General features: G+C 38.2%; 3 protein-coding genes and 1 long non-coding RNA gene across 6 annotated transcripts; 2 read left to right on the forward strand and 2 right to left on the reverse strand.

Moving 5' to 3' along the window:
- Nucleotides 1–8,406: 8,406 nt before the first annotated feature.
- LOC110862044 (tyrosine-protein kinase Dnt) lies at nt 8,407–24,481 on the reverse strand. 2 transcript variants are annotated; one of them, XM_022111196.2, is made up of 7 exons: nt 24,252–24,481; nt 11,438–11,580; nt 10,057–10,303; nt 9,581–9,980; nt 9,109–9,516; nt 8,868–9,036; nt 8,407–8,796 (listed from the first exon to the last, which is right to left on the reverse strand). In XM_022111196.2, exons 1-7 carry the CDS (start codon nt 24,355–24,357, stop codon nt 8,551–8,553), a joined length of 1,719 nt encoding a protein of 572 aa, XP_021966888.1. In that variant the 5' UTR covers nt 24,358–24,481; the 3' UTR covers nt 8,407–8,550. The 2 variants fall into 2 exon arrangements, with proteins under 2 accessions (XP_021966888.1, XP_035713264.1); XM_035857371.1 differs by lacking the exon at nt 24,252–24,481 and adding an exon at nt 17,143–17,343.
- Nucleotides 23,604–27,249, forward strand: LOC118437889. Of its 2 annotated transcripts, none has more exons than XR_004836462.1 (3): nt 23,604–23,727; nt 26,804–27,046; nt 27,108–27,249. It is a non-coding gene; the product is annotated as an uncharacterized LOC118437889 (long non-coding RNA). The 2 variants fall into 2 exon arrangements; XR_004836460.1 differs by lacking the exon at nt 23,604–23,727 and adding an exon at nt 26,681–26,737.
- Nucleotides 27,250–27,453: 204 nt separating this feature from the next.
- LOC110863313 lies at nt 27,454–29,060 on the reverse strand. Its single transcript, XM_022112589.2, has 6 exons — nt 28,711–29,060; nt 28,535–28,631; nt 28,124–28,323; nt 27,966–28,048; nt 27,831–27,896; nt 27,454–27,755 (listed from the first exon to the last, which is right to left on the reverse strand). Exons 1-6 carry the CDS (start codon nt 28,949–28,951, stop codon nt 27,603–27,605), a joined length of 840 nt encoding a protein of 279 aa, XP_021968281.1. The 5' UTR covers nt 28,952–29,060; the 3' UTR covers nt 27,454–27,602.
- Nucleotides 29,061–30,348: 1,288 nt separating this feature from the next.
- On the forward strand, nt 30,349–37,189 carry LOC110842005. The gene is made up of 6 exons (XM_022087709.2): nt 30,349–30,951; nt 33,478–33,605; nt 34,114–34,220; nt 35,921–36,072; nt 36,137–36,734; nt 36,827–37,189. Exons 1-6 carry the CDS (start codon nt 30,837–30,839, stop codon nt 37,029–37,031), a joined length of 1,305 nt encoding a protein of 434 aa, XP_021943401.1. The 5' UTR covers nt 30,349–30,836; the 3' UTR covers nt 37,032–37,189.
- The last annotated feature ends 17,444 nt before the right edge of the window (nt 37,190–54,633 follow it).

The raw sequence follows: 54,633 nt of genomic DNA on the forward strand, positions 1-54,633 counted from the left end.
TAATAATTCTGAATCAAGTATCATAACGGACCATCCATAAATTATGTCAGGCGATAGGGATGATGGAGGATCAAAGGTTGCAATCATATAGTGCGTATGTGACACACGGGGGTCTAAAAATTCGCGTGACATAGACATAATTTATGGATGCCCTTTAACAAGAATTGTGCAGAGTTGTGTGCGTGTGTGTTACCAGTTGAACTTGGCGTTTGATTGCACACATCCCTCACATTATTCAAGCTAACGTCACCTAGCGGCAGTTTGGGCACTATGTTGCATTTTTCGTTTCTAGAGGGCGTTTAGAGGGATTAAACGGGATTGTGGCACGTGGCCTTGCCATCTTGGTTTGCCACGCTGATTACATCCCTTAGAGTCGTGACTGAACGTTTTTCGTGGTCGCAAATATGTACATACATATGCAAATATGTATATATGTATGTACGTACATACTAACATAATATACATAATAATACGTATTTGTCACTGCATAAATGTCTCCATATATGTCCGTTACATATTTGTTACCATGTCTCTTCTGTGTTTGTGTAATTTTAATTGTAGCGTGTCATTTCTCGATTAAAGTTTTTGTTATTTTTATGCTCTAATTTACTGTGAAGATGGAAGCTTTCGGCAGTCAGATAACAAGACTGAACCAAAATAGGTGTCAATGGATTCGCCTCAACAAGTCCATCGAGGTTCTTGAAGGGATCAAAGGTTATCTCAGCGTAGATGACGCCGAGATGGGGTTCGAGTACGGTCGTGCAAATATGCCACCCATTTGCATGAAACACATCGTAAATGGAAAGAACAAGTGCAACGAGGACCACAACCCCGATAACCTCCCACACTCCTATGCAACATGCATGCTAGAGCATCCGACTTCAGGCAGTTTGTACCAGCGACACCTTTACCAGGAGAATTAGTCAAGGTAATCAATTAGCAAGCGGGGGAACTATATTAAAGTATTACCAATTATCACGAATTCGTTTACCTACCAAAATAAATATTTCAAACATGTGTTATGTTTGCACACCGCAATTAACCATGAAACTATAAAATTTAGGCTAACATATGAATCGTTTTTAATCATTACAGCACAACGTGGACATTAAAAAGGATGCACATGGATTGTGGGTTCGAACTGGAAGTCGAGCTACGACTCAAAGCACGAAATCTCCAGCTACACCTCGTCCAATTATTGCTCCAGCTAAGAAAATTGAAGGACTCTTGAAGTCTCAAGATATAGCTCAACTGCCGTCAGAATCAAAGTTGATTATGGATGCAATAGCCACCCTCGCCGAACTTCGGGGAACTAGCTACGCAAAGATTGAGCAATTAGTGTTGCAGAATTACCACTTCAAACTCAACTTCGAATCAATTTGCAGACTAGTGAGACGCGGACTAGTACTACAAACCCATGGATCTGAGACCTCCAAGGCATACAAACTAGTCGAAAAACCCGAAAAACCTCCCAACAAATCCAGACATGATCATGGCAGCAGTGAAAGCAGCCCATGGAACATCTACCAAGGAAACCATGAAATCCTTCATTATTGACAAGCACAAGGTTGACTGGAGTAAATTTGGAAAAAATTTCAACCACAATATCGGCATACTAGTTAAAATGAAAAAATTAATTGCCTCGACAAACGGGTATATTTTAAACACAAAATAACGTGTGGAAAACATGCCCGATAATGATGCACCTAAAGATACGGAACTACCCGCTGACACCCTATTGTCCCATAATGCTTCGATTTTTTTTGACACGTTACAATTGTCACAATTGTCACCACTGCTTAATTTTATATGAGGATTTACTAAGCTTTAATTTCTTTGTAAATAGTAAGATTTGTTAAGGTTTTGTTTCTTTGTAAATATTAGAATAATTAGTTTTTAGAATTGTGTGAATGTGTGTGAATGGCCGTGGATGTGGAAGTAAGTTGGACCGCGTATTTTTTCAAAATTTCATTCTAATTTATAAGTAGGCTAAAATCAAAATTTTTTACTTCGAATAACGGTTGGGAGGTGAGGGTGGGTGGGCATTCCTTGGTGTACCTCAGATTGGTCCAATACTCTGATTTCAGTGTAATCCCACTATCATCAGAGTATGGGGCCAACGTTATACCTGTACCAAGGCCACATCCAATGCGGTCCACTTCCCCCTGCGTTCAGTAGGCCCACGTTTCGGCCTTTACGTACCTAGCGGAAACAAAGGGATGCTGTGCTGACCGTCGGCTGGCGCTTGGGGTAGGAGTTAGTGGGCCATGTATGAATGACTTAGTTATAGTTAGTTAATTAGTTATGGTTAGTGTTAGTTTAGGTTATCCCTTTTTTATCCTCGTTGGATGCCAACCTAATACAGCGTACTAATTTTTTACAAAGATTTACTTCAAAATCGATTACATCATGTCTTTATTATTATCACAATGATTATTCTTATATACATAATTATACGGTCGTTCAACTTGTCAAATAAACTGCTGTCCAGATTCCTAATATGTAGGAATGTTTGTATTCTTGAGTTGGAATGTGTAGATTGCATTGTTTGACAGTCTGCATTTAAGATGCAGATTAAACGCAATTTGCATAGGTATTGCAGTTGAAGAATGCAAATCAATGTTGTTTGCATTGAACAGTGAAAGCGATGGCAGGTATGCGCTGCATCACTGCCAAACGTTGCAAACTCATCTTAAGTAGATTGAGTTGTCCAGTTTGTAGTTTGCTAAACAGGTAGAAATGGTAGAATTTAAGGTATACATGTATTTGTTCCAATGTTGAACAAACAATGATATTTTGTACATACCTAAGTTGCAAATCGACTTATTTTTAGTTGGAAAATGGAATGTACTAGTTAGCATACACGGGCGCTGTTCCGTCCGACCTGCAGTATAAAGTCACCCACGGACCAGAGCCCGCGTAACGCCCATTTAATATTTTTGTAACAAATGGTTGTTCTGCCGCAAGAGTGAATCGCAAGTCTCACATTACCTCAAATGAGGAATTGAAATTATTAGTATCAAGTTACCCATTAAGTTTTGTATCAGTTTACCCATAAGTAATTAATATATCACATTCCCCCATATTAACTACCAATAATAGTTTCATGCAAGTCTGTATGTACTAATGAATTAACCCAGAAATAAACCAGTTACTATTAATTTAAAATTAACCAATTGAAGTTGGCTACGAATCATTTACACAACCATAGAGCTTTGTGCTAGAATTTGGTGCACAGTAATTAAAGTTACGCTACCCTCTACATACACACACTCATAATAAACTAATGTGAATTTACAACTCACGCACCTCCTAGGAATTTTCTTACGATTAAAAACAACTATGCAGTTAAATAAAATTGAATACCTGCCCTTTGACATACATATGCATATAAGTGAATGTCGTATATACGGGTACTATAGTACCCGACGCATGTGGAAATTTTTATCCTCTGACGCAGCCACGTAACTAACCTACCTGAAACTAGTAAAATATTCAATTTGAACAAGAGAATATCCTGCTCAAGACCTTCAAATGACTATTTACAATGCATTACTAACCCTTGTCAATGTTGTCAACTATAGGTACTTTAGAGTCAGGTGATGCAAAATAATAATAATTACCATATTTCTGAATGACGAACTTTACTACGAATTTAATAAGTTGATACGAAGAAAAAAAATATTAGTCAGCAAAGGAAATCATTCACTTGCAATGTTTTCGTCATGTTTACATACAATTAAAATTTTATTTGATAAAATAAGGTTTATCCAACATCAGGAGGGAAAAGGAATATCCGGTTGGTCTGGAGGGATTCTCTTATGCAATTAAGTGTTAAATTTGAAAGTTTTATTTATGAAAATTTGGACATTGCAATGTCAGACTCTGTATATTTTTCGACTTTTATTTGAATCACTGAATTCTTCCTCCCCTATCACGACCGTAACATACTTATGTACTTATGCATATTGTTACAGAATTAATGCATCGTATTATAGTTAATCATGCATACTCCTGAAAACGTTAAACTATGCATCTCCCTCGGTACCGTATTTTGAGGTTTTCAGTACCGAAAGTGTTCCATTTTACTCAGAATTATCCAGAGTTGGACAATACGCCAACGTCATATACGTAGTCTGCTGGCGGCGTTTCGTCTTTTTCTTACGATTAGTTCTGCAAGCAATTTTGTAATCTATTGTGTTTTTGGGAGAGATCTTTGACAAGCTGTAAGCAATTTTGAACAAGTAATGAAAATTACAACTTGTAATTTACAAGACGAATAAATTTTAAAATTTCAATGTGCTATAAAGTCTGACACACTGTTTATAGGAGAATGATTACTGTAATGTACAAACTCTACCAAATCATGAAATTTTTATTACATAATTCACCAGGGAAAGCCAGTCAAAAAGGTCGAAATCACTCGTCTGGACGACCAATTTGCGAATTGAACGATTACTCACAATGGAGGTCTCCCAACGTATGCTCACAGATTTGGACCAAATTAGCGTCAATCGATCACAAATATAATTAGAATGAAATTTGCAAATGGAACTATCTGCCAATGCGCAGGTTTGGCGGAGATATTTGCATCCAAAACGGGAAAAATGCGCAGCAAATTTGGAAAATGACAAGTTTGCCAGCCTTTGGGGTGTGTTTTCTCCTCTTTTTATGCAAATATCTCCGCCAAACCTGCGCATTGGCAGATAGTTCCATTGACAAATTTCACTCTAATTATATTTGTGATCGATTGACGCAAGTTTGGTCCAAATCTGTGAACACACGTTGGGAGACCTCCATTGTCAGTAAAGTTTATTGGAAATTACTGGCGGAAATAGGTGATGTGCGTCCCACGTATCGACGGCCCCCGGTCCTCTGACTTTGTTGGATATATATTTTTCACTTATGGTCAATTATGAATAAAATAATTTCTAAACAATTGAAGAAATAATAGCAAACCCAATTTACTGCCGAAATTTTAAAGAGTTAATCTGTAAAACTTTAACTTTCAGCTTATTTTAGGGTCACCTTGCAGCAAGGTTTTTGCAGTTGAGGATTTGCTTTAGAGATTAATTAGATGCTATTAGGTTATGCGATGCTAATATAGGAACTTGCCCATTCGCTATGAATTTTGCACATCTTCGCAAGTTTCGCACTAAATGTTTTTTAAAGGGTTTGTCTTTCAAGCTGGTCAAAGAATAATCTGGGTTAGACATTTAGATTTTTGGTTTGTGCCCCCATTGTATGGGGTGTTCCATAAGTATCCGGAATTTTTGAATTCGCTCATATAAAATAAAGTAACAAAGTTATTTAAACACAGTTTAAGTCAGAAGTAGACAAGGGCTGAAACTAATTATTTTTTGCTTCAAATAGTTCATGCACCCCCTTCCGCCCAAACTGTAGAAGCTTTTGTCAGACGCTCCAAAAAGTGCTTCGCCACTGTTTTGAGCTACCTTTTTTGCCAGTATTGACCACACCTTGTGAAATAAGTTCAAAATTTTGGCTGAAGTTTTTCGACTATGATATTCTTTACTGGATAAAGACAGAAATTCTTCAATGGTTCTTGTATGGGGCAAATTTGGGAACGTTGTTCACCTCTCCCATGTTAATTGCATTTGATCCGTTTTCAGGCAGAACGTGATAATTTTGCCTAGATTTATTTTCAAGTTTTGTTTATATGGTTTTCTTGAAGCTGGGAGAGTTGAACTATGTGAGAATAAAATCATTTTGATGATCTTGGCTGTAAATCGTATTGTACGGGACGTCCAATTTTGATGACTTCAGGTCGAGTCGTTTTTCCCTCATCCGGTTTGATACTTTTATTTTACTCTCCACTGTATTTGTAAGTTTGTAAAACCTTATAGGATTTAATGTCCAAGTTGTAAGCTTTAAAACGATGTATTATCTTAGGTGATAACTTTAAGTACTGAATCGAATTACGCTCCTACAGTGCAAATTTCTATTTTTCTAAGGTGAGGTAAAAAACTATGGTTACATTTACACCTTAGTATGCATTCACCCCCCCCCCCCCTTCTAAAACCTTGACCGCCTCCTACAGCCAAGGGGGTGCGTTTTAGAGACAAAAATAAAGAGAGCAAAAAATCAATTACGGACATAATCTAGTGCTATTGAAAGGGATTTTTCGATATGAGGTCCTAGAAAAAAGTTTTGATGGTGGTGAATGGTTGCGTTTCGCAATTTAAGTACCAAGGAGACTACCTACATAGTTGGGTATCTAAATTTATGAAAGATCGCCCCCACTTTACTATAAGGGGAAACAAGAATTGGGTCGATTGGTTGAGAAACCAGCGACTTTTCCCTATAACGAAAATTTCCGAGTGGTTGCTATATAGTAACTATATAGTTACACGCTCGCCATGGAGTAATTTATACTCTTAGCCCGTGCCCGGACTTATGGGACCGTCATGTCCGTCCGTTAACACGACAATTTTACCATATGCATATCGGACAAAGCTAGGAAACGAGTTCGATGGTGGGAGAAATCGGTCAAATGGTTGACCCGTGGGGGTTATGTAAGTGAATGGGGTGCTATGCACCAGATTTAAAATTATTATACAAAGCTGAAATTTGGTACATAGGTTGATAATGGTTTCTAATGAAATAATATGAAGTAAAATTGTAAAATTTTCATCTTGACGGACCATAGGGGATGACCCATACCGATTTTTGAAACTCATCCAATCGAATTGTAATTTGGTACAGCGTTTTCTAGTCGCACCTAATGGAAGAATATGAACTGAAATTGGGAAAATTTTTGTGTGGAGGGACCCTTTGAAGTCACCCATACCTTTTAGAAATTGTCACAAATGGTTTTCTAAGTCGAAGAGCAAATTTGAGTCGGTTAGGAATATCGGAACTGACACCTATCAACTGGCACTTTTAAAAAATTGGCCACGATATGCGCAAGACTAACAGTGTAAATGTTTCGTTGCAAATAGCGTGTAATAGTGGTTACATTCTATATTTGCTTTTAAAATTCAAACCTAAAAAAGAATTAAATAAAATATAGCTTCAAAAAGTAAAAATTCTAAGGTGAGGGAGTGCACTAAAAAGTATTAAACAAGCTCCCTCCGCCACCCAGATAATTTTACTTCGCCTGGGCTGTCTGTCGCATGCAAAATATCGACAATAATGTTTCGGCGTAAGAATTAATTTCTTGATCCAAAGTTAACTTTTGAATTGGTTAATATCCAGATCAACATTGCTGGGTGGTATGGGTATCATTATTATTATTAGCAATTATGATAATTTGGTACTAATTAACATATGGTTCATCCGTCCCTAAATATTTATTAATTATTTGTATAACTAGCTCGACATCGTGCTCGTTGTACTGATAAACCAATATTTTAAACTATATTATAAACTATATTATATTAAACGATATTATATAGTATACAATGCAAGACCACCATTGTTTTTAGATTTGTTAGGTGACTCTATGAGCGACTTTTTTATGACCTGCATATTTTTATTTACAACAGATATTTTGCATGCGACAGACAGCCCAGGCGAAGTAAAATTATCTGGGTGGCGGAGGGAGCTTGTTTAATACTTTTTAGTGCACTCCCTCACCTTAGAATTTTTACTTTTTGAAGCTATATTTTATTACGAATCTTATCACTTTGGGTGCTGCCACACGAATGGGCTGACCAGATATTTTTTTGTGAATATCAATTTTTGGTAGCTAATACCTCAGTAGTGTATAACAAATTTTCGGTTTCTGAATTATTTTGTTTTTAAAGTTGCTACAGCCCAATTTCTTGGAGCGAGTAACCACTTTTTCGAGGTAGTGGCGGACAGCTTTTGCGAGTTGCTCCAGGGTTTTTGACCCCATTTTGGAACGGTAAGAGATATCGACTTCTGGTTTTCGGATTTTGGTAGATGGATGTATGTGCTACACGAATTCGGTCATTTCGAATTTGGGGCAACCTGATATCCCATAGATATATGCGATTGAAAAAAATCCGGATACTTATGGAACACTCCATAAATAGATTTGCATAAAAAACTAAAAATTGAAAATTATACATTAAAACTCCACATTTCTAAATTCGTAAAATAAGCCCCCAAATTTGGCTCACGTATCGGCCCCGAATCTATAGTGTTGGGAATTTGAAATAAATTTACGTTTTGAGTAAGAATTTAAACTAGCAAATAAACGTAACCCCGAGAAATGAAAGTTTAGATTTGTATACAGTTTTTCGTGCTCAGAGGACCCAAAATGTATTTTTAATTTACTAGGGCTTTGATAGAGGGACATACATACAGATACTTCCGTTTTGAACTCATGCTATTTATTTTGATCCATATGATTGAAATGTTCTGTAATGAAATCTATGTTCCCTCAATATGCTTAAATTAATGCTCGACAAGTCACAAACATTATCGACTTCACACTGATTAGTATTTATTTTACCGTATGAAAATATTCCGTATAAAACACAACTTAACAATTTACACGATAAACTACACAAGATTGTTGTATGGTGATCTTATTGCATGGAAACATATGTACACATTTAAGACCTATACTATCCGCCTCATTAAAATCTTCACCAGACCATCTCTGAGCCCCGACAAGTTCCTCCCATCACAAGCCCACCCCCAACAATTATCTATAACGGCTCCCCACACACCATCTTCGCAATTTTCTGGCTGGGGAAGGCGAAACCCAGCCTGAAGATAAGAGAACAATTCTGTAATCGAAACTTCCGAGTACGGCTGAATTTTTGAAGAGGTGTACATTTCCCAGAATAATATTCCCAGTGACCACTGCAAGATAAATTTGAATTTCATTCTTACTGCAACCACCAAGATTACCACATAAATTAATAATTACTCACCACGTCACCACTAATACTATTCCTTTCCTGCAAAATGCCTTCCGGTCCAACCCATCGTAATGCTCTCAAATCTCCACAGTTGTCATGGCAATAATCTTCTGGAAACAAATCCTTTGCGAGACTCCCATCCGATAATTTTGCCACCAAAACGCCACCACAATTTACAACCCTATAATTTAATTACAATTAAATTATATCCATTTATCTACTTCCTTATCTAGAATGGCAATGTTTTACTCACCCGACACATCTTGCCCCCAAATCTCCATGAACGACACCCTCCCCATGGAGAAAGGTCAACCCATCTACCACACCCAAACCCAGCCCCAGAAAATCTAACCCCTCCAAATTGTCCAGGTTCCACAGGAACGATTTCAAATTCCACCAATTAAACTCTGGTAAATCGTAAATTACAAATTCTGTCCCCATCTCGACCGGTGGCGTGGTAGCGATGAGATGGAGAATGTTGGGATGTTGTTTCTGCGTAGAAAATCCTGCGAGGAGTAATGATTTCTGCAAATGAGAAGGTGTCGCTTCCATCACGGTTTTTACGAGGATTGGTTTTTCAGAATTGTTTCCTTGGATAGTCGCTTTGTAAACGAGACCGTACGTTCCTTCTTGGATAAGCGTTTGGAGTCGAATTTTGTGCCTGTCGATAAATTTTTTTGTTAATTTTCTGACATTTTGGATTGTTGGATGAGTATGTAATTTACCTCGGAACAATTTTGGAATTTCCATAATTGTCAGTTCTATAATAGTCCAGACAGTTGACATAGTCTGGAATTACGGTGGCCATTCCGACACTGGAATAAACGTGATCCTCCTTGTACAAACTTGATGTTGAAGTGTTGGACGATTTCGTTGTTGTGGTTGTTGTCGAGGTACCAACAATGATGTGATTTTTCTGATTCGTCCCACATTTTCGAATCCATGCCATCCCCAAAACCACTACGAAAACCACGCCGACGCCAATGACACAGCCGACTATCAAGTATATTAGACCTGGTTCGGTAAAATTCTCCATTTTGTGTTCATCCACCATGGAAATTGAGGTTTTCTGTGGGTGTGGTTTCTTCTGGCGTTTTGTAGAAGTGGGAACTTTTGGGGCGGTTTCTATAAAGAAAATATATTAATATTTTAAATGCCTGCTTAATCATGGATTAAGTTTCATAAATGAATAGGAACTAACCCTTCACTCCCTCCAAACATATTTTCTTCCTCTTTAACAAAATACTGGTAATTTGGCTGGGGTCCGTTGCAGTGGTAACGTTGATTGCAAGCTCCAATATAACTTCGGCAGTTTTTAACCCGCTACATGGGATATAGATTGAAAATGTGGTGGGTGTGGTGGGAATAAATCCGGTGAGTGGAATTGAGGGGGTGGGGATTGGGAGGATTGTTGAGGAAGACGTAGTCGTTGATAAGGTGTAGGCCGGCTGTGAAAATAATATCATTCAATTAATTTCTAATTTAATTTAATTCATTTTTTTATACAAAAATCATAATATTTTCAAAAACATTAAAGCTATGAATAAATTTCATTTTTCTTATTCATAATTTCATTTCCCACGGAAATTGAATACATTAATAATTTGATATCAATAAGTATCCTCTCAATAAATCCATCAATCAAAATCTCGCCAACGGAAAATGTGTCTTTGCATTTCCTAGCATAATTAATTAACAAAAAAACACCTCGTTGCCAGTAAGACAAGATCCAAATGCTTGAAACATTTTAATCTGAAAACACCGACAAAAAATGCAGCACCGATAAAATCTACTGTCAAACTTGAAACTTTGACGCTTCCACATTCCAAACACCCATCATCTTTCGGGTGTCTAATAAGTAAGTAAGCACATAAAAAAGCTCGTTTCCTTTCCATCAGTAGGATCGTTTTTTAAAAGAGATCTGCATAAACATCTTCTCGATTTTTTTACTTCAGTGTTTGTTTGGAGGGATTTCATACTTGAATGATTTTATTCAGCAATAAAGATGGCAACATAAATTAAATCTTGCCCACAAATATAAGTATGGCAACAATTATGCTTAATTTATGCAAACACACTGGAGATTTAAACGACTCAATTTTTTAATCCTTTTTTTATTGCCTTTGTGGAGAGTGATCTTTTCAAGATGTGTTACTTAATTGGGAAGAGAGTGCTTAGTGCTTAAATCTGTTATTGGTGGCCAAATGGCAGCCTGTGTGCCGATGGATTTCGAGTGGTCGTCTCTGCTTTTCAGTCTCGAGGATTAAAACCCAACTGCTTTTGTCGCTATACAAATCCTTAAGACGGCTTTTGTCGTAAAAAACACACCACGACGACAAGGGTGCAATTGAATAAAATAAAATTGAGAAAGGGCGTCAGAGAAATTAGATAAAATCTTAAAAATATCTACGACGTGACCGGTTTATTGAGTCTTCGTAACCACACTGACAAGTGACGTTCCGTCTCAAGTTTTACTTTCCTACGTGTCAATTTAATATTCTAAAAGTGTTGCGATGTCAATCAATTGAATTAAACGGGTATAAAACTTGAAACCATGACAACATAAAATTAAAATTACTCACCCCCCTCTTCCCCCCTACCGGACTTGGCACCCCGTCCCAACTGAACTTCAACTCGGTTACGTTCACCTTCAGAGGGACGACGAAATTGAGCGCGTACGTGTTTGGAACTCCTTCTCGAACATAGTACAATTCCTTTGTGAGACCTGAAAAAAAATTAGGACAGAAAAAAATTAGGAAAAAATGTTGACATAAATTCCAACCAGATTCATTAGCCGGTTTTATCTGTGAACGGGTTGTCACTGGAGATACAATGGTGATGGGTGTCTCCTGGCTACTGTCTTTATTTCGCCTGTGACGTGCACATATTTCTTACGATAATGGCTTTGTGAGTAGACTTTAGTAAAACAGAGTGAAAAGTTTTTTTTACGGAAAAGTTTCCGAAATGGGGTGAATTGGATTATGATTTATTTTATGGAACTGCTACATAGGATGCGATGCGTTGCTATGGGGACTACGTATTTCCAATAATTATCGATCCCATTTGCACCCTAATATTCACCTCGTCAAAGTTGTCACCAGACGCTGAGCGAGTGCAGTTTAGCAGCAGCTGTTTAAATAGAATTATTTGCTTAAGGAAAGGGGAGGGGGTTTTGAGAGGGTGACAAAATATGAGGGTGGATGGGATGAAGTGTAGATTTTTGCAGGAGAAATTGTGAATAATGTGACAATTTTTGGGGTAAATTTTGTCACTTGCTGGGAGGAAATTTTGAGAAATTTTGAGAAATTTTTCAAAAGCGGTAGACGACATTATGCTTCTTTTCTGTGAGTCTACGTTTTTTTCTAATCTATCCAAACCATCTGCTCTTCTGGTCTTTTCCATCCCAAAAATTCCACAACTAGCTCATTCCGTTCATTCACAAAATTCCATACAAAAGTCAAACCCAGGCTTAAATTGACAGCTTGGTTATTGCCCAGGATTATTTTTAGGGATTGTTAAATGTTTCAGTCTGGCGATATTTTTGCGGGGTGTGAAAATCTGGGGAGGAAACAGTAAACTCCAGGCAAAAGATTTGCAGTTAAAGTTGTGTAGCTTCTGGGCCAATTAGTGTAATTTTTAATGCAGACGTTAAAAATTTACGAGGGATGCAACTTTGTAGAAAAACAGCCAAATTTTTTACGGATATTTTCTGGAAAAGTACAATCTTGAGCGATGAAAATATATCTGCTTATTTATGCACCCTTCTCATATAACCTCTCGTCATGGGTCAAAAAATCAATTGCTCGGAAAATTGGGTCGAAAAATTTCTGAACTAGAAACAAAGATCAATCACTGTTTTCCACCCTTCACCACCAACCACTCACAATATACGATAATTTGAATCTAAATACTCCGAGTTTGAAACATTTTCAATAGAAACATAAATAAATATGATCCTTGTCAATAGTTCACTCCCGTGAATGATTACTTGATGTAAGGCTCGTTTGTAAGTATATTTTATGGCGCAGTTGTGGTGATCAGTTGGATTGGTTAAAATTTCTAGAAATTCCTGCGTTTAAATTATTCACAAAGTGGAATTGGCAATGAATTTAAATTCCTGTGCATAATTTAGAGGATTAATTATCAGAGGGATAAGTGGATGGGGAGGGAGCATGATTGGATACTTGGCATCCAGATAATGAATAATTTGACGGGTAGAGATAGTAAATATCAGAAGGGGTGTGGATTCTACCGAATTTCATTATAAAATTGCCTTCAAGTTGTGATGGCAAACATACTATCCCAATCTCTCCAAAGTTGTCGCCCCACACCGGAATTTTAAAGTGCATAATCACCCCACCAGCAAAATTACACCCGCTCTAGCACCCTTCCCTTAGCATGGAACCTCTAAATTTTCCCGTTGCCATGACCACCCGTCGAAGATCTCTCGGATCCCCCTTTTGTAAATAATGATCCCAAAATGTATGCAAATACAACTTCCGAAATGCATTATTTACTGAAACACAATCAGCGATCCATTGTCAGCTCACAAATGTTCGGGAATCGACCAAACGAAAAAGAAAAACTGCAATTTTATTCTCAGTCTGAAAAAACATCTAAAAGATGAATTGAATTATGAACCTTCTGTTATAATCGAATATATTATTTAGGTCATTCAGCATGACAGAAACTCTTCAAAAATCATACACCCCCCATGGGCACGTTGCACCATAAAGCATTAAATTGTGACAATGCTCAAACATCCGACCCTCTCGGAAAACGACCCACACGGGCCCAATATATTTTTGCTGGTCCGATATTCTCATTATTTTCTCTGAGTCATGGCAGAATTGTCACTCGTACAAAGCAAGGAGTACTTCATTCATTCCTGGATAAACTGTGTTGCACTCCACCAAAACCGTCCACAGAGGATACGATTGCATAATTAATGTTTGAGATTCAATTGAGTAAGAGACGTGCGAGGGGAGAGTGTATGATTATCAAGTGTTTCGTTGCCACTGGTTACGCAATTGGTAAATAAAAATATCCGCTAATTATCCTACATATCTTTGCAGCCTAATTATATCCATCCAGCGGCAGAAGGGTGACAGTGATTAAATGAGATTTTTTTGCTGATTAGACAGACTTTGGGAGAGAGAGATAAGGAAAACGTCATGGTGACAGAGTTCTAAGATTCTTGGGATTTATGTAATAGGAAAATGTTAAAATGTGTGGTCGGAGCAAGTAAATATGTATAAGCTTCCTTATCATTATACTCCATACTTTAAGTGACCATGAATAATGCCCCCTTTGTTCGGCATGATTTCATGGTTTGTCCCATGAATTTGCACGCTTTAAGTCAAACAGTTTATAACAGATCAATCAATTTTTGGAGAGAGAGAAAGACATCCAAGTGACATCCGCACCACACAGGACGAATTTCAGGGAAGAAAACGTTATTTGACAGATTGTCAATAAATTTGGGAAAATCTCGATATAAAATCAGACCTCAAGACTCCCTGAAGGGAGGAAGGGACTCTTCAAGTCTCATCTTGAAAGGAACAAAGGACGCAACGTAGATATTTCCCAGGCTGTACGTTTCAAGAGGCAGCGCATAGAATACAACAATGCGCAGGTTGAGAGAGTGGGAAGGTAAAGAATTCATTTCTATGAAAATATTTCCTGTTCAACAATGTTACTCGTAGATAAATTCATTCCTACTTTTCCATTCCACAAAGGCGTGAGGAGTGACTCACTAGCAGAGAGATCAACACGACAAGACCAAGAACACAATTGACTCTGCTGCTGGATCGTGGTTACATAAAATGTAAGCACATCTGTCAGTAGAGGATTTGGTGGACCCTCTCTCTTTCTCTCTACGAATATATATACATTACTTCCCATTAATTATGTCCCTTTATTCTGTCCTATCACTACTGACCAGTTGTTTGTTGGGATGGATTTTCTCTAAAATTCTACTGCCGAGATTTACGATTAATTTCCTTCCCGTCTTTTACTCGCTGCGGCCATTTCTCCATTTCCGATTTTATCATGAAATGCAACTCTGCTTTTGGGGACACGCAACCCCACCGCCGCCTCGAGAGATCGAGTGACAAATACCTCTCTTCACTCCCCCCTCCTCTCTCCTTGAAAAAGAAGATACTACAAATTTCTGACAATTGAGAATGAGTAAGTCGGTTGGGATTTGAGAGACAGATAATGGGAATGTAAAGTGGGAGAGAGTGAGTGAGTGAGGGATGAGAGGTACACATCTTATCTGTCGGGTGAGGAGGGTGGAAATTTTGGTAATTTTATTTGTATATATTTTTCATCTTTTTCTAGACCACACAAAAAAACTCCACCCACTCCACGCAAAAAAATCGGGTAGACATCTCCAACAAAAGTGTCTAGGAATTTCACTACGAACGCTCTCCGGGGACACTAAAAAACCGATTCTGCTTAAAGACTGCACTGATTAATGGGGAAGTAGAGAGAGTACATACGCCGTTTTTTTGGCTCGTTGCTATGGAGATATTTTCCAAAAGTTGCTGGTTTTACTCACATTTCTGAAAAAGTATTATTTCACAATTGTATTTGAAACATGTTGTAAATATAAAACAAATCCTCCAATTTGCCAACTTTTCCCCACACACAGCTCGTTCCTCTCTCGCTTGACAAGATTTACAAACAAAGTGAAAGTGGAAACAAACTTATACATTTTTAAAGGAGAATTTGCAACGCAATTTGTTCACGTCGGATTAACTCCCGAGGTGAGGAAAAAAAACTCCTAAAAGCGGCTTTTACATTTACAGGAAAAGTTTAACTTTTACTTGCCACACGATCTGTAGGAAATGAAGTCGTGTGTATGTAAGTCTTCATCCTGGATAGCAATTTCCCAACCTATTTTTTAATCCTCTCCCGAAAACTGTCCACCCACCAAATCCACTCAAAATATCCAATTAGCAACAACTCACTCTTGTCTCGTCATTCTTATTAAAAACAGTTTGGAGTCATGCCTCGTCATCGGGTGAAATAAAATAGCGCACCAAAAGAGGAAATAATTTCCATTGGTAGCCTGGCAGGTGATGAATTATCATAATAATTATGACAAATCCTTATCTCAATGATAACAACTCCGGATAAATTAAGTGTACACAGAAACCTCGTAATACAGACATTTATTAAGACATCTTTATTACGCATGCAGTCCACTCGGTTTTACTCTCTTGGGCATTTTTTGCCACCACCATCATCTCGCCACAGTTGGACACAAATATATTTTCTCCGAGACTGCCTGCTCCGTCTTTGGAGGCAACATCTTCATAAAAACTCATTCGTATTCTATCCCAACTGCTTCTTAAACTTGGTCTTGGAGTCACATAATTTCACGTTTTCTCCTTACTCGCATAACCATGGGGGGTCATCGCTTTTATTGTGCAGAGAGCTGAGTAATGGGTTGCTCAGCTAAAAATACTATGCACATACGCGATCTGAAAATCTCCATGGCTACCAGAAATATTTTTTTTTGAGAGGAAGACTCGGAAATTTGTTGGCGTAATACGATTTCTATTATCGTAATTGAAACGTATGGAGATTGGAGGGATAAAATTGAAGTAAAAAAGTAACAAGTCCCACATCAACCACACGTTACGTTACGAGACCCTTTTGGCTCATTTATAATTTTGACAAGTTTATTTAACTTGTATTTTTCTTATAACAACCTCTAACCAGACCGAGACCGAGAAATAGTACGCGTAGAAACACACGCCCTTTTTGTATCCTTAAAACCTTGGTGTTTGTTTTTCTTGTTAGATTCTGTGGGGGAACATCTGCTGAAGGTTGTGGTGGAAATGCATATGTAAATATGAGGTAAATTGAATTATAGGTAATTATTTAGAACCACGTATGATTAATGAAGGATTAGTTGTCAGGGGAATTATGATCATTATTATGGTTTGAGTTGTTTATATAATGGAGCACAGTTTTTTTTGTATGGTTGAGAAGATCAAATTTCATAAAATTTCATGAAATGGTGGATGTTGAATAATGAGAAAATCCAACCTTTCAAATCGTATTAAAAAAGGAACCTCTTGAAAAGATTAGGGAAAGAAAGAGATTCAGATAACAACCGCAAAATGAGGTTGAAAATAAATCCTGGATTATCACACCCTTAAATTTCTGAAGGGTGAGAGAAAGATAAATAAATAATGAACAAATTTCTTATTTATCCTAAATATATTTAGAGATATTTAATTATTAAGTATAAATAACCATTTTAAAATCTCACCCAAAATCCGTTTAACTTCATCTCCGTTCATCCAAAAATTAAAATTTCCCCCAGAACTTGCAATCAATACGAACAAAATTACGAGAAACTTGTACATTTTCAAGACCAATAATAAACCGAACAACTTTTCACATTTCGAAACAGAACCTCTCACGACCAGTGTTTATCCAGTGTTGCGTCGAGGAAAGTGCGTACCCAACTGAGATCTGGGTTTTCGGGATGGTGTGGGTTTTATTAAGAGAAAATAATGGATGAAAATCCCATTCGCGTCTTACAGGGTTGGGAGAGAGAGTAGATTTTCGTAACTTTGTGCGTTAAGAGGAGATCATATTTTTACCTTGGTTATTGCCATCTTGAAGATACGACATTTATTGTCTTGAATTTTTTCCCCATTTTTTAACATGGATGGTATGGTTTTCATAAGGTTATTGTCGTCGTTACGGAAATTCCAGGACCAGGAAACGACCCAAGTATGAAGTAACCGGACACCGGGACACACTCCCCAGTTCAGTTCTCCCATAAACCATCAAATTGTCATCATCTCCTCCTTTCCTCGTCTTGACTTTGTTTCTCGAGAGCATACCAAGAGACACATGTCCCACTGAACTCACACTCTAACTGACCCACAATCTCCACCCACCTCCCCTCTGGCAGCAAAATCCCATCAATTTCCTCCAGTCCATCTGGATTCCATGTTAGCCCTGATGACAGATCATTATGTGTGTGTTTAAGAAGGAAGAGAATAAGGAGACGCTGTTGACACATGTTGCATAATTTTTGGTGATCGTGGTCTTGTGGGTGTGGGGAGTGATTAATGGCGTGGTGTTTGTTCAACGAGTGTAATGTTTCTCGTGGAATTTTTGTAAAGGAAGAAAGTTTTGGTATTCATACATATATAATTTGACTCTTTAAAAATCATGACGTATAAATTGTACGTATTTTAGAAAAAGGTTGTTAATGGCAGGATTCAAAATTAAATGTGATTAGGAAATCACTGGAGAATCAATATGACAGCCGGAGCATCTCTTTACGACAATATTTTCCTCCATATTGTCTCAACATGTCACACTAACTCAACTTTGATCAAAAATCCAACTTCCGCAAAAAGTAGAAACCTGCCTGCTGCAAAACCGATTAGTGTTTTTCATCCTGAACCATTTGCCATTAAGACGAGCGAATAAATCCAAGCAGATTGAAAGTTTATGGAATTTATCCAACTGGCAACCAATTAATCACTCTGTGTGAAAATGTTTGTTTATTTTTATTCGCAAATTCGTATCTCTTTTGACGAACAGATTGTATGGCAGGTTGGTTTTTTGTTGCATGAAAAGTCATAAACGCCTGTGAAATTCGATTCCATCGTAATTCTCTCCCCACGCGTCTCTGGAGGGTGTGTGGAATGTTGTGTTAGTTTGGTGAGAGAATTTTTAGGAGATTCCTGGATCATTTTCCAATTTTAAAAACAAATTTTCCTCGTAGCTCAAACTTTTTAAGTCATCGATGGAAAAGGATAGAAACCTGGTTGAGACATTTATGACCGATTTTCAGGTTCATTAGTGTCATCGGTTTTGGATTATGATTTATCTTCATGGCAGCATTTGTGTATGATTAGTGTAGAGTTTTTTATGAGGAAATGCTTAGCTAATTAGCAAGGTTGAGCATGTATGAACAAAAAATTCAACATCGTTATGAAAATGATTAAGTATTTTCAGCCTTAAAATTATCCATGAATAAAAACCAATAGGAACTTTTTTCCTTTAATAAGAGTTACGTATGCATCACTGCCGCTAATTTTGGAACCACGTCGTCTGTACGCTACGTGATCCCACGGGACTAACAACCTCTCAATCAAATTTCTCACTGAAAATCGCATTGTCCGTCAAAAATTGATTATGTATACCTACAGATCAATCACTTATTTACATTCTGGCCATAAATCAATTACAAATCCATAGCAATATCTATTTGTAATTCTTGATAAGATGCGAGCGGACATTGATATGTACATTGATCAAATGATGATGGTAAGTTGCTCGACCAAATTTCTATAGTACTTGGCATTTTCTATTAACAAAAAATCTAGCAGGACAACACGATGAAATAAACCATATTTCCACAAATGTTGCAATCCAACTAGAATAACTACGTACTACAAAACCCACAGCCCGACCATCTGCTCGTCCAAAATGCCTACTTCATTCATTTACAGTTCATTCACAAAATTCCACAAAGTCAACTTGACAGCTTTGTTATTGCAGTACAAATAGTATTTTCCGGCGTTGTGTGCAAGAGTATTTTTTGCAGGACTAGAGCAGAAGCCACTGCATAAATCACTTAATCACGTTTGATAAAACAATCTACTCGCTAATTGATGCGAATTTAAAGTGAAATTAATGCGTTTCTTCTAAATAGATGCGTAGATACGTATTTAGTTCGTAGATAAATGCATCCGTCACACAAATATATCTGCTCAACTTATCCAACCACCCTCCCCTCTGAGTGAGTTCAAGGGTCAAAATCCAATTGCTCAGAAAATCAGGTCATATTTTTGAACCTAACGCAAGATCAATCATTCCCAGACCCTTCACCACCACGAGACCAGTACGGGAAGAAAAATAAGTATAATTTCAATCTGCTCCGAATTACATACTCGTATTTTCCATGGGAACGGAAAAAGTGGAACCCTTTCCCATATATCATTTTGGCAGCGTCGTCACTCCCATTATGAGAAAGGGGTAAAATCCTTTATGGTATAACTTATAACCTGAAATTACGATCCCCACAACCGAGTGTATGGAATTGAGCTACAGAAATTCCACCCAGCGCTTAAATTAATGTCATTGAATTTAAATTCCTTTGCATAATTAAGCAGAATAATTGGTACGGTTGGATTGGATAATTTGGCAGAAATAGTTGTGGATTAAAAGAGGGTGTAGATTACATTATAAAATTCTTTAATCACCTTGACAACCAAGCCATCCTCTTAACATTGAGTATACTTACACGTAAAATCTAAATATTTTCAACTCTTCGCCCCACCAAGGTTCAAATCACACCGGAATTTCGAGCATAATCACCCCACCAGCACCCCAAAGTTGGTCCTCTCACCCTCTCGAAATATTTCCCAATCTGTACGTATGCCCACCCGCTGCTCATCCCCTCTCGAAATAACGAGGCTAGACGAAAATATGTAAATACATCAACTTCCGAAATGCATTTTGAGAATAGACAATCAACGAGCCATTGTCACGTTTAAAATCGACCAAACTCACACTCAGCGAGCACAAACGGCCTTCCATTAATCTCATTAAGAATCCAATCCACTTCTTTTGAATGGGAAACTGTTACTATTCATACGTAACCATGGCAACTATAGGAACCAACATTGCTCAAAAATCATAAACCCCCCGTGGATGGAAAGGCCATAAAATGTGACGAGACACACACCACCCGACGTACGCACTGTACCCACAGAAAAATGACGATGAGGACCAAATGGATTTTTGCCCTTGTTATTATTCTCTGAGTCATTTTCACGACGATCCAGAAGCCATTGTCAGCCAGATAAACCACTCTGGCACTCACACTACTCTACCAAAACCGTCCGCAGAGAATATGATTGCATAATTAATGGTGGAGATTCAATTGAGTTGAAGATTGCGAGGGGGAGTTTATATTTAGTTGAGTTATACAGTTAGTGGAAAATCTAGTAAATGTTAAACAGGGGGAGAAGAAAAAATCCCCCACTAATTGTCCCGCATTCCATCCTCTCACGTCTAATTATTGCTCTGGTGACAGTGATTAAATGGAAACGGGCATGGAAAATGTCATCATGACGGAATTTTCTGTTATTATTTGGGGAAAGTGTTGGTATAAATATGCTCCTCCTCGTCAGTAGTAAATGAGCTTGACTAAAGTGACGAGATTTGTTCCGGGTGATTTTCCCAAAAACCAGACCGAATCGATTTTCCCCGCTTATAAACACAGTAAACAGTTAATTTAACAATGCTCTTTTCTTGTTTAGGAGGAACGTTTTAAGTACCACCGCACAGGGCGAATTTTAACGAATATTTATTTTCCGTTTGACAAATTGTCAATAAAGTGAGAAATGAAAAATCTTAAACTATGAACCCCTGCTGGAACTATGTGAAAGGGACCCTTCTTCTTGAAGGAATAAAGAAAATCTCTCAATCTCATCTTGAGACCTTGCTTTGTAAAATGTAACAATGGGGATTTCTACCCTTAGGAGACGGAGAAACGACACTTCTTGCCTAACAATTTTAGTCCCTCGCATTCATTTCAACCCAGTGAAAAGTTCTACTTATAACAAGGCGTGAGGAACGAATGAATGAGTCATTCCGGCGAGATCAACACTTTACTTTTGACAAGAGGGATGACAATTGACTTAAATAAGCAGGAGCAGCAGCACATCTGCCACTGAGGAGCTGTGAATACGTGCTCTTCAAAATCTCTACCCTGGCTGGACATTAATTGTGCATGTTGCTTTATCTCCGTCCTCTTGTGCAACCCGTGATTGACCAATTGTTGGCATTTCTTTTCCGAAATTCTCTGCCATTCGAGATTTACGATGCAGTTCCTTCCTGGCTTTTCTCCATTTCCGATAAACGGTGCGGCACGCGCTTTTGCTCCATCATCAGCAATGCCCCCAATGCATGCATCCCCTCGATCTCGGGATTGCGTTGCCTTGCCTCGAGAGATAAAGTGACAAATACTCGAGAAAAGTGATACAATTGAGAATGAGTAACTCTTGGTGGGTTGGGATTTGAGATAATAATGGGAATATAAGTAAAGTGTGAGAGGGTGAGGGTTAGTGGGATGGAAATTTGTATGGCTCCTTACTTCATAGCATATTTATCCGTACATATCTACCACACCCCCTGAAAAGGCAGGAAAAAAATATCGCAAAAAATAATGACAACCACGACGACGACGAAAACTGTTTCCATTTCCAGCCAAATTCTGCTCAAAACGAGGAGCACATTCCTCACTCTGCGGGGATTCTAAAAAACTGACGGACTTTTTAAACTCTGTACATTTCTGATTAATGGAAGAGCTGAAGGAGCCTGGTTTTCTTGGAGGTATACACAATTTTGTGGAGGATTTTGTAATATAATTTTGACATGAATTTTAATACTGTGGATTTTCTCTTATTAGAAACTTTCTCCGTATTTACTAATCCCCAACTTTTCCCGATAAATCACACGCTTCTGACAAGGTTTATAAAACTTGAGAGTCTAAAAAACTCATAAATTTAAGACACCCCAAAATTTGTTAGGCAATGTATTCATGGCGGATTAAAGGTATCGTACAAGTCATTTCAGGTATCTGTTCATTCTTCTCTCGACATACGCAGCAGTAACGTTCCTATTCCAACAAGACATCATTATTGCCTCCAATTTCGAATTTTTTATCCCAAAAACGTAACCACCCACTCACCCCGGCAAACAACCCAATTAGCAACAACTCACTCAACTGGCGACTCTCCCATCTGTCAGTTTTAAAAAAAGAGTGTAATAAAGAGTCACGCATCACCATAACAAGGCAATGATAATAATAATCATCATCATCCCCCATATGAAAAGGAATACAAAGTCATGTCTCTTTTTTTCTTTTTGTTAAGTACACAAAATATTATTCATCCAAGTCCAGGTGATGAATTGTAATTATGACAAATTCCAACATTTCCTCGACTACCGGATAACACAAACTTCAAGTCGCTGCCATTAGTTGGACACATCTTTTCTTTACTACACACTTACTACGGAGTCAAACTGTCAGTCGCCGCGGAACGGTGGGAACATGGGGATGATAATTTCCAGCCCCTTAAAACCAGGACCTCCTATCCACTCCATGTCAAAAAGCCCTTCCCACGTACCAAATTAAAGCCCCAACTGCCCCCACAGCTTCCGCGGCCCTTGCATCCGTGCATTTTTTGCCACTATCTCCAAACCCAACGAGGCGTCCCGGTCGGACACAAATATTCCCTTTGAACAGCAAACGTCTCAACTTTGTTACGTACCATTTGTAACTTCTCAGCAACAACATCTTAATAAAATTCTCATTCGTATTCTCTCCAACTGCTTCTTCCAAGTCACATTATTTCACGTTTTCTCCTCACTTCCTTAACCATGGGGGGTTATCTCGCATTGTTAATGGTTGGATTGCTCACCCAACTAAAAATAAATATACTACTCCTTAAATCTCCATAGGAAAATATGAAGGAGAAGATCAACTAATAAATTTGTCTGGACTAATGCATGCTCTTCTCTGACCAAAATGTGGCATGTATCGTAATTGAAATGTTACCATGGAGATTGAAAGATATGCAATGGTAGTAAACCTCCAAGAGAGGAAAAAAGGAACGAGTCAAGTCCACCCAGACGGACCCTTTCCTCATTTATAACTTTTGACAAGTTTATTTAACTTGTTTCACCCTTCGAAGACCTACAAAAAAGTAACCAGAGGAGAAACACGCCCTTTGTATCGTTAAAAATTTTGTGTTTATTTTTCTTATTGTGTTTCGTGTGTGTGTGTTTAGCGAGCATCTGCCGTGGAGTGGAGTGGGTAAGCAGATATCGAAATTAATCGAATTATATGGAGGTATGCACATGTATGTGCATACGGGAAAGGTGTACGAGGTGATTGAGGGGAGATGATTAATCACGAGGTGGAGAGAACAACAACAGTTGTAGCAATTATTATAATTGATTTATGTTGTTTGTTAAACAAAGTTTGTTTAATGGAAATATTTCGGTGGGTGGTGTTAAAAAACGATTAATTTTATAGGAATTTTCACAAGTGAACGTCAAGCTTTCAACTCTTTCTTTATGTAAAACTTTTGCTGGAGAGATAACGAATTGAAATGCATAAGAACCGCAAACGGAGGTTTGAACTAAATCCAGTAGGATTATCACTCTCTCGTCGGGAAGAGTGAAAAAGTAAAGAAAATGTTTTTCTATGATTTTTCACACAAGTTTTAAAGCAAATTTTTAATGGATGACAAATGACAAACTTTAAAAATTATATGTAGCAATGCAATATCAACTTATTAACTAATTAAAATTTTGAGAATATTTATGAAATCTCACCCAAAATCCGTTTAACTTCGTCTCCATTCATCCAAAAATTGAAATTTCCTTGGGCACTTACAACCACCAGCACAAGGAGGAACACAATTGGCAGAAATTTCTCCATTTCTTCAAAAGTTTAAAACGTTTCAGGGTTTTTACATGATTTTTGTAACAACACTTCACTCTGAAAATGTGCAGGAGCGTCTTTGTTGTGTTGCTTTGAGAGAGGTTTGTCTGAGACTGGGTGCTCGTGATGGGAAAGGCGAGGGTTTAACGAGAGAGAAGTGGAGGGTGAATTCTGGCATGAGATGTTGATGATGGGATGTGTTGAAGCTCGAAAAGTGGCTGATGTAGCCGGAAGGTTTGTGTCTATCGGGCCAAGAGATCAGTTCAGTGGGTGGAATCAGGCTCGGGCTGTTGAACTTGAATCGTGCAGATTATGAACTTTTTGTTCCTTGAAATGGTACCACAACCACAAGATTTTTTGTTGGTTTTGAATTCTGTAAGTTGAATTGTCTTATTACATTCTTGCATTGTCTGCTTAATTGGATAGAGACGTGATGTAATTTTTGGCCAAGTTAGAGATACTGAAAGTGGAAATTGTAAATCTCCAAATACCCCAAAGAAAATAAACCATTAGGAAACGATTCGGTCTAGAATGTCTCTCCCTCCAGTAACCGGACACTCTTCCTTGTCACCCGTAAACCATCAAATTGTCATCATCCTCCTCCTTCCCTTCCTTGTCCCGGAACTTTGTTTCTCTTTGAGAGCACATGTCCTACTACTGCAAACCCAAGTAGCTGACCCATGCACCAGTCTCAAAAAAGTACTCCATCAATTTTAGAAAACTTCATCTGGATGCTCTATGCAAACGCTGATGACACATTGGGAAGGGTTTTGAGTAAAGTATGACTCAAATTTAGATTCAAGTAAATATGTGTAGAAGGTGATGTTTCATAACTTTTGTGGGTGTGGTAAATAATTGATTGGTTAGTTTTAGTGAACAATCGTTTGCATAATATCTAATTATAGGAAATTATATGAATTTAAGTAGAAATTAAAATTATCAATCGTTTTTGCAAATCAAATTTTAATGTGGAATTGTTGATATTGATTGAGTTTTGGAGTGTACAAGCATATCATTATTTTTAAACAATGATAGACAATTAAATTCAAATTTATGGCATCATCTTCCAATTGAATCACACAGCCAGAATACAAAAAATACTTATTCGTAAATATCTATGTACATGTAACCTTGGAAAGGATTAAAAGTTTATTTAAAAATCTTGTAGATTCACAATGTTAACATTTTACACCACTTTAAAAATCAATCTCAATCCGTCACTAAAACAAGAGTCTTCTAATTCTTGGAGAAAAATATTTTGTTGCATTGTCTCAACATGAAAAAACTGCACTTCTTTTAATCAAAATCGTACCCTAAAACCGAAATAAAACCCCCACCACTCGGAAATGTACCATCAGGAGACGGCCCCTCTCTCACTTATTTAGCTCCCTCTGCAAAACCCATTAACCTTTTTCCACCATTAACCTATCCAGTATCACGAGAATAAATCCACACGCACACATTTATCCAGCTGCCATCAATTAATCACTCTCGGAAAGTGTTTATTTATTTTTATTCGCAAAATTCGAATTCACGGAAATTCTCCAACTTGACAAACAAATTGTTCCTCTCGTGGCACATTTTTTCCTCAAAAAGTCGTAAATGCCTGCGACGGTTGTTTTCCTCGTAATTCTCTCGGATGCTGCGTGTGTGTGGAATGTTATTTTTGTGAAGCCCACGAGAATTCCTTCTCCCATGGAAAAATGTGCACAGATTTAAAAAATAATTTTACATCGTAACTTGTACTTTTTTCTCAAGAGAGTAAATAAAGGTCACAGAACGTAAATAATATTTGAGACATTTATGACCGATTTTCAGCCTCATTACTGTCATCAGTTTAGGATTATGATTTATCGTCATATTTATGAGGAGGAAAGGAAGGAAATTGTTATCAGGGAATGTTTAGCTAATTAGCAAGATATCGAGAAATGATTATCGGTTAGGGAATGATTAATTGTTTTTAGTTGATAAATATCTTCATGAAAAAAAACGACCGATTAATTTAGTTTTATCGATTTTATTAATAAAATCTTTGTCCCCGATTTTCCTGTCCTTCACTGAAACAAATTAAATACCTGCAAAAGTAATAAGCTCTCAATCACGACTCTCTGTTTAACGCAACAAATTCCAATTTCATTGTCCATCAAAAATCTGACACTGTCCGACAGATCAATCTTTGTGAAATTCAATCCCCTAAATATTTGCTTTAGCTGGGATGAATCAATCTCAATAATCTCCATTCTTTCTTTCTTGTCATGGTTGTCATGCCAACAAAACGGATTGTCCGAAGGTATTTTTATCTTAGTATTCAATTATCATGAGGGGGAGTCGGTGGTTTGCTGTTGTGGTAATTTTACTGTGGGGGCGTATTGTTTGGGTAAATTATATTACAATATTTTGTATAAAACTTGATTAAAGTTTGACTTTGAAAATTAATCCTAAGGTAACTGCTCAACAAACACCTCCACCGATAACAAATTGTAACCATCCCGAGATTGTGGCACACAACGACAAATTTTCACATTCGTATTGTTTCCATACGTGCGGCTTCTTGGAAGCGATGACGGTGACGAATACGACGCCATTGTTGAACTTTCTCAGCAACGGGCAACCCTTTGGGGATGCAGCGGAGGGGTATTGTGCGCCAGGGGGACATTGCGTCTGCCAAGCGGCCTGTCCTCTGAGCGTGAGTTTAATTATTTCAGCATTTAATTATACAAGAAATTAATTTTATTTAAGAATTACAGGTCCCCCGGCAAGAAACGACGCCAGACAGGATTCTTTGTCCTATTGACCCCACTTCGCTGAACCCGATCCCTTCTCCAACCACCATAACTAATTGCGTGTCCACCTGCGCCACTCAATGTGTTGGGGGTCAGCCCCGAGTTTGCAGGGAAGTCGAACTTCTAGGAAATAATCGAGACACAAATTCTGAAATTTGTACCTGCGTTTGCCCCCCAAACATATTTTCGTCATGTTTTGACTTGAGCGCAGTTCGATCTTTGTTGGGAGGGTTGGTTGGATTAAAATTGCTAAAATTAAAATTGTTGCCATGGTTTCACGTGGGGAAGAAATTGTTAAAGTATTACTTTATCTTGTTTAAGTTTAAGTTTATTGTTTACTATGTTTTAAAGTGTTTTATAATTTTTTTGGGGTTGACTTTGGGTGTTTTGAAATTTGGTGGGGATTTTGTTGAGAGAGAAATGTGGGGGTGGGTGGGGGACGAGGGTTACTTAAAATAATCACCCGACAACTCGTGTTGCGGTGACACCGAGAACGATGGTTGTCAGGGCAACGACCCAGATTCTTTCGGCAGCCTTAAAACCACTCCCACCACCTGTCCCGCTGTCACATTTGTTCAGATTTCCGTCGGGACATTGACAGGTTTTCTCTTTCTGTGAAATTTACAAAAAAATGCGTGTTAAATATTAAGATAATTTCGAAATAAATCATGCGTGTTGGACCTTTACCTGCAAGTAGCTCGTGTGTTCACCACAATAAGCGCCACCATGGACTACACGGCATTCAGCGTCCGACTATAAAATTGTGATGACAGTTAAATCAATAAAATTCAATTATTTCTCAGAAATATGTGTTAATCTCACCTCACAAAAATCTCCCAACCTTCTGGAGTACACGCAACGCCCGGCATGATAACCGACCTCATTCTTCCCGTTCGTCAGGGTATCTGCGAAAAAGCAGTTTTAATTGAGTTGCAAAAACTTATGAATTGAACTAGATAGCGAATTTTGGTTTAAATTACCGTAGCATTCACAAAACAAATTGGCCATATTACACCTCGTCAGGTTGCCTAAGTTACTCGCATAACATTCCGCATTGTTTTGGCAGGATGGGTATTCCATGATGGAGGAGGATTTCTTCAAAGTGTAACAAACGTTGTATTTCAGCTCGGTTGTTGCACCTTCTGCGAAACATTCGCATTTGCCTTGTTCCAAAGAGCATCTAAAGTAGTATAGTAAAATTAATATCTATTATGGAAACAGCGAGTTCACGTCTTTAGCAAAAAACAAAAACAAATTCGCAAGTTTGCAAAAAATTTTGCTTGGCAAATTCATTTGTGCATCTCTAAAATTAATTTGGTCAGCAAAATTTGTGAATATGCAAATCCGTAATGAAAACCCACAGTGTTTTAATGCATTGTTTTAATGCTCACCTGGACCACTTTCCATACGAACTGACGTAACACTGATAATCCGTCGTGCATCGGAAATCATCCTCTTCATACGGGACTAAGAAACAGCTCCGCATTCCTAAAATTATTCAATGATTAAATTAAAAATTTTGACATTAATTAAATATTTTTGTCTTTAAAAATAGAAATCACTTTACCTGGATCATACATCGTCTTTTTATCCGAAGCAGCACATTCACACTTTCCCGTCGACGAGCAAACCAAAGACTTGGTTTCACGGTCACAATTCACCAGTTTTGAACCTTCTGGAACTGTCCCGTTCACACAAGGTTTTCCATACGGATCAGATTGTTTTAATTCAGTGGATCTCCAGGCGGTCGTTGTGGCGATGATGGAGAAAGTTACGGCCATAAAGAGAAAAAAGTATTGGGAGGACATTTTGTATTTTATTTTATTAAAAAATGATATAAAACTTGAGACGCGAAAATATTATGCTACGTTGAACAAGGTGTGGTTTTGGCAGTGAAGAAAGAATCAGAATGAATGCAACATAGCCGGATGAATGCAGTCATGAAATACATAATGTTTGCATATCGGGCGAGATAAGGTGTTATCTTTCGTTGGTGAGTGTTTGTAGGGTAGATAAATTGAGTAGTGATGGAGTCTGTCGGGATGAAAGAAGTGCAAAAGTGCAGTGTAAATAAGCATGTATCTACGTGAGTAATTTATTCCGTGAAGTTGTGTCATGCAAAAAATAGATGAGCTCATTAGACAGGATATTATGTGTATGTATCTATCGATGAACAAACATGGCAATTCGGAAATCTTTTAAAATGGAAAATTACCATAAATTAATAATCCACAACTTCTCTGCGGAAACACGAAACTGAAACAAAAGATATAATCGTCTCCTGTCATATTCTACACCATTAATCTTCCTCTGGCTGCATGGAAATTCTGGAAAGAGTGTCAAATTCCGTGGCAAGTCTCTTTGTTGAGGTTTAGAGAGAGTAAATTAGTAAGCAGTGTAACAGCATGGGTATGAAACGCGATAAATTTGGATGTATTCTTCATCACTAAATATGTATCATGGCAACGGGTTTTGCGATTTAGTCGATTTATTTGCTCATGTTTATGAATACATAGCTCACATTTCCTGGTTTTCATCGGTTTGTTAAATTCACACTACAAAAAATAGTCTTGAATTGCAGAATTTTTTTCACGGTCAATTTATATCGTCACATTTCACATATTTATAGTTTTTTTGCCCCATTTTATATAAAGTGATTCATGTGTGAATCCGAATAAAACTGCAACTTGACACCAACACTTCATTGAGCACGATGTTCCGGAAGTAGGATCATGAATGCGTATAAGTCAGTGGTACATAGATAAATATGTGAGCATCTGACACGTGGCTAAATATCCATACGCACAGCTTCCTCTATTCTTCCGTAAATCTCCTGGTCATATTGTCATGTTAATGAGGACATCATTTCTCATGTTGATGTTGTCTTGTCATGGAAATTTCAGAAAAATCTGTAAAAACATTAAAAATTCTTGGCTGCACCGACACCCAATATTATTATTCCCTCTGGACCCTGTGCTACTTCCTGTCTCCACTAACTTCACTGCTGATTACTTAATGAGCTGAAAAAGTATCCAATTTCCCACGGAAGCTAAAAACCAGCTAAACTCACAATTAAAATAACTAAAACCTGATGACAAGAAAAATGTTGGGAATATTTCTTGTCCCAACCCTGGCCGATAATACCCGGGTATTGCATTCCTGTTGCACTCCTGGCAGACACAAAACTTGACGCACACTCACAATTTTCTTCAGTCGTGGAAAGACAGTGGACGAGCAGGGACCAACTCGTCATTGGGAAAAGTGGAGGGGATTGTTTTGTGTGCGTGTCTCAATTTTCCCAAAGGGTAGGAATTATTATGGGTGTGGTGACGTAAATTTGTTGGGTGTAGCGTGTCAAAAATTATGGGAAATTGGTCTCCTCGCTGTGTATGAAATTATCCAGAATTTAGTGCCCGCATAGTTTTTCCGTTAAAGTGCAGTTAAGTCGTTAATCGACAAAATGTGAAAAGTTTTGCTGCCCACGAATCCACTGGTCAGTCGTTTGTGCGTGGATTTGAGTGAAAGGGTAAAAAAGTTTGAAGTGCTTTTTCTCGGATTTTCACAAAAAGTTGGGCAATTTTGGACTTGCTAGAGACTTGTGTAATCGTCTCAAATTAAATAATCCCAAACTGCCAATCAATTCATTTACGCACTTGAAGAAATAAAATTTACTTGGTCGCAATTTGTGGCAAAATGTTTGAAGTAAATTATTTTGTAAAGCTAATGTTAGCTTTGGTAACGGCGTCGGTCGTTAGCGGGAACTACAATTTATACGTCGACAAAGAAGAATTTCATAGGATCACGGGAGGTGAGATTTACTAATTTGAGTTTTGTCATTTTTATTAATTTAGAATAAATCCACTCCAAAAAATCTACCACTTTTTGTAACGCACACCGAATCTAAATTCCACTTTTTTTAATCCGCATGACACATTCTCACTGGTGATAAATTTTCTCCACACCGAAAACTTGGATAAAGTTGAGAAACTTTTCGGCATATTAATCACCGTGGTTGGTTGGTGACTGTTCCATCACGCGACTTTCTAGGCCCGGAGGAAGGGAAAGTCAAGCAGTGAACGAAAACTAAACATTTTGAGTGAACCTTTCCTATGGAGATTAATGCATTTTTGTCACCCCTTTTTTAAAAAAAGAAGAGAAATTTTTGAAATCTAAATTTTGGAAAGGTGAAAACAGTTGTGGAATCCTATTTCTCTGCTCGAAACTCTTTAAAAATGAGCTCAATTCGCAACGGGAACATAATGAAATTATATTCCACGTTGACATTATGACGAGAGATGATGATACCACTTTTTTATGCCGTGTAATTTGTCCGTGACGACGTTCCGTGGTGTGTTGCCTCCTGGGGATTCTCTCCTGCGGACTCTTTTCCATTACCCACCATGCACCACCTCGTACGACGCGAATGGTGAGGACATAATCCCGGACAATGCCCAATTTCACTTTCTCTCCATGTTTCCTGACATTGTGAATGTTGATGTCATCGTCATCTCAGCCAAAAATGGTGATCTCCCACAAACAGAGTTTTCGTTTCATAAAATGCATTCGAATAATGGTCTCATTACATTTCGTGATCCTTGAGAAAAGGCAAATAAGGAGAAAGCCACATACTGCGACTGGATATGTACTTTGCTTGTCTCATAAACTGGCTTGGTCTGAAATTAGCGTATTCATGTTGTGTAACTACAAATAGTTCGATGATCTAAAATTCTAGGACCACCCCAAAAAAACCTGCTAAATTGCTTGTAAATTATTCAAAAAATTGATCGCGTATCTTCGTTGATTTGAAAATTGATGGGTAAAAAATAAGCCTACAATTTTAAAAATGTCAAACTCTGTGTAGACAGCTGACACCGCCCAATTCACAAATGCCATCAATAATTTACATATTATTTATCCCAAAATTTTCTAAACTTTCTCCACGTAACTTTCGCCATGAAAAATCCAACAACAAGAAGCATATAATAATGGAGGCCCATGAGTCATGTTGAATTTGCAAAATGTCACTGGCGGAATTTTCTGTGGAAATGTCAGAGCGACGGGGACGAAGATGTTATTTTGAGTATGTTGGCATTTCCTTTATCATAATGAGATTGAGTGGAGAGCGCGCAGAGTGCATAGCAATTTGTCACGTGTCATTTAGTTTTTTCTTGGGGAAAGTGTGTAGGCTGGATTTCTGGGGAACTTTGGGATGATGCGATGGGTGGATTTTTTGTGGACGTAATAATGTTGTCGCTCTTGCTGTGCGTCTGGAGGAAGTCGATGGTCAGTGCAGTGACACTTCGGTGCGTGGAGAGAAAGTTTATGTTACGTTGCTATGGAAATGGCCGTGCTCTGGTCAGGAAATTGTCACATGAGAATTTACTAGATTTTGTGCAACAGAGATTTCAAGAGTCAGCAGAAACGGAAGCCAGTATGACATAAAAAATCAGTCATGTTAGTTTTGATTTAAATTTCAGAATTTTGTGTAAACTTCTAAAAAAATAAAGAAATAGGTATGTGTTCTCGCATTCAATTTGTCCCAAATTTGTCGCCCGCTATAAATCTCCTCTTTTAATTTCCTGTTTTTTTTACTGCTGAAACTTTACTACAACCATTAAACATGAAACAGGTTTTCATTTGTCAGCGAAAGATCTAGTTCTGATTTATGACTTTCACTAAGGTCACGCCCAAAGTTTACGTATTTACGCACAAAATCTCAATGTTTTACTAAATTTTCCTCAATCCAAACTAATAAATTGCAAAAATTCTATCCAGACAAAAAAAACAAGTAATTAATTCAAATCACAAAATCCCACGAATTAGAAAATGTCGCTTGACAACTTTCACTTTCCGAACATTTGTTATTTCTGTCCAACCAGACAAAAGCACAACCGCCATCAACTTTCTTTACCAAAACGACCACATAATTAATAATAAACAGAGTCCAAAAACGGAGACAGAAGTTTCGACAACTGAGCCGCGACAGCCATAATCCAACCGCACAATGCGAAATGACGGCGAAATGAGCTCATAAAGAGAAGAAGGAAACGTCTTTGTCACTGTTTTCGGTCTGGGTGGCTGTTGTTAAGGAGGCAATTAATTCACCACAGGGGTTCTTCGCAGGGTATCTCATTTTGTGATTAAAAGTGCGAAATAAATAAGTGTGGTTGGTTTCCGGGGTGAGATTTATGGTCTTATTTGTGTTAAAAGTGACAGTAATTTTAGCACAATTGCTGGAGCATTACTAAAATATTAAGAAGCATAGTTAGTCAATATAGTATATAAAGTGCAGGTTTAACACAAAGAGGCCAATTAAAATTATTTAAATTTACAGGGACGTTGTCTCAAGTTTACCTCGTTCGAGACGGTGTCGTGAACGACTACGCACTCGGTTACGTAATGACGGTGCCGTATCACATTCAATATTTGGACTTCAAATGGCAAGCGACGACTAAGAAACCGGTGAGAAAGTTATTTAATAAGTTTTAAATTTTCTTTGAAATATCCACTCGATTGCACTTGAGACGGGTCCCACGTGACTTGCATGGCAGATGATCCAGCTCCCTACATACGCGCTGTATTTTTATATCAAAATTCAATTTCTCCCCTTCCCTCCCCCTGAAATAATAAGTACGTCATCTGGTAAGATTCCCATGAAAGCATCGCTATGGGAATATTCCTCTCTTCTGGTGTGCGAGATATGATCCGTGACTCACCCACGACGACGCGATGACAATGATGACGGTGCGGGCTTAATTGGTTTTAAATCCAATTCAGAATGATCTGCGATATTCGTATTCACGGGAGAATAGGTTTCCTTAACGAGGACGGGGAGGACGGAGAACGGGGGATTATTATCTCATGAAAAGTGATGGAATTTCCACTGTGACTCGGAATAATGATCTCGATTATGACAATGACGTTGCTGCAACCTCGGATTAAAGTTTGCATTTAATTGTCATGTTTTCAGGTCCACTACGAAATTCTGATTGAATTCTCAGACTTTTTCGCACTGCTTCAACCATCCGCCAATATTTCTAAAGTGGGAAGGCTGCCACACAAATTGGAAACGTTACGGTGAGTCGAAAATTAGATGCTATTGTTTTTTTTAATTAGTAGACCTTGTTATTTTATCACATTTTTGAAATTTATTTGCCTAATTTATGAGATAAATTAAAGCAATTGACTTTGGGTATGTCATAAATAGTTTTCAATGGGAGTTAACTATTTGGATCAGATAGATAATTACTACCAGGAGAGTTTTAATTTGGATTATTTTCAGTTACATATTTACACCTCTGCCATTACACACCACAATTAAACATACTCTTTAGTTCTTTGTTCACATGCATGCACGTATGAGTATATAAATTTGCGTCCACGACAAATCCGAGATTTTGTACGAAACTTTGAGTCTGCAATTTCTTTGTGAACACATGACTACAAATTTAGCTACCCACTCACCCAAATTAACACTTCCGAAGCCACCGAAAAATTATAAACTGCCTCAAAACCTTTTCCACCAAAACAAACTTTCCTGCTAAACTTGTACAAGAAAAACTCGATTAAACCGCATGTCTGTTATGGTAACCACGCCATCACCTTTCGGCAAACTTGTCACCCATTTCTCTCTCCTCGCACTTAATTCTCGACAAATTCTTGCATTAAACTGACGACTTTTACTTTCAGCAAAAATAAATTTCATTATTTTCCTCTCTCTCTCAATCTGCAGAGCAAAACGAGACGTCAAACTAAAATTCGCTTCAGACAAGAAAATGAACAGATTTCCAGTTAAATCACGAGCACTTTCTTCTCGCTCTGCGTTCCACCCATTTCCTGCTTTCTCTGCTTTCACTGTTTTTTTAATTCCGTAGACGACGAAACGAAAGCATTAACTGACTGAGCAGAATTAACTTGTAAACGCTACTTTCCAAGGAAATAGAAAAATCAAAGTACCGGAAACGATGGAAAAGAGAAAGCCTCATTTTTCTACGGAAAAATATATTTCCGGCGTTTAAATAATGTAAACATTTCCCGAATCTAAGCATTTCAACCCATTAAATTCCTCTCATTAGGGATTCTGCTCATTAATTTTGGACGTTCATACTTTAAGTAACGCAAAAACAAGCGTTGCAAAGTTAATTCACACACCACATCGCTCACATTTGTTTGTTCGGAGAATACGCTCGCTGCGTTCTGAGATTAAACGGGAACGAAGATGAAAGGGAGATGAGGAGTGAAAGTCAGTTTGTTGGCCTCGTTTAAAGAGAGACGGGCAGAAACTGGATGAGAAGGACAGCGTTCGGAGTGGGGGCAATATTTTAGAGGAAAAAGACCACGACGAGCGAACATCAAAGTTTAAAAGCACTTTCACTTCTATTTGATTTGACAGTGGTTCTTTGTGGTGGACTTTGTGGAGGATGGTTTTCGAGGGATGGGCACATATTTTAATATTATTTTGAACTTTAGCTGAAAATTGTAGTTATTAATTAAATATGTCGTAGGCTAACCTTGCGTGTTTAAATTTTACAAGATTTGTGTATGCACCATTCATTCGTTCACTACTTTCTCCGACCATTGAAGTGAATTTAATTTCTAGAAAGCCACACACACATCTCAAAGTGTTTGATGTGGTCGTTTTGTTTGAAATTGTCAAACGATACTGTCCAAGTTTTAATTATACATCTGTCCAAATGTTATTTTACATGCTGGAAGTTGTTGGACGACGACCTATAATGTTGCCAATTTTCTGAACGTGTTTCTTGAAAATTTCGCAGGGTTTCCCTTCCCTGCAGTGGCCGATTGACGACCGAGGTTCCTGTGATAATCCGATTCACCTTCAACGTGAAACATGCAACGAAAAACAACGTCCACGGTCACAACGTCACAAATGTGAACGTGAAGAGGAACAAGATTTGTCTGCTTAAAGGTCAGTGTCATTCCTTAAGCAATTAAACTAATTATTCAGTTACAAAAAAAAAATTGCCTTTCAGAAAACCACCAACTGACATCATCCGTCGTCGCCATGACACCGAAGGAAAAGCGCACAAATGTCATCCCTCCGCTGCACGACAACGTCAGCAACAATACTCACTTATCGCACCCGATAACCCCGCTGGACCATCCACACGTTCCATCGGCGACACCATCGCTGCTTTTGGCTGGTCTGCTTGGTGGCTGCGCCGTCACTGCATCAATCGCTTCAGTCGTGTTCTTCATCTGTTTGAAGAAAAGGTTGCAAAAAATTGACCAACGAAACAACAATTCCACTGATTTCGCAACTGAGAAATATTACCATCCGTCAAACTCCACGACGACGAGCTCCTCCAGCCCAGCGTGTCTCTTGAGAAATACGAAAACCTGGGTCAAAGACCAGTCACCTCCGTCACACCCACCGCCACCCCTTCCGAACTCATACGCAAACATTGCCAGTTTCTGGAACGATATTTTGTCAGCGCCAGAAAACAAGTCAAACGCGAGATTAAATTCGTCGCTGGTGTCGTCGCAGGAGAGTCCGCTGCACAAACGGTCCGACGTCTCTCCGTACGCTTATGCACAAATTATCCAGCCCAACACTAAAAACAATGAGTGGTGGGTTTCACTTACATAATTTCCGGAATTTATTTTTCATCAACTTTGTCTTTAAATTTGCTTGTAAAAAATATATTTTTTGATGGTTTTAGGTGGAACACCTCGAATAATTCACACATTTACGCGAACCACTTGTCATCATTTGCAGGACAATCAAATAAATTAAGTGGCGAAGAAGTGTACGATTCGCATTACGCTGGCCGATCCGTCGGTTCTGGAAGTTTGATTCAAATTGATGGATTTCAATGCCCGAAGAACTTTACGAAAGAGAAACACGTGGAGGAGAGATTTCTGTAATCCGATTGGACCATTTTTAAACTAGGAGTGTTTTTATACATCTCAAAATTTTATATTACACCATTTTACGAAATTAAACTTGTTAATCGCATTTTTTAGGTAATGAATGAAAATAAAACAGGTCGTCGATGTTTGTATGAATAAATACGTGAAAAGAATTTCATATTGATTTTGGTACAGCTACTCGGACCCAGGATTCAGCTTAGCTACATGCATGGTGTCTTATTCCTGAACACATACATACGAAATTGAAATTTATTGTCATTTCTGCAGTCACTTTATTTACAAAAGTGACATCATACCAACAACAAGAAAGGACTTTGGCTGGCTTTGCCAACACGCACAATACACGGAAAGTGATCCCTTGGGAACCACGTGTTCCGCTTTCTTATTCTTGCTGGCCAAAATTGCATCACAAATCTTGTAGGAAAAATACAGGGCTACAGAGAAATGGAGTCAGGAGAGTAATAAACTGGTTGATAAATTAAATCCTGTTTTCTAGTTTCCCACTAAAATTCATGAGCTTTTTGCAATAGTTAAAATTCATGTGACTACGCTATTAAATAAATAATTTAGCAAGTTGAGTAATAAATGTCATATTTTTGGCAAAGAATTTCGTGGACAGTGTGCGAAAATGGAACATAAATTTTCAGTCTTTGTCGCCCATCTTCAAGTTCATTTGGATTAATAAATAAAGTTGTAATACGAGAGTTTGGCCGAGGAAAGATTGCATGTCTAGAATGAATCACCATTAACTAGCTTTTTATACGGTTGACGGTGGACGGTGGAGATTTCTCTTGTTTTGCTGGGCAGGAGAAATAGGCTTCTCACGGGTAACTTCAAACTTAAGACTCCAATGCCAAAGGACGTTCGTTTATAGAGAAATTGATGATAATTCTCAATTTAAAACTATGCATAACAACTAAAATTTCGTAATTAAATAAATTGTATGTAAGTATTATTTTTTTATTACAAACGTCATCAAAATTTTCTTCCATCCGTTGTAACTTGCGTAAAGAATGAAATGAGCTATAGTTTGCTTAGGCAAATTTCCATTAGCATGTTCCCACTGGATTCATGTCATGACAAACCCACATCCATCTACAATTCAATGTTAATGATTATTACGAGTGTGAGTCGATTACTTTCTCTCCGTTTTCTTCTCCCATGTTCCAATCTATATGCTCATACACAATGAGACGTGGTCAGTTTCTGTGAATTATCGTGCCAGGTTTGGTTGGTGTACTTTTGATAACAAATGCTGGTCGGTTGGGAAAATTGCATTGCTTGAATAAATCTATTAATAGAACAATGAACGATTATTTAAATGGCACCTGAATCTTAATTCACACTGCAATCGAATGCATTTCTATTTCTAAAATATGATTTACGTTTCCCAGATTAAATCGATCACAGGCTGAATGCATCATTCAATCCTATATAATTGAAATTACTGATGGAAATCCAAAACTTCAAAGTTCAGGTGTGGTTAAATCATTGATAGGTGAAATAGGAAGCGCAATGACATCGTTAATTATAAACGTTGATCAAACATGTCGAATTTTCATCAATCGGGATGGCAGGACAGACGAATGTGGAAAAGGCGGAATAACTACATTTTTCGATCTGCATACCTAGTTTCAATTTCGAGGAACTTAATTGTTTAAAATCTGGCATAATGTTGAATATTCGTTAACGGTTACTACGCAATATTTTTGAAAAAGATGAGTAACCTGAATAAGTTGAAGTCAGGTTAGTCGATTGTTTGTGTAGTGGATGACCTTTTATGAAGAGACTTAAGTATATGTAGAAATCATATCTGTGGAATGTATCACACATGTAGAAACACTTATCAAATAATTTTAAAAGTTACTTATTTAGTCCTCCGAATATTCAATTTTAGAAAATATGTAAAATCACCATTGAGAATCTCTCTTCGTCTTCCATCCAACTAATGATTTTCACTTCACTTTTCTGATAAGCCACAGTTCACGCTCTAGGTTTTAACGTAAAATATGCAAAAAATTCATCTCTGTCGCATATCCAAATGCTTCTCATTCTTTCCGAATCCAAATCCCATTCTATTTCGCTCGTCCCAGTCGTCCCATCACTCTCTCCCAAATCTTGACCACATTTCATTTTTTCCCATTCACAAAAAGAGATCCATCCATTTCGGCAACGAATTTGAAAAATATCCTCGGCCGCAAAGTGCATCAGATCGGTGACATGTGTGAATCTGACGGATTTTCTTTTAAAAAATATCGGATTTAATCCATTGTTAGCATGCATATTTTTCGGGTTTCTGTACTTTTTAACGAATGAAGTGAATTTGAAATTCTGCAATACGAAAAACGATTACCATTCGTGTTTACAATTTCGATGCTATTTTGTCCTAGAGAGGGAAATACAGAATCTGGAAACTACTTTATGGAGCATTTCCTTCCATTGGTCTTCTTACGATTACCCCACGCATTTTCGCAAACTTTCACTTTCCAAATCCGTCGTGCCAGAGAAAAATATACCCGAGAAGAAGAATGAGATGCCGTCCGACGATTGGCTGTGACCGGGGGACACAAAAGGATTCCGAAATTTGAATAGGGAAATTGTGAAAGATTCCGAATAAGCCAACGGGTCAAATAGCGTAATCCTTCGTGGTGGTGTTGGCAAAGTGATTTATGGGATTGATCTATTTGTTTGGCTACTGTTGGCCAAACTAAATACGTCACAATGATTTCCTGGAACTCTGAAATTCAAAATTGCAGGAAAAATTCAATTCTTGATTCGCCTCCGCAGAATTAGAGTTTTTCGACTAGGTCGAAATTTTGACACTATCAAATAGGTCGCTTCTCACGGCCATAAATGCAAGCTTTCTACGCTGGCTTCCAGAAATGAGATGATTTAATCCTCCTGAATGCATCCTGATTTCCTCATCTCTCTTTCGCTTTCCTCGATTCGCCACTGATCTGATTAGTCGTCGGTCCTTCTAAAAAGATGAAAAGACTTTCTTGAGCTGCAGCAGTTCTAATATCTCCTTTTGTCCCACGTACAATGGGGCACCAGCCAGCGCAGGGACTGATTAGACGAGGGGGATTACTACTGAATGGCGCAGGTAGAAAGCAGTAGCTTCGATGTCGTAAAATGAGAAGGTTGGGAAATTAGATTACGGACGAATAGCCTGGCGAAGAAATTGGTCATGAAAATCTTTTCCCAACAAACTGAAGGAAATGTCAAAAACCGAAAAATTGGAGGGGATTGAAGCAAGGAAAATAAACTTCATTTCTCTTTCTTCGCGCATCAACTCCAGATTTTGGGTAAATGTCAACCCAGTTTCTTTTTGTTTTATGACGGGATTACTGCTTCGGACAGGATTAAATATGTGACGAGTACGCGTGGGTGAATGGCAATAAAACAAAATTATAGTATACGCAAACATTTTGAAGGATAACTTAGGTTTAATCTCTCCTGGCTTATCATAATTAAATAATTTCAAGAAAATCTGATACGCAATTTATTTTGGAAATCCACCCTCAAAATAATATGTGGGTGGCTTCACAAACCATCGCCATCATTCGCTAGTTGTAATCCTTGCACAACCAGCACCAACAAATTTTCAATTTAAAGTCTGTATTGAAGAATCCGTATTTTGTCACCCTAAAATTCAGAAATTTTCAATAACGTTCTTGGTATTCGATGTCTCGGCGACGCCTCATAACTGCCATCATTTTATCCCATGTCTCATTTTACTTCAATCCCTCCAGACAAAAATCCTAACCCTCCCCCCCCCCACTCTCCGCGTAGTCTCCGTACTGCATCTGACATACCAATAACAAAGGAGAAAGCAACTTTGGAACCCCCGCAAAGTTGAGCAGGGCTGAAAGTCTTTACAAAATGCATCCATTCGCCAACCAAGCGAACTTTGTTAAATATCACAATCGCCACCTGTTTTCCATGGGAGACTACGCTTTCACTTTCCCGGAGATAAAAAAACTCGCCAGTTGTGAACGATTCGAAGCCGGATAACCAAACGACAACGAGGATTTGTGACACGTGTCAACATTAAACGGTGTTGGTAAGTTGGTGTCGAATTTTGTGTTTGTTGATGTGTAGGGGAAAACCGTTGTAGATTGGAAATGTATATCGGAAATTTATATATATTTTAAAATAAAGTAAAAGCATGTGGTTAATTCGAATGGAATTTTGTCCAGCTTTAAAAAAGCCTTCAAGTTTCCGCTGCAATTTCGTCGTCCACGTTCTCCATTGTTCGTCGAATTTATTTTCCTGAAGTGCAACTCCAGCATCATAGATTTCACTTACAGCATTCTTGAGAAATTGAGTTATCAAATCTGTAACGCAAACTACACTGGTCTTGTTCCAGTTAAATTAGCAAAGATAAATTTCTTGGTTTCTTTTTGGTGGCTGAAATACAATCTCAATAAATAGCAATATTTTTGTTTCTGTAAATTACAAGTAGGAGTTTCTAGTTAATTAATTTCTCAAAAGCTTGTTTAAATGGACTTGTATGAAACAACGCTTTTGGCCTGTTGTTTTTTAGCCGTCGTTTAGAGATGAGCGGAAGCTTGTATACTGTTTGGAGCTGGTAATTTGAATTTGTTCCAAGAAAGCATCAATCAAGAATGGAACCACAAATTGAAGAATTGCCAACCAATTACTTCCAACATAAGATGCATTTCCGTCTTTTATTTCAGAATTTTCCATGCACCGGCTTCCGGTTACTCATGTCATTTCTAACTAGCGTATAAGCCCGTCTCCCGCCGGGCGATATAGGATTAGACTATCAAAATTTCACCAGTTAATTTTTTTGTGGATATTTATTTTTAAAAAACAATTTGACGCGAACGGAAGTGAAAGCAATTTCGAACGCAAGTTAAAGTGGACAATTAAATGTCACCCACTTGGCTCTGTCATCTCTGCCATCTCTTTCAGCCTAGTCTGCCACTGGTAATGGCAGCGCCACTGGCAGTTTGTCTGGCACCCACCTGGCTCTGTCATCTCTACCAGCCTAGTCTGCCACTGGCAATGGCAGTGCCACTGGCAGGTTGTCTGGCACCCACTTGGTTCTGCCATCTCTTCCAGCCTAGTCTGCCACTGGCAATGGCAGTGCCACTGGCAGTTTGTCTGGCACCAACCTGGCTCTGCCATCTCTTCCAGCCTAGTCTGCCACTGGCAATGGCAGCGCCACTGGCAGGTTGTCTGGCACCCACTTGGTTCTGCCATCTTTACCAGCCTAGTCTGCCACTGGCAATGGCAGTGCCACTGGCAGTTTGTCTGGCACCCACGGCAATCCATCAAATAACCACTCCCAGATAACCACCATGCTGCAGCCACACCCCGACAACCACTTTCAAGACAACCACCATCAGAAGGCCCCCAAGATAACGACAATCAAATAACCACTCCTAACATAACCACCACCAAGCCGCCACGCCCTGATAACCACCCCAGGCCCCAACAACACGTTAACCACCATAAGGCATCGAGGACCGATAACCTCATCTTCTCATATTTATTTTTAAGATTAAAATTTTTGAATTTTCGCGCCATTCGAAATTTAACTTTCCCTGCTTTCACTTCCGTCACGGAAAATTACTTTCACTTCCGTTGCAGACAGACATTTCCAGCTTATAATATAGATACTTCAACCAGAACCCTGGAAACCAATTCACTCAGGGAATTCCATCCATCGAAAAAAGAATGCGTATAAAAGTTGCGTAATTTCCGTCCTACTCCAGATTGAACCAAAAGACAGACATTTGTCCTTTGTCTGCCATGAGCCAAGAAGTGATGCTCGCGAGAAGGGAATTTTGGGGACGAGCTATAACAGTGGGACTTTCTCTGGCAGAAAGAAAGTGGACGACGAGGAAAGAGAAATGTCCAGCGGGCTGCAATAAAATTGGGATGCAATTTAATCTAATGTGCAGTCATGTTCTCCATTTCGGATGTTCTTATCTTGTACTGATGCATTTATGGGAACATTACTTATCAGATGCATCGGACGATATGTGAACAAAAAATTCCTGTTAATCAAAAAATCTTAACTTATTACCTAAAATTAAAACTACGATTCTCCGCTATTAAAAAATCAAGCAAGAAATGTTTATTAAAATCTTGAAGAGGAAATCTACCAGTCAAAGCACCCAATTTTCAGATTTATCCATAATAAATTCTCTGTTTGAGATTTTATAACGAAATATGACAAAGTGAAAGCTTATCGGAAAGATGAGTGAGCGGGTGGATTTGGAATGATGAAATCCCGACGGATATATTTTACCCACAGGTCTCTCGGCTCTCAAAGAGATCCAATTTAGCATACATCCACTTTCACCCTCTTTCCCCAATCCACTCTCGCTAAACACACCGACAGGCAGACAGCAACTAGTTCGCCATCCTCTCCTCCCGACTGGATTGGTTCTCTTTTAGTATTGACTTTCAGAGTTATTATGCAACGTTATTCACACAGGCTGACAGCACACGCAGCGATAGAAAGAGATTTAAATTCGGGGTTGAGTGGACTGAATAGATTTACATAATAATCACGAGTTCCGTATTGTTTTCCTTGGAGAGAGAGATTTGTAAATTAGTGAACCATTAACAACCTCCAATTTCCAGCCAAATTGCACAAATTATTGATGAACAAGACCGAATTATCGGTAGGTAAATAAAACGAGCAATTTTTTCCTTGTCTCGTGCTCATTATCGGAAAGTATTTCTTGTGGAATGCAATAACACTACAAAATCACAGTTTCCATAACAGCGGTCTCGTAGTAGTGACACTTTCTCTGTCGCCCACTCCACAAGTCTGGACTTCCCTCGGTCGTTGCTATCTCGTGTTGACAGAATCCAAGGGAGAGGAATTTCCCACTTGACTCGAAACACGGAATTCTCTATCTTCCGATGAGCAGCAATTCCTCGGAGGAAATAATGAAATGGATCGAGTTAACTGGGGTCGTCAAGTTTTGCAGGTTGTACGCACAGCAGCTCAATCGGTGCACATATATTTGCTGGCCACCCGTTGCTGGCTTTTCGGTAGCTTTGGCTTCACTCTCCTTTCGTGTCTTGTTGTTGGATGGATCGGAATTTGGTAATAAAATGAAATCTCTACAGCTTTCACTCAACGTCAGCCCAGAAGAGAAGAAGAGTAACAGAGGAAAATGTGATTGTAAAATAAAAGTGGTTGTTTCTACCCGATTTTGGACAGAATTGCTTTACGCAGTGAAAAATGTATTTCATGAATCATCGAAATTGAACCGATTTGAACTTAACTCGTTGATTTTAATCACCTTGTTAAATTCTCTCGTTAACCAAAATCCATAAGGTTCATAATAATTCTTGAAGCGCTTATTAAAGTCGAATCACAATGGATCCAACCGCAAGAGTTTGGCAATAAAATTCCCCCAATTCCTTGTACAAGTAATTCTCGTTGTGTAATCGAGGGTATAAAATCCTATCTGAGAATCACAATTGATTTACCTGCAGTCCATAAATATCCATCAATTGTACAATTTAATGCGTGCCCCACGAACCAACCTCCACCACCAACTTTCACTTTATAATAACAGGAGAGAGAAAGAGCACGGGAACGATAACCTTCGTTGCATATCAATATCTTTCACGCCCTCCCGTTCTGAAATGTAGATATTTTATTGCGTGTACTAAACAATGCCCTCGTCGAAGAGTAAATATTTCGTGTGTCTGGTCTTCCACAAGGTCCATGCACTTCCCAGAAAAGCCAAGTTTGTTGAACCACAGTTTGACTTTAAGGAAGACTCGAAAGGCCAGAGTCCGGCAGGTAAGGGAGAAAGTACGAGCAAAAGGGTGGATGATTTCTCGTGGTTGGTTAAACATTAATAATTCAGGAAATGGGAGCTTTGACTATCATGCAGGTACTTCCAGTTCTAAAAACTGCCGTTATTTTATCTCAGAATGGGCATTGGAATGTCCAGTGAAGAAGCATAACTTTTGATATTATATCAGAAGTTGAACACTAAATGGAAAAATCTTATCGAAGAAGTTTGTGAAATTTTAAATCGTACTTTTTAAAATTTGCAATGATATTTTTGCACAGGTTTTGCTAAAGTGCGCACAATTTTGATATTGAATTTTTCTGTGAGGGCTTTATCCAATTTTGCTAAGTGTTGACGTCTTGGGCATTTAACCCACATTCGCAAAGTATTCACGACTTGTAAAGTATTCTGCATTATTTAACAACTGCAACTCCCAGGAGATTTTTTTGCACCTTTCCGCTCCAGTCTTGGTTAAGTACTTTCCAACAAAGACGCTGCAAAATGAGGTGGCGATGACGACAAGTGCTTAACTTAACTTTATAGTAATGCTGGATATATACACAAACCGCATAAACCCAAGTGGGCAACATCTTGCTTGATCTCTCGTGGAACGTGCATCCCTCATGTCAAATTTTCACCCTATTCGTTATTCAATGCAAGCACCCTAAAAACTCGAAACATCACATTTTCCAACCTCTCAAAAATGCGATGATCAACACAGTGCACAAAGTCAAGTGTTGTGTAAAGTGACGTGGATTCTCGAGATGGTAAAGTTTATCCATAAAATAGGGAACAACTTCTCCCCAGATAGAAGACGACAGAGAGCAGCTTCTGCATATTTTAGGACTTCTGAAGGGTCACATTTCTGGAATAGTGCAGCCAGCATTGGATGTGCTGGATCGAGATGAAGGGTGAATTCTGTACAAGCAACAACTTCTTGTTAAAGTCAAGTCGGGCAGAATTCAAGTGCAAACCGTGTTGACTTTCTCAAAGGAAACAGAATTGCTTTATTGTCGCTAAGGTCAGACGAGACACCTTCAAAGACAATTAAAATTATTTCTCTTCTGGCCAATTTGCCAGAAGTGAAAGGTTTTTGATTGTCTTTAGGAAAATTTCTGCTTGAAGATATCGCAACAAATATGGAAATGTTTTACCGACCGGCGACTCTACCAGACCAAAATGCCAGACAAGACATTTGTACATATTTAGAAGTTCGTAGAGTGAAATAAATGCACCCACTTTTACTTTCAAAGTCAACTTGCAGTTAGACTTCGGTGCGTGTCTTGTTCTCCCCTCTCAAAATTGTCCAAATTGAAGGTGTGCTCGTACTCTGGAGCAGTCTAACTGAAATAATAACAAACCTTATTTTCCCGTAACTTCCATGTCTGTGAAACTTGCCAACTGGTTCCACAACCTTTAAGCTCATTGAATAGTGTATTATGAAATAATTCCAATACGTTGGAAACTGGTCGTAAAAATAATTTTCAAAAATATAACAAAAATTTAAGATTTTGGAGACGACCTGCATCTCATCGTCTTCCATAAAAAATATTGTACCTCAAAAACCCGTAGTCTCGACCTCCATGAACAGAGTTAAAGTTGTCATAAACCGTGATACGCACACATAAAACAAATGACGAAATGGGAATCGAGAGAGGGGAAAGTTTCGTCAGAACCCTTTTTTCTCATACATCGGCAGCGACGACCCGTCGCACTTCCGCCCCGCTTCCCACTCCTTTCACTCTCGCCCCGGTTCGCGTTGCTGGCTCCGTTTGAAGTTTGACAGGGGCAAATATTGAGAGATGAGATGAGATTGAGTGATGCACCGTAACATTTGATATGATTTGATGAGAAAGTGAAATGGAAATTAGTTTCAGTTTTATACACGCGGAAAGAGGGAGTCGTCTTTACGAAGGTATTTATTTCTGTGTTTGGGGGAAGTTTGTCTTTTGAGAGAAGGGAGTTTTGTGGAGGGGAGAATTCGAACTGGTATCATTATTACATTTTAAACGCAAGTTGGCGATAAGGTGGCGTAACTCTTGGAATCGCTGCAGGGCATGAGTCGAAATTATTAATAAAGTTCAGTTGGAATAGAGCTTATTTCTGACTGTTGGTTATCAAAGCCGTTTTATAATGGTCACGTTAATCTAACTATTTTGATACCTGGACAATCAAGATCAAGAAAGCAAATAAATATTTAACTGAACTCGTTGGACTACAAATTCGGAATTTGGAGTAAGCAATAAAACGAGATCAATAGACCAATTAGCAGTAAATTAAAGCCTAAAGGTAGTTCATACTTGATTTGGTCGATATAAATGTATATCTTTTAGATAAAATGCACCAAATAACCTGCAGTGTCAATAAAATAAATACTGTTTGCCAATTTATATGCGTTTTGATATCGAAGTTATACAACGAGACATTAACAGCGACATTCTAAATGTAGGAATATTTTGACCAATGCACAGAACAGCGTTCTTCCCAGCACCGTCTGCTCCTAAAAAATAAAGAAGGACTCGGCCATCCAGACCTATTAACTAAATACCAAGATGGTAGCCCATAATTTTCCTACTTTCAAACTATTTTCTCCTCAACGGATTCCAACCTTCCCACTAAAACTTATCTCGACGAGGAGAAAGTCCGACCTGACCACGAAAGTCCAGCCAGTGAAATACACAAGGCTGACGGTGTTTCGAGAGAAAATAAGTGAAATTGCATCACCGGTTGGAGGCGAAGCAGAATTGAAGTGGCGCAACGTCTCACACGTGAAAGTAGAAAAAGAAATGTGTACTTGCAGAGAAAGTGAAAGCAGTTAATGTGATTCTTATCGATAAGCGAAGTTGCATTGGGTGACACGTGGAGGAATTTTTGTGGTCTGTATTTTTGCACAAAACATAACTTATCACAATGCAAGTTCAAGAACCAGGAAAAAATTTGATAAATTTAGAAACGTTATTTTTTTCTCTTGATTTAAATGAAACCTAACATCAACAATTCATATATAATCACATTTTCAGTCAGCAACAGCTCTTTATTTCTTCTATTTCAACTTTTTTTCCTTGTTGAACACCTCGACCAATCAACTTTCCCACTTTCTCAACTCTCGAATAGCTCCTCAAAGTAATTGTCATCCATTTATTTTCTTCCTTTCCCACGCACACACCAAACAATCCGTAACACTCGAGACCACCTACTGGTCAACTGCCTATTTTACTCTGAGCTGGAAGCAACCAAGTGCTTGACGTGAAACGGGGCTCAAGCCTTTAAGTGAAAGTTGAGACAAAGTGGAAGCACAGAGGATGGAAGAAAAGATTAAATAAAACGTGTCGTTGGGTAAATTGCGTCCCGAGAAACAGAATTACAAAATCCCACAAGAAAACTCAATCGTAAATATTTCAAAAAATAGAAACAGATCTAATCTCTTAGCAAATATTCCGGGCTGAACTGTTAACGTTTACTTTCTCCAGCGGAGCCTCGTTAAGTTATTCTGTGTCGTCTGCTGATCGCATCGCCGAGCTTTTTACTCTGTAAGAACAAGAAAACACGGTTTCTTCAATGTATTGAATCCTGTCGTGTCTTTCTACTTAGTTTGCATTTTAATAAATTTCTCCAGCCAACTGTGATACATTCGATGGAATGGAACAAGAGAAAAAATATGTAAAGGCGAATTTGTATTGTTATTCAAGTTCTGACCTTTTTTTATAAACAGGGAGCAGACTAAATAAAAAGTGAACTCAAGGAGCAGCCAGTGGAGTCGTTTTTGAGGAGCTAAATATTTTAAAATTTTATATTCTGAGCCCAAAAAATTATTTCACGACATAAAGTTGCACACTGTCCATGCAGAGTCCACTTTTTCTCTTTAACCACCCGCACGTTTGATTTTTTATACATTTTTCTGCTCCCTTTTTATTTTTTGTTTGTTTACTTGCCATCATATCTCTCCCATCACAGCTCCTCAGCTTTCTCCATGAAAATACAAATGCATGGAGAGGAAAAGGAGATGCGGGAGAGTTGCAGAAAAAAAGTTATAATCAGAAACGGGTTCTTTTTGAGCAAGTTATCTGATGTCAAAAGTTGATACGGACTTCTGTTCCTCTTGTCGTGCTTGCCTCCTTCGTGCATTTTATTTCCCTTCGATTCTTCAACGTAACAAAAAGAAAGGAAAAAAGAGATCTGCATACAAACGAAGTTGCAGAATCTGTAGTTTTCCCGGATTACGAGATGTGAGGAGTCGGCTCTGAGTTCCGAATTTGTTGTATGAACTTGTCCTTTGTGTTTAACAAGAAAAAAGTTTCTTTGGGTGCTTTGAGGGAAAAAATGCTAAAATTTGTAAATTGGATAAGACACGATTTTTGTAAAAATAAAACTGTGACATGCACTGAACTTGTTTATTGTTATGCAGATTTAATTTAATTACTTATTTTAGGCTTGAATTACAGGTTAGTTAACCTTCTAAAATTCATCTTCAATAATTTCAAAAACGATAACTGTCAAAATTTTTGTATCTCTTATTTCTTGTACTACGAGAATTTCACGCTGCAACAAATATCACCTGCTAAGTCACCTTCGCATCCTTGAAAAAGTCCTTCCTTCCGTTTTGACACCTACGCGATTACCAAGACAATTATCCTCCCCTCCCAAAAACTGTCATGTCCTTGTCACAGCGGTGACAACTTTGAGTCTGCCCACAAATCCACGTTTTCCACCACAAACTATGAAGTTTCCAATTGCGGAACTAAATTCCGATTGTCTTTGTGTTGTTATTTGTCACAAATTTAAAGGTGACATCAATACTTGTTCCGCTAAACGACAGTTTGACAGGTCATAAAGCATTTTCAATGAGCTCCGACATAAAATCTAATATTTTTCGTATCACTAAAATGTCCCCACGTGGTCGGAAAATTACAAATTTTCTTCACATTTCGAGTAACTAATAAATACGTCAATTTTGGGCACAATGCACGATGATGATGATTACTTGTACATTTCACATAAATAGAAGTAGAATTTACGGTTTAGATTACAAATCACGTCCCGTGTTCTGTTCCGGATTTATCGATATAGATTTGGCGATTGTTGGAGCAAATGAGGGGCTGCCGGGCCAGGACGACGGCGAGGACATAAAATGAAATAAAATCCGCACATGAGAAAAATTCCTTGTCATAAAAAAAAACTTGGGCGATTTTAACCAGCTCGCTCGACGGCGTTGAGAGGGTGCGTCTCGTGGCGGAGATGTCGAGTGAGAAATATTGTCATTTTCCAAGCAGGAGCTGACTGAGGAGGGAATTATTGCGGAAATTCTGCACTTGGCATCTCTAATGATGCAGAGAGGGATGGATTTCTGAAGGATTGAGTTGGTATTACAGTACTTTCTATTATGCGCTCAAAATTTGTGGAAATTTTAAGCATATTGAAACTTATTTAGTAATAACTCAAATTCATTAAACTTTCAATTTTTTAAGGATTTTACATATGCGTGACAGATAATAATTACGCAGCAAAAATATGTCCCAATAATTCCTCATAATCCCGTTGTAATAACGCTTCAACTGCCATGTAATCTTCCTCAATTTTTCATGCAACTTTTCGGAAAGAGAGTGCTAATCTCTCCCAATTTCTTAAAGTAGTCTGGCTTTCTGAAACCATAAAGGAAGCTCTCTCATTTTCCCGTGGTCTGTTCATTCGAAGGGTGACTCTGGAAAAATAGCTATGGAAATGGTTTCCTTAATTTGCATAATTCAGAGTTCAACGCTTAATCCTTTTCACCAGAAAAGATAGTGTTGGCTGATGAGAGATGGTTTTGGGTCTGTTGGAGGAATGGTGGAAATTGGGGATAATTTATGGATAAGAAAAGAAGGAGGAATTTTAATGACTTTTTATTACCAATCTGTTCGTCTGCAGTGCATGGTTTGAAGACAATGCGAGATGATCTTTATATTTTAATCGATATGCTGAGGATTAGTATTGCCATTGTAATATCAGGGCAATTTCGGTTTCGGTTGCTATAAATTGTGTGGAGTACGGTGTCAACTTATATGTGGCCTGCACATCTTACAAATTGAACAGTATCAGGAAAAAATATGGTGGCCATATTTTTTTTATTTCCCTTGAATCCTAGAGCTAAGAATGAGCTTTATAGTGCATTCTTCTGCATTGCGTTTAAAAATATATTAAAATATATTTCCGTTATTCCATCGTTTACTTCCAAAATTTACTTCAAGCTAGTTCGCAACGATTCATCTAGCATTTCTTGAATCAATGTTTTACTTGGATCTGTCTGACCTGGCCGACTTTGACTTTCCAAGCGGTTTGTGCCTCTGGTGTTTTGGCGATAATGAGTCCGGATGGAATTTGTCGCACCCGGTGTGGAAGGCTAAATTATTGTTATTGTCCCCCAGACTTCCGTCGTCTTCGTCCATGGTCTGGGTTGCACCGATTAGTTCATTTTCCTTTCCTTGGTGTTTGTCGTGGGTGCTGTAATGTTACTCGAGAGTAAAACGCTAGTACTTAGATATGAAGTTTCAGGAATAAAATCAAAATTTGTTGTACGCAATCCATAAAAGTCGGATTGCTCCTCATCAAATACTTGTTTGGAAAATGTTGTTACTAAAGTAAAAACTTTTGTAACATTTCTCAGTGAGAACCGTTTCACATTATTTTTGATAGATTTCCTGTTAATTTATAACTGTCTAGATGTAACTAATTCCAATAGTTAACTGATTTTTAGTTACAAGCATGATTTTATAAAATGTTATACAAATTATTCACGCAACGCCAAGTATAACGTAGATTATCTCAACATCATAAATTTAAGCTGAGAAATCAATAAGCAAATCCCCCGACGCACTGGCCACGTCCGTGCCTACTCTCGCTCATCCGCTGCCTCTCCCTTAACTTTCTCCACTTTCTCCTAAAACTAATACAACTCACGTCTGTTACGTGATTGGGAAAATTCAGACATTTCATCAACAAACTTAACGCAGCCATCTCAACCCACTTTTCTCCATTGCAATGAAATAAACGCCGCTTAACTTTCGTCTGCCAATAGAAGTAATCTGTAGGGTTGCCGCGGGTAGCAAAAATGCTGCCCGTTACCCGACCCGCTACCCGCAGCTCCACTACCCGTACCCGCACGGGTACCCGTGCGGGTACCCGTTACCCGCTACCCGTTATGAGAATTAAGATAAAAACTAATCAACCTTCCGAAGAAATATGATTGAATCAACATTTGATCATTTGGGTGTAGACGTACATATGTGATATAATGCTATGCAAGTAAGTAGCCCATGCCATAATTTTCTATATCGATGTTATTAGGTGCTTCTTAAACTACTTATAATGGAACCTTTTCTATGTAGCTACACAAGGATTTTCTCGCGAGCTATATCAAACAATCAAGTCAACAATTAGGAATTACCTATCTTTCCTTTGAATGACCCCTTTTAAGAAAACTATTGGGGGCCAGAGTTCAAAGTCCACCATGGTGGACGACATTGGACTTAAGCTCTGTCCAGTGGAATGAAAACTCCAGTGGAGGAAAAACATGGAGAACAATTACTTTAAAATTCAACTTTGCCGATAAATATTTTTCTTTGAAATGACCAGTCAACGGAACGATAAGTATCACGTAATCGCTAATTTTTGGTTGACGATTTGATGACTTGCTATACAATCTTGGTGTATCTAGCTTGAAGAAAAAATATTACTTGGTTATTTGTCAGTTTGATTTTTTGAAATTTTGATCTAAATGAAGTTTTCATTTAACAAAATTTTTCAAATCGACAAATTTTTTGCCTTTAATCTGCTTCAGGTTTGTCACCAGCACAAATTAAAATATCGGCAGTCTTACATTAAATACACCCAAATGCAAGTCAAATTAGCACTGATGTTTTAGAGCAGGCAAATTATGCTTAACAAACAATAGGTGCTCCGCATTTTCTGGAGATAAAAAGTATTTGAGGCTGCCGTAAACTTTTTGGCTTCCGAAAAGACAAACTGGATATACATAAACGCTTGGAAAATGGTATATTTTGATGTGGATAAATAATAAAATTTTAATTTTATAAATGTAAGGCTTTATGAGCTTTTACCTTCGTTTGTGAGCCAATTTATATTTACAATTGAATAAAAACTGAACTACCCGTACCCGTGCGGGTAGTTCTAGCTACCCGCAGATAACGGGTACCCGCAAAAATCGTGCGGGTATGCGGGTAACGGGTACCCGACCCGTTACCCGCGGCAACCCTAGTAATCTGCAATTGAGCAGCCAGTCCGTAAGTCGTCGAAGTGAACAGGAAAAATCGCTCTTCATGTTCCACGAAAAAAAAGAGAAATTGGTCACAACGGAGTTGAGGATGTGATGTATCGTTCCAAATTGCCAAATTTCTTTCCATTAACTCACCAAAGTAAGTAAAGTCACGTCACAGGCATAAAAAGTCGCTCTTTTTTCAAGTGCAAACAAAAATTCCACTCTTTGATGTTTCTTTGAAAGAGAAAGTACAATATTTTGCAGGTACTTCGTAAGAAGTTGGGTTTGTTGAAGGGAAGTTTTAGGCGGCGTTGAAGGTGTGAAGTCATTAGAGATGAAGGAAATGGGCAATTACACTGATGAGTCAATTTCCTTGAAACATTATGCTGCGAGGTGCAAATTATACCGAAAGACAATGGACTCTGGTGGGAGAGAGAAAGTAATTAGATAATTCTTAATTGTGGGTTCGTGCAGTTATTTATTTATGTCAGAAGTTGGATGTTGGGTAGAAATTGTTGTTTGACTTATGATGTCCATGAAATCCTCTGCTAACACAAAGTACCGAATTATGTATTTACCGACTTTGTGCAATGCAATTTTTGTTCGAAATTTATGATCAAAATTGAGATTAATCTTAATTTTCTCCTTCGCAGAACGGACATCCCACAAAATTTATTTGAGCAACCATCTCAAGTTTCCCTCAAAAATAAAATGCAACAATTGGTCCACCGAGAAAACTTATTAATTATCTGCGACAATTCGAATAAAATGTCTCGTCCGTGCTGCCGGAATTAATGAAAAGGTTCGCCCGGTGGCGAAACGTGACAGTGGTGACATGTGCAATATTGGGAAACGTGATTTTATTGAGATGTGTCAAAGCAGGGTTTTCAGATTGTTGTAGATTGAAATAGCAATCAACAATTTCGTCAGTTCAATCTTATTTGCAAAACCTAATTGTTTTTGCACGGATTAAAATTTTGCAATTAAAACCACATTCACACATCCTTACTCTCAAATTTACATAAAATATATATTTCTGGAGACTTCCTTCTCCATTTCACCACTCATCTCGACACACTCTTCAATTCTCAGCAAACTTAACGATCCGTGATCATCACTCACTTCACTTCGTCCTCTCATGATTCATCTTCTCCGTGAATATGTGCCTTCCTCTCTTCTCGGCCATAATACCCGCTTTTACCACCCAATCCAGCTCACCCAGTCCAATACATACATAACTGCAATTCTTCCTACTTTCTCTCCATATGCTTTCTACGTTATCCCTGCTTTCGCCTAGAACCACGAACGAATGCTTTCTCTGCCTGCGCCACTAACGAAGGAAAAAGGAGAGCTCGGGCTTAGCTTTATCAACAGATTAACACGAACCAATCCACTCCACTCGTCAACTTGGAAAGTTCTCGAGAAAAGCAACAGAATGTTATGCACCAGACTGAAGCAGTTTTTCAGAGTATTTATTTTACCGCAATCTCATCCTCACTTTTTCTTTGCTGTGACAAAAAAGGTCTTTATATTTCCGAGGTTTCCAGTG

This window comes from Folsomia candida, unplaced genomic scaffold (assembly GCF_002217175.1).
Source record: "Folsomia candida strain VU population unplaced genomic scaffold, ASM221717v1 Fcan01_Sc001, whole genome shotgun sequence".
NCBI classification, from domain to species: Eukaryota; Metazoa; Arthropoda; class Collembola; order Entomobryomorpha; family Isotomidae; genus Folsomia; species Folsomia candida.

Coding starts and splice junctions, on each gene's coding strand:
- LOC110862044 (XM_022111196.2), bottom strand. CDS start 24,357: ATGGAGAAATTTCTGCCAATTGTGTTCCTCCTTGTGCTGGTGGTTGTA. Junction 9,981..10,056: donor ATGTTTGGAGGGAGTGAAGG/GTTAGTTCCTAT, acceptor TTTTCTTTATAG/AAACCGCCCCAAAAGTTCCC. Junction 9,517..9,580: donor AATTCCAAAATTGTTCCGAG/GTAAATTACATA, acceptor ATTTATCGACAG/GCACAAAATTCGACTCCAAA.
- LOC110863313 (XM_022112589.2), bottom strand. CDS start 28,951: ATGTCCTCCCAATACTTTTTTCTCTTTATGGCCGTAACTTTCTCCATC. Junction 28,632..28,710: donor AAAGACGATGTATGATCCAG/GTAAAGTGATTT, acceptor GAATAATTTTAG/GAATGCGGAGCTGTTTCTTA. Junction 27,756..27,830: donor AACACACGAGCTACTTGCAG/GTAAAGGTCCAA, acceptor TAAATTTCACAG/AAAGAGAAAACCTGTCAATG.
- LOC110842005 (XM_022087709.2), top strand. CDS start 30,837: ATGTTTGAAGTAAATTATTTTGTAAAGCTAATGTTAGCTTTGGTAACG. Junction 33,606..34,113: donor AAGCGACGACTAAGAAACCG/GTGAGAAAGTTA, acceptor TCATGTTTTCAG/GTCCACTACGAAATTCTGAT. Junction 36,073..36,136: donor CAAGATTTGTCTGCTTAAAG/GTCAGTGTCATT, acceptor ATTGCCTTTCAG/AAAACCACCAACTGACATCA.